General features: G+C 39.0%; 7 protein-coding genes and 1 long non-coding RNA gene across 8 annotated transcripts; 3 read left to right on the forward strand and 5 right to left on the reverse strand.

Annotated features, from left to right (window-relative positions):
- Positions 1-312: 312 nt before the first annotated feature.
- LOC133714833 (U-box domain-containing protein 62-like) lies at positions 313-3,637 on the reverse strand. Its single transcript, XM_062141092.1, has 8 exons — positions 2,938-3,637; positions 2,477-2,822; positions 2,265-2,346; positions 1,996-2,053; positions 1,327-1,415; positions 1,135-1,230; positions 987-1,057; positions 313-670 (listed from the first exon to the last, which is right to left on the reverse strand). The coding sequence occupies exons 1-8, from the start codon at positions 3,398-3,400 to the stop codon at positions 547-549; spliced, it is 1,329 nt and encodes a 442-aa protein (XP_061997076.1). The 5' UTR covers positions 3,401-3,637; the 3' UTR covers positions 313-546.
- A 3,383-nt stretch (positions 3,638-7,020) lies between these two features.
- LOC133715727 (probable LRR receptor-like serine/threonine-protein kinase IRK) lies at positions 7,021-11,305 on the reverse strand. The gene is made up of 2 exons (XM_062142351.1): positions 9,294-11,305; positions 7,021-8,812 (listed from the first exon to the last, which is right to left on the reverse strand). Exons 1-2 carry the CDS (start codon positions 10,763-10,765, stop codon positions 7,363-7,365), a joined length of 2,922 nt encoding a protein of 973 aa, XP_061998335.1. The 5' UTR covers positions 10,766-11,305; the 3' UTR covers positions 7,021-7,362.
- Positions 11,306-15,301: 3,996 nt separating this feature from the next.
- On the forward strand, positions 15,302-19,901 carry LOC133718519 (uncharacterized). Its single transcript, XM_062145373.1, has 12 exons — positions 15,302-15,460; positions 15,569-15,670; positions 15,921-16,091; positions 16,374-16,439; positions 16,692-16,757; positions 16,953-17,087; positions 17,785-17,936; positions 18,068-18,158; positions 18,294-18,362; positions 18,576-18,667; positions 19,015-19,078; positions 19,694-19,901. Exons 1-12 carry the CDS (start codon positions 15,380-15,382, stop codon positions 19,796-19,798), a joined length of 1,194 nt encoding a protein of 397 aa, XP_062001357.1. The 5' UTR covers positions 15,302-15,379; the 3' UTR covers positions 19,799-19,901.
- A 1,864-nt stretch (positions 19,902-21,765) lies between these two features.
- Positions 21,766-23,583, forward strand: LOC133717641 (two-component response regulator ARR17). The gene is made up of 5 exons (XM_062144349.1): positions 21,766-22,429; positions 22,793-22,863; positions 22,967-23,044; positions 23,150-23,220; positions 23,302-23,583. Exons 1-5 carry the CDS (start codon positions 22,297-22,299, stop codon positions 23,396-23,398), a joined length of 450 nt encoding a protein of 149 aa, XP_062000333.1. The 5' UTR covers positions 21,766-22,296; the 3' UTR covers positions 23,399-23,583.
- A 9,374-nt stretch (positions 23,584-32,957) lies between these two features.
- Positions 32,958-34,469, reverse strand: LOC133713769 (uncharacterized). Its single transcript, XR_009848240.1, has 2 exons — positions 33,577-34,469; positions 32,958-33,459 (listed from the first exon to the last, which is right to left on the reverse strand). It is a non-coding gene; the product is annotated as an uncharacterized LOC133713769 (long non-coding RNA).
- A 144-nt stretch (positions 34,470-34,613) lies between these two features.
- On the forward strand, positions 34,614-37,560 carry LOC133713768 (glycerol-3-phosphate dehydrogenase [NAD(+)] 2, chloroplastic). The gene is made up of 9 exons (XM_062139794.1): positions 34,614-35,131; positions 35,234-35,370; positions 35,476-35,581; positions 35,728-35,929; positions 36,037-36,124; positions 36,319-36,466; positions 36,801-36,950; positions 37,037-37,186; positions 37,279-37,560. Exons 1-9 carry the CDS (start codon positions 34,637-34,639, stop codon positions 37,291-37,293), a joined length of 1,491 nt encoding a protein of 496 aa, XP_061995778.1. The 5' UTR covers positions 34,614-34,636; the 3' UTR covers positions 37,294-37,560.
- A 273-nt stretch (positions 37,561-37,833) lies between these two features.
- Positions 37,834-41,262, reverse strand: LOC133713767 (putative F-box protein At3g16210). The gene has a single exon (XM_062139793.1). The coding sequence runs from the start codon at positions 39,700-39,702 to the stop codon at positions 38,116-38,118; it is 1,587 nt and encodes a 528-aa protein (XP_061995777.1). The 5' UTR covers positions 39,703-41,262; the 3' UTR covers positions 37,834-38,115.
- A 2,694-nt stretch (positions 41,263-43,956) lies between these two features.
- Positions 43,957-50,578, reverse strand: LOC133713781 (uncharacterized). The gene is made up of 5 exons (XM_062139809.1): positions 49,590-50,578; positions 48,226-49,159; positions 47,533-47,628; positions 47,110-47,246; positions 43,957-45,139 (listed from the first exon to the last, which is right to left on the reverse strand). Exons 1-5 carry the CDS (start codon positions 49,835-49,837, stop codon positions 44,953-44,955), a joined length of 1,602 nt encoding a protein of 533 aa, XP_061995793.1. The 5' UTR covers positions 49,838-50,578; the 3' UTR covers positions 43,957-44,952.
- Between the last annotated feature and the right edge of the window lie 12,965 nt (positions 50,579-63,543).

The following is a 63,543-nucleotide window of genomic DNA, read 5'->3' on the forward strand; positions in this document are numbered from 1 at the left end:
GCATGTTTAAAAATCATTGAAGTTTATGATTTTGATAGACCAGATACATCATTGCAAAAGCTGCTGAGGAGTTTGCTCAAAAATGCGTTTGTTCCAGAGATTATCATTTCACCCTCGAAGAAGAGAAGATGATCATTTCACACTCCCAAGGAACAAGAAAAGTACCTTTCAGGAAAATGCATTCTTAAGCGTCTTGAACGATCAAATGGCTGTGAAATAGTCGTGAAAGTTCAAAGGAGACAAAATGAAACACAACTCGTGCATCGCTTAGGAGGACCCATACGGGCACGAATACGCTGCTCAATCGGAAAAGAAAATGAAGCAAAAATTCTTTTTACAATCTAAATTTACATTCTAGATTCTCCGTGAAGCATCTGTGACAAGGCTTCTATAATTTACAAGGCCAGAAAAATCACCAGTTTGCTTGTAAAGAAATACAACTCTAACTAGAGGCAGTAACTTATTATACAAAAACGTTAGTTATAGCGTGGCATATCGGCAACAAAGTAGTATTGTAGTCTCATTTGTTGTATTCTGTATATAGGCCTAAAGCCAGTTAGGTGCCATCTTGCTCGGCATGGCCTTGGATGATGAATCATCTGGTACCTTGGCAAGTGAGCGATACTGCAACTTTACACTCTCTGCATTATCCAATGTCTTTACCACATACCTGTCGATGCATATATGTTTAGTGGCAACAATTCTAAGCTGGCACAAAGGATAATTACACTCTACTCTCTACCCACAAAGTTGTTCTGGGCCCAAACATAGCAAGGGTCACTAATCATTACATGAATCCTTGTTACTCAGCTACATTTTTAGCATTAAGCCCGAACAAATGCAGCAGAAGTAATTCAAAATTCACATATTGAAATCATTCCATCACATTTGCTCACGTTTAAGAAAAAGAAAGAGTCCAATATCAAGATAAAGCTCTTCTTGAAAAAGGCTGAAATTGTAATAATGGAAGTTGAGAAATGACTAACCATCCATTTAAGCATTGTGTTGTCACAACTGCCTCACGCCCAACAAAGCGCTGTGGTGTCCTCTTATTACCCTGTGACATTTTCACTCAATTATTAGTTAGAACAAACAAAGAACCATGATTAGAGCCAAGCTTAAGATTCTGCGAACCTTTATAATAACTCGATCCATCACAGCAAATGGAAACTGAACACCTCTACCTCTAGGAGGATCTGTGAGTGCTAAATCACCATAACCACCCTTGTCCTATAAGAGCAGGAAAAAAAATTGAGTTTCAAAACTATGTGATACCTAATAACTAGGAAAATTACATGTCAGGATTCGAAGAATTGAAACACAAACCTGGTCAAACCTTTCTCTTTTCCTTTTGGATGAGCGATGAAAGTGTAACTCTTCTTCACGACGGAATGCCTGCACAGCACTTCGAAGAGCTGCACGTTTAAAACAACAAAATGAGTTTATAACATATGAACCTTCTCCATTTTACATCTGGATGCTAATTCCTTTTTTTGAAAGAAACCCTAGTTCTTTCCCCTTAGATGCCAATGTTATAGTGAAATCATGACCTACTTACAGGGACAGTTAATGCTGGTCCCTCGGTATTCCATTCTGCAAATTAGGATGCTCTCTTCCCCTATCTTTGAGTTTTTAATTTTCCCATGTTTTTAGGTCTTATTCAGTTTTACAATAAGATTTATGTGAGAAAATATTTTCAAAAACATCAACTTTTTTCCCCTTGCGGAGCCTTTAGCAGAACATTTAGACATGCCATACCAGACCAAAGTGTTCTAGCTGTAAAAAGGATGCTGATATGCCAGTTTTGGCATAGAGGAATTCAGCATGGAACAAATAGAACTAAGAAGCAGTAAAATAATGTAATAACTGTCCTCATTATATGAGCATGCGCCACATTACAAGTTAATCTATGTTGAGTACTAAGAGTAGACCGAATATTAACTTAGAAACTGTAAAGAATTAGAAGTAGGTCTTTAAGGAAATATTTTGACTTACAAAGATTTGGAGCAATTGAGTCTTCTGAAATTGACTGAGAACATGTGAAGCAAGCTTTCTGAAAACATGTTAAGAAAAGCCGAACAAAGATTCAATTTGACTAACAAAACAGCAAAAAGGGATATTGATCTAATACACACAATTTGACTCTCTTTGCCGAATGCCAGCATACGAAACCAATACCAAAAGGACGGGGTAGATATAAGATCAACAGAACCCTAAGCTCTCTTCACATGCATATAGAGAGAAATGCGTTTCTAGAAGCTCACCATTCTAATAACTTGCTGTACTCCACCGCCTCCAAATGAATGCCCACAAGGCAATATCATTGCATCATCCATCAGAGCTCCCCTGAAAATCCAACATACCATGCAATTCTAATTCACCAATTCCATCTCATTGTAAAGCTCAACACCAAGACGATTAACACCAATCTACAGAATCTCATACAATACCATTACACTGAACAAATGAAACTTACGTCACAGGATCAGAGAGAATTGCCCTCAAAGGGTCTCCGGACTCACTTGAACACAAAGCATCCTTTCTTCCACTAAACCCACAACCATTTTCCACAACCAAATCCTTCTGAGCAGCACCAGAGCCCTCTGACCCCTGCAAATACTGCGAGTAATACATGTCGCCGTCCGATGATTCAGCCACCGTGATTGCATTCTGATAACTCCCAACCCTTCCTGGCAGGTGATCATGATGATTATTACTGGGACTATCCCTGATGCTGTTGTTATTCAGTGTCTGCTGCCCTACACTAACACTATGGTCTTTCTCCAACACCTCCCTACTTGATCCTAATATCAAAGCCCCACCTAAAACCCAACAAACATTCCAAAATCAACAAACCTTTCCAAATTTAGAAACTAGTAACAATTCCGCTAATATAACTCTTCAAAGTTTGAAACTTTCCGCCAAAAAAAAACTTACCAAAAGAAGAATGGAGCTGCTGGTGCTTAACATTCCCATTTCCCATTTTGTCCTCGCCATTACTCACATTATTACCACCATTGCCCTTGCTCCTATTCTCCACTCCGAACAACCCTCCGACGTCGCCGTCATCATCGTCGTCCTCCACGTCATCGTCGTCGTCATCCTCATCCTCATCGTCGTCCGATCCTTCCCCGCTCGGCGTCCTCACGGCGGTCGCATTCGGATTCCAGTTCCGGGGCTCCGGCGGGTCCCGCCGCTCCGGGTTCTCGCTGTACAATCCCCGCCGGAAGTCGGCGTTTTGCGGCGGGAAGAACCGATCGTCGATGAAGCCGCTGAGCTCTCGGGTCTTCGTCGGACCCGAGTCCCCGACCCGGCGCTGAGGCGGTGCCCCGAACCGCAAGGCCTCGTCTTGGTGGAAGACCAGCTGCGGCGAGTTGAGACCCAGTTCTTCGGAGGACATGGTGGAGCTGGAGAAACCCTAATTTGGGGAATTGGGCATGATTTTGGGGGAAAATTTAGGGTTTGGGAAATTAGGGTTTAGGGGGAGTGATTGAGTAGAGTTAAAGGGACAAGTGAGCACAGTTCTTTTGTTTTTTTTTTACAGAAAGGCGGCGAGAGTGAGAGAGATTGAGGGGTTTGATTTGGGAAAGTGGAAAAAGATTGGAAGCTTTGAGATTTGGGAGCTCAAGATGAAAATAAGGAAAGATTGAGGGGTCAAAGTATCAAACTTTTTAATTTCAGTTAGGTGCTTGTAAATTTGGAAATGTGCAAATGTTGGCTATTTGGTTGAGTATTGTTCAAGGGGTTTTGGACATGTCATCTTAGGACGTGTCAGAACGAGCTGAAAACGATGTGTTTCAAACTTTCACTATATATGGATGGGACAGACATCCATATTATCGCGTTGACTTTGACGTTGACGTTGACGTTGACCATGAATTGACTCCAGTCCACTGTCCGTCAATCTAGGATTGAACATGATGATGATAAGCAAAGCTTGTAATACAAGTTGTTATGAAGGTTGAGCTTGTTTTAGGACAGGATTTTATTATCATTTTGTTTCATGGTAAGCCTTTAGTTATTATCTATTTATTTCAAGTTATGTATACAAGCTACACATGTATCACGTAGAGAATGACTAAACTTTCAAGTTTCGATAATAATGGAAATAAAATATCGGCGCAGTGCTAATTGATTAGAGAGTTATAGGATCAAAAGGATTATGTGAAATGATATATAATGAAAATGAATTATGTAACATGATATATTCTTTCAATTCATTTATTGATTTCAAAAAAGTAGATCATGTAAAATCAATGATTTTATATACTTCATTTCCATTGTCAAACATTTCACAAAAGAAATAGATCATGAATTGAATTGTATTTTGTACTAGAAGTCTAGAAGAAATGAATACACCGCACAACGATGTGAGAAATAAAATGGTGTGCAATTCATAGCCAAAGTCCCAATTCTACTGTATTGATAAAATTGTTCTCTCTTTTTCCAGGTCTTCTGTTTAGACCTGTAACTTAGCTTTTCTTTTTGTCTTGCTGTGTTTGGGTCTTTTAAAAAGACCTCCTTGTAACTAAAAAAAAAATTGTTCTCTCTTTTGCTGCACATCCCAAGTAAAGTTAATTAAGATGATCTCAACAAAATTAAGATGTGACGATGTCATGAATTATTTGTTAACATTTATGAGCAGATGATCATCATACGGCCGGAGACTCTGGCAGCTTGTATAAAGAGGAACTCAGTTTCCATTTCAATGTCAGAGATGCAGTGCAGTAAATGCATAGTGTACTAGAGGACGAAGTTTTTAAATGGCTGGGATGTAGTGGCTTCAAGTTGGCAAAGTTCATGTCAAGTGTATCTTGTTGTGTGAGATTGAAAATGTAAACCTTTGAATCACGATGATACACGAATCATGTGAAAGAATACTGCAATGCTGATTTATTTAGGAGTTGCAGGATCAAACCTATTGATCAGATTCAAACGATGGATGAAGAACTGAGGAAGTTCATCAGAAAGTCGAAGATTAGCTCTGATGGAGCAATCTTACAAAGGACAGTTCTCTTCAGCTACATTTCATATATTTAGACTTAATGTTTCCTGCTAGCGTGCCTTTGAAGATGACTAGTTTGTGTATGCATACGTCGACTGTCTGTCTGATTTTCTTTTTCGAAGTAGCTAGCTTCCTTAACGAGAAAAGCAGTCGGTATTAAGGCCTAAGAAAGAGAATCTTGAAGTCTCTAACTGCATGGACAATGGGAAGTGTACCAGTTGAGGGCCTTACTTGTACTAGTTGAGGGCCTTAGTTAAAGCCTTTAGAGATGGAAGCAGTGGTTATAATTGGGATGATTAGGCTGAGAACAGCAGGCCATTAGCCATTTAACCATATAGCCATTTACTCATACTGATTTTATTTTATGGAGGAGAAAAAAAGCCAGAATTTGGCGTTGAAGTGGTAGTCTCATCCTGGTTTCATACCAGCTTGGTCCAATTGATATTGTTAGGTGTTACACGTACAATCATTCATTGTATCCAAAAACTTAAGCGGTTAATTGAAGAAAGAATCAACAATGTATATCAAGTTAAAATTATGCGTTGGTTAAAGAATGAGTCAACAATGTATATCAAGTTAACGCTAATAAGTTTTGGGGTCAATTATTGTTCAACACATCACTAGTGTCCATATTCCTGCTGAGGATGTCAAACTCAATCCTTGTTTCTGTTGGTTAGACAAAACAGATCATCATAAAGGCTAAAGCAGGCAACATTCCCAAATAGTTTAAGGTTTTTGGTTTAAGCTTCTCACAGTGATATATTCAGAAGTTTCTGTAACTGAGAGCTTCAAATGCCACCTCATAATATGCAAGACCAAATCATAGCAAATCCCAGTGGGCATGTGTTGGTAGGTGTATGTAGTGGGGGTATGGATCATTTTGTCCCTCAATCAAGCAAAGCATGAAATCAAATTCCAAAAGAAGATCTCTTTATGCAGAAGCGCTGCTCAATAATGCTTTCTGCTCTATTATTTCACTTTATATTTCTCCCAAGCAAACACCTTTCACAGCTTTTCAATTTAGTGCTGTCCTCCCCCGGAACAGTCCTCCCCCTCTTTGTATATTGATTGCTCCTGAAAATTTCATGTTGGTTTTGAAGCCAAAGTCTTTAATGGGGTGCCATAGAAGTACACATTTTGGAACACAGCAACAGATTATATAAATCCCAGCACAAGCACTCATAAAAATTACAAAGCAAAAGGTATTTCTTCCTAATTTCTTCAACCTGCATTAATGCTCTTATTCCCCAGAAAATCTAATTTATGAAGGAGCCATGTGTTTGTTGAAAATATATGAATTTTCTCTAGGGCCCAACACCATATTTAATCTCCTCAGTGCACCAGGTTTTTTTTTTTATAGGGACAACTCATTGGCATTGGTTCTCAATCTATGCACATGGCTATGGAAATTCATTTTCTTTGACTATACCCTATAAAGAAAATGGGTGTTCTTTTCTGTGCAGTGTAGTGGTTAAGAGTGCCATAGATTTCTTCTACTTCGACCAGAGAGATATCAAGGAAAAGGGTGCAAAAGAAACATTGGACGGGGTTAAACAATGTTGAAATTAGAACCTAAAGACATGGGTGGCTAAATATTTAAAACAGTGCTTCTATTCCAGACAAGGCATCATCATCTGTTATCTTCAAGATACTAGCTCTCACTCTCTATATAATACTCTCTCCAGTTTTGGTTTCTTCCTCCCTCTTGCATTATTCTACTCTGGTGTTTGGATTTCTTGCCTTAAAGTGGTCACTAAGATTCTCCAGTCTCTTTCAGGCTCTCAGCTCACTTTTGACCTGAAGAAAAATTGTATTCTAATGCATTGGCCATTGCCATCATTGGGACACACATGGGTCTCTGAAAGTCAATTCTGCCCTTCATTTGTCTTTTGGGAAGGTGAATCATCAGTGTTCACCGTTCAATAATTTTGTAGTTGTAACTTGTAAGAGCTCCTACTCACATTAACCAGAATCTGGTCTGAATGTCAATAATAAGTTAAAAGCTCCATCAGAAGTTGAGAAATTAATGAATCAACCATTTGAAAGGAACAAGACCAAGACAGAAATTGGATGAGTACAAGAGATTAGCAGTGACAATATCTCTGAAAGGGACCCAAAATCGAATCCGGCAAAGCAGAATCCAGTGACCTAGCTCTGCTTTTAACACATTGGAAGAGAACCTACAGAAATAAACAGGAAATAGACAAATTGAAGAAAAATAGCTACACTAAGACAACAAGCAAAAAAACCTTCCATCAATAATTATGTTTCTTCTTCTCTCTTAGGAAGAAACTGTGATTCTTCTTTGCCGGATAACTCATTGCAAATCCCTTCACTGAATCTCTGTTAAGTTAAATTCATCCTGATTCGTCTTGGCCTTCTGAAGGACATCTGATCAGCTCCAATATGTTGACAACCTCTCCCATGTCGGGTCTGTTTGACGGCACTTGTGATGTGCATATCAACCCTAATTTCATGACCGGAATAGCTTCTTCGGCAGGGAAACTTCCCTGGAGCCTAGCATCAATACATTCCTCTACCCTGCCTTCTTCTAATGCTCCTCTCACCATGTCACAGAGCACCACAACATCATCTTCCATGTACTCGACCGGCCTTTTCCCTGTAACCACCTCTAGAACCAAAACACCAAACCCGTAGACATCACATTTCTCGGTTATCTTTACTGTTTTGCAAGCAAACTCTGGTGCCATGTAGCCAAGGGCGCTCTGGATCTTGCTGCTCAGAACATATCGGTCAAGCATTGGCAACAACCTCGCTAGGCCAAAGTCTCCCACTTTGGGTTCACCTGAGCTGCTGATCAGGACATTGCTAGATTTTATATTGTAGTGGATTATGTTCATCTGGTGCAAGTGAGCCAAACTCTTTGCAGTTCCAAGAATTATGTTGAACCTATCATTCCATGAAAGGAAATTTCCGCCTGCTCCATCGTGAAGATGCTTATACAAAGTACCACCAGATACATATTCGTATATGATGAGCTGCAATGATGGAGTCCAGTAATAGCCTTCAATCTCCACAAGATTATCGTGCCTCACTTTTCCCAATTTCTTAACTTCCCTCTCAAATTCTTCCTGAGACTTGACAAGACTTGAAACAGTGAGCTTCTTGATTGCAACAGACCGTCCATCTCGAAGTACTGTCCGGTAGACTGCTCCAAACCCACCACGTCCAAGCTCACAGTCCTTGTTGAGTAGAGCATGAGCACCAGTGCTGAAGTCAGGGTCACCCGAAAACATGACAAGTTTACCAGAGTTGGCATCTGTAGTGGGGGAATTGCTGAAGTCATCCCCACCTGAAAATGTGATGGCAGCTGGAGGACGAGATGTGGAAGTCCGTACACGGAGATTAAGCACGGTGATGGCAATAACACCAATGACAATGAAAGCGGCTGCACCAATTGCAATGAGAGCAGAAATGCTGAGGATGATTCTTTTATGACCAAATTTTGTAGGCAATGCACCTGTGCTGGAGTCAGAAGAGGAATTGGGATTGAGGACAATGGGTTTTGGAAGGACTGCAGGGCATGACTTATTAACTGCAGCGCCGCAAAGAGATGGATTGGCCCAGACACTATAAGGGGAGATGGTGTTGAAAAAGCCACCCGAAGGTAGTTCGCCCTGGAGGTTGTTGTGGGAAATATTGAAGGAAAAGATGTTGGGAAGATTCGCCAGCTGCTTAGGAAGGGCTCCTGAGAGGTTATTGAAAGACAAGTCTACATATTGTAAGTTGCTAAGTTTGCCTACTGCAGCAGGTATGGGGCCAGAGAGTCTATTCTGTGATACAATCCTGTAGATTTCGACCAAAAGAATAAATCAAAAACAAGACAAACATGTCCAATGTTAAGATAAAGTAGGGTTCCGATTATTTGGTTTTTTGCAGAATAAGTGAAGGAATCACAGACGAAAAGAAAAGTGAAAAGGAATCCTCCACCCAGGAAACAGTTCCACAACGAAACAACAATAATCCACACAAATATGCATAGTAAAACAAAGATGACAGCAAATAGGGCTTTCATATCTTCATTATTTTCAATCCCTATACTTCCAAAAGTTTTACGACATGAAAGATGTTTTTACCAATAGACCAGTTTTCTGTGTTTAGTATTTCTCATTTCTAGAACAAGGTAAATGCAGCTAATTTCAACAAGGCTACCCCAAAACATTCAAATGGAACCAGAGTTTATGTGGCAAACCAGACACTAGCCCTTAAAATTACAAAAGCAGGATACGACGAAATGAATGGTAATAAAAAGCTTAAGAGGACTTACAAAGTGGTAAGAGAAGAACAGTTCTCAATTGAAGTTGGAATTTTTCCAGTGAGGAAGTTCTTTTCCAATCTCAATTCCTTCAAAGAAAATGCCCCTCCAATTTCCAGAGGAATGCTTCCGTTGAGCTGATTCCGACTCATATCAAGACTGTCCAGGGCCTTCAACTCTCCAATAGTGGCAGGAACAGGACCAACAAGAGCGTTGTCCGAAAGGTTCAAAACATGTAAGCTGCTCAAGGCCCCAATGGCAGAAGTAATCTGACCAGAAAAACCATTACCGGATAAATCCAACACCTCCAGTTTCTGAAGCGCACTTCCAGTTGGGGAAGATGAAGGACTATTTCCGCTTGGCTTCTTCTCCGAAACCAAAACCTGCTTTAAACCCGCCTTGAATATCCACTCAGGAAGATCACCCTCCAAAGAATTCTTACTAAAATCCATAGCCAAAAGGTTTGTGCAATAAACCAAAGACTTGGGCAGGCTCCCAGTGAACCCATTAGCAGAAAAATTCAACACCTTTAAAGCTTCAAGATTGCTCAATGAACTCGGAACTTGACCCGAAAACCGGTTGCTGGAAAGGTCCAAAGTCTGCAGGCTCTTCATCTCCCCAATCCACTCAGGAACCTCACCCGAAAACGAGTTCTTCTGCACGTTCAAAGAGCCACACAGACCAAGCTTCTGCATTGTCTGAGGAAGGTTCCCAGTGAACCCATTCTCACTAAGATCAACAGACCTCAACAGCAAACAGCTCCCAATTCCATCAGGAACAAGCCCAGTAAACCGATTCTTCCCCAAATTAATAGCTCGCAGATTCTTCAACCCTTCAATGTCCTCTGGAATTTCACCCTCCAACGAATTCCCAGACAAGTCCAGCGACCTAATCCCATTCAAGGACCAAATCCCAGCCGGAACCGAACCCGAAAACCGGTTCAAACTCAAGTCAATCGTCGCAAGACCCGCACACGACCCCAAGCTCTCCGGAATCTCCCCGGAGAACTTGTTATTAGCCAGAGAAACCACTCTCAGGGACCCACATTGCCGGAAAAACTCCTCCGGCACGGCCCCGGAGAAACCATTCCCACTCAAATCCAGCACCCGGAGATTGCCGATGTGAGCAATCTTGGGGCTTAAGGTTCCGGTGAGGTTGTTTTTCGAGAGGGAGAGCTTCCGGAGCGACTGTAACTGAAGAAGGCCCCGGCCTATGTGGCCGGAGAGAGAAAAGCCGTCGAGATTGAGCTCGACGACGGCGTTGGATCTCGGATTACATTTTACTCCGACCCAGCCGCATGGACTGTCGTCGTCTTCATTCCACGAACCCAATTTCGCCTTGGGATCTTGAATGTCTGCCTTGAACACTATCAGCCCCAAAACGTCGTCGTTTAACGACGGGTTCAGGGATCTCCCCAGAATCGGAGCCAGAGCCAACACGGCCAGCAACACCAGCAACCGCTTCATCACTATTTGCTCTCGCATTTTCCGGCGCTACCAAGCCATAAAAAAAAAAAAAAAAAAAAAAAAAAAAAAAAAAAAAAAACTTCAGAGTCTGCAACTTTTTTCTGTAACGGCTAGATTTGGAGAGTCTGGCGGAAATGGTTATGTTTTGGAAATGAGAAACCCTAGAAACCGAAATTGGGTGAAATGGGGAAGATTGGAGAGTTGGGGTGAGGTAGTGAGAAACCCAAGAAACTTGTGCACAGTGGGCTGGAGATGGGAAAGGAGAGTAAAGTAAGAAGCTTTACGCTGGTTTTCTGACCGGCATTGGAAGTTCCACCGGAGAATTGTAGTTGGTCGGAAAATCCGCCGGAATTTGGAGGGAGGAGAAGTCCGGGGAGCTGAGAATAGGGTTTTGAAAAGGGTTAAGAGGAAAAAAGATTGGAGCTTGGAAAAGGGGGGAAGAAGTTGTAGAGGGAATTTGATTCTCTCTCTCTCTCTCTCTGTCTCACTGTGAAGTTCTGAAGACTCTGAGCTTCTGAAAAAGAAGGGGAATTGAATTAAGAAGGTGGGTTTTTTTTTTGTTTTTTGTTAACGGCGACGGGTGTGGAGGTGGTGGTGGTGGTGGTGGATGGAGGCTATTTATTACGTGGTGGACACGTGGCGGGATCGCTACGGTGGAGGTGTCTGACGTGGAGGGAATTACGGTTGTGCCATTGTTGGGGTTAACGGATTAACGGGGCTTATTAAGCAAGTTTAGGGTTGGGGAAGAAGACCAACCTGGACTGACCCAACATTCAAAGAAGTCATAAATGGGCGAATCTGCACAGCTTTATGAATATTAATTATTTTACCGTGTAGGGCATGTATTTGTCCTTAAGACCTATTGATATATTCTTTTATATACAGGCGGTGGTGTAAGAAAAATGTAGGTTTTTTTTTCATGTCTTTACGTTAAGTTTGTCCAAAATATGCAACTCTAAACCGGTTTTCTAGAGTTGTAGTCATGCTTTGGCCCTACAATATGTTCTTAGGGTTTGTTACCTTGTTCTGATCTTTGCTTTAGCGCACTTTGTTTGTGGAGGCTCTATGTCATCACATGTTGTGCCAAATTTTCAAAATCTTGAATGAGTGTTGAGTCATACTTTTCGTTAAGAGTACAAAAGTCACTCTAATTTACAAGATCATAGATAATGTCTCTAATGAAGTATTGCATAGTTTCCTTTCCAGATTGGCAAGCCCAGAAATTAATTCCTTCCTTCTACATGTATGTGAGTGATAACTGATGAGTTACTTTGCCAACAAGATTAGTCACCCACCATTAACTAATTGGACTATGGCATTGAATGGGTTATACTTGTAATTTGCAAAAGACAAGGGAAGAGAAGGGCCTATCTGAGTGAGTTGTTGGGTAATAGTGGATAAACAGAGTGTACAGGAGAAGAATGAAAGAGAAGGCAGAAAGGCAATAAAGGCAAATTAAGTAGGGGGGTAGCAATGGTGGGTGGAGTGCAATAAAGAAAAGGTGAGAGAGAGGTTGATGTTCTGGGAGTGGTGCACATTGCAGGGCTGTGACAGGGACTCAACTTCCTTTGCTTTTTCCATCTTTCTCAACCTTTAATTCCCTTGCTTTTAACAGGCAACCTACCGTACTCTTGCCCCTCACATCCATTATAAATGCACTTCTGCAATTTACCCTAGCATTTTGAGGCTTGCACAGTTTCAGTTTGCAGGGCTGTTCATCACTTGGGCTGATTGAGAATGAGACCATCAAATATTCCCCCTTCAAGTATCATATGCTTCAGAACTCCCTTTTCTTCTATATGGCTCTTCTGAGTCTTCTTCCTTTTTTTATGATTAAGGTCCAATTAGGTTGTCACTCTTTTTAATATGCTGCAATGCCAAGCAAAACAATGAAGAGGACATTCATAACTGAGGAAAATGAACCTATTACATACTAAGCAACACACATCATTTCTCTTTCACTAATTTAAATTTGTATATGGTTGGGACTTCAAAGTGGTACCTTCTTTTTTCTTTTTTATATCATACAAATCATTTTCAGACGGGATTTTAAATTTTTAATAGCCAAGTGCGCCTATAAAACTATATACTAAAAGTGCACTTTGATTGCAACGAATGCTTCAAGAGTATCAGAATAGACAATAGTTCTCACTCGAATATCTATGAGTTCATAAAAATATATATTAAGTATTTAAGTAGTACAAAGAAGCTCAGACATTATATCTGATAGATGACCCCAAGGACGGTAAGGGAAGAGCAACCGGATAAGCAAAGTTAGAATATGGGGTTGTCCTGCTGTTTTTGCCATTGCCTGCCCGGTGGATTATGTGCTTCGTAAGCAATTTAGGTTTGGGATTTGGATTTGGATTTGGATTAATGACAAAACAGAAGATGGGGAGGCTAAATCTGATAATGATAGAAGGAATTTTTATAAATCTATGTGTTATTGGGCCATTGATATTGAACCAGTCAAATTTAAGCTGCTACTTGTTCTTACTTCACAAACCCTTATCAGAATTCAGAAAGCAGAGTTTTTCATGAAGGATATAATAAGCCCGTGATTTTATCACAAAAAAAAAAAAAAAAAAAAAAGCCCGTGAAGTTTTTAGAAGCAGCATTTTGTGTTGTCCTTTTGCATTAGGCATATACATAGCTGAGTTTTTGTGGTGCCATTTTGGAACTTACTATACTACCATGAAGTCCAGTCCATTCTGCACTACAAATTCTTCACTGTCAAGCATCAGCCATCAGCCATGTTCTTCAGCCGTGTAAATTGGTCTTCTAAGTAATCCCAAAACCCTTCATGCATAAATACATGTATATAATGGCCCTATTATTTCAGTGATAGTGACTAGATGGCAAGCACCTACAGCCAAAGCTCAGAAACAAGATTAGGTCATGTTTAGCCGTTAAGGGTAGCTTTTTAAGAGGTTGGGAATTTCAAAAAGGAAAAAGAGCAAGAAAAACTGAGAATCCCAACTGTGGAAGCCAGCTGGGGTAATTCACTTTGTGACTTTTTTACTCAGCTGCTCTTATCCCAAGTAAAATGAGCATGGACTAGTGGGTATAGCCAAGGGACAGTAAAACGACATGGGGTTGATGCAGGGATGCAGCTTTTGCAATTTACATTAGTGTTTTAACCTGCTTCAGCTTTTAAATGGAAGTAATGGTGTGCTTTTGTGTTGGTGAATCCAGACAGTGCAATTGGCAGGGATTTCTGGGAGATATAGAAGTAGTCTGGGGAGGAGAGGAGGAGAGATATAAGGAGAAGAGGACAATTAGAGAGTAGGACCAGTTATTTGAATATTTCAGTGGAGGGACTCCATAGTCCACATTGGATTCTTGCTACACTTAAAATTTTCTGTACTTTACTTTAAAGATGAACAAAATATTGTAAGTGAAATAAAGGAAAAAAAGACCCACATGGTCCAGTTCAGTTGGCAAGTTGACTGTGCTCCTTAAGCAAGTTGAGGGACTTGAGGCAGAGGTCTCAAGTTCGAGCCTTGTGTATGGAAAAGACTATGTGGGGAGGGCAAGCCCACCTATTTGGTGTACTCGATGCCCGGAGGGGGGGTGTCGCTGCGTCTTTGGCGCGGCACTGTGCTGGACTTCGGGTAAAAAAGGCCATTGCGTGCCTCCTTGTGGTCCTTCCCAGTACCTCCTTTTTAAAAAAAAAAAAAAAAAAAAAAAAAAAAAAAAAAGAAATAAAGGAAAAAAAGTATAATCAAAAGCAGTCTTTTTATATGTGATTAAAAAAAAAAACAGTCTTTTTATAAAATAAAATAAAATAAAAATAATAATAAAAAGATAAAAAGATAAAAAGAAAGAAATAAGAAGTTTTTTATTTTATACTAAACTTATATTCTACTACAATGAATTTAGAAAATTTGATATTTAGAAATGAGATATAGAAGTTAGTTTGCGTTAGTTTTTTCATGCATTCTCATTCAACCCTTAACATGGCTAAATTTTTTTGAGCATTTTGATCAAATTAGCATCTCCTTCTAACATCTTCAAGTAGTGTGCAACACATGGAGCAAATGAACACTTGAATAATTGTCAACAAATTAATGCCAAGGACAAATGCCCTTGACTCATACCCCATGTATTTGTCTTGTTTGTTTAAGTATGGCCACCAATAATGAGGGAAAAAAAAAAAAGCTTGCATCAAATGTCAACTCGAAGACCATTTGATAACATGTTAAAATTCAAACGTCAAACAAAAAACCTAATATATAGGTGTGTAAAATGTTATGAGTCATAGAAATTATGAAACTAAGAGACAAACAATAGAACCGAAGAGGAATGTGGCGAGAAGTAAAGCTACATATATCCCACTTATGAGAGCAATAAGATTCTATCTTCTTAAGATGAACAATTCCAAATGATATGAACCTTATAGCATGAAGAATGATAGCTCAAACAAGTTTGTTTGTTCAAAACAAGAAATTGCATAAATACCACATCATAGATACCAATTTGGGCTGTTTGGACATTGTAATGGGCCACAATGTAAGGGTTGTGTTCACTCTTCTACCCATTCGAGCCCAAACAATCTCAAAATATGTAAAAACCAAAAACCCTACATCGATTTGCCTCAACTGTGAGCTCTGACTCTGAAGGAAAGCAAAAATGGCTGCTAATGGAAGCATGGGCCTAAGCAGAAAGCAATTGATAGCTTCAGCTCTATGCAAATACTTTTCCATCGATCCTGTAAGTAAAGCTCATGTCTTTTTCAAATTTGCAGCTCAAAGTTTCAAGCTTTATCACCATGTTTCTTTCCCAATTCAATTTGCTTAATCTTGAAGTTGGCTTCTGCAGAAAACATTCCCAGAAAACATTGCGGAAGATGAAATTGCAAGCTCCTACTTGACCATCTTGAAGACGGCCAAAAAGGAAGCCCCTGAAAAAGTGAATGATGAGGTAAAGTTTTACTATTCTAACATTCAGTTACATTGGATTTGTGATCAGTTTTATATCAGTAATGAGTAAAGGTTAAATCTTTTTTGGGATTGTAGGTTCTTGATTGGATTGTAGAAGTTTAGGTGCTTAGATCTTTTTTTGGGTAGTAAAAGTTTTACTTATTCTAACATTCAGTTACATTGGATTTGTAGTAACTTTTATGTCAGTAATAAGTAGAAGATTGAATCTTTTTTTTTTTTTCGGAATATAGGTGCTTAAGTGGATAAAATATGCCGAGGGGTTTCCTAGTGATCCCCAGGCATGCGTTGGAGCTCTGAAAGAGTTGAATGAAACCTTGGTTGACAGGACTGTGCTTTTGGGCAATGGGTTCACACCCTCTGAAGCCGATGTTAGTGTGTTTGCTGCTGTGCATTCATCTGTGGTATGGAGTATTCTTCACTAGTTTTTAGTTGTTAAAGTACCCATTTATATATAATGCATGTGTGTGTGTAACTGTGTAATAGTTTAATAGATCAATTTTGTCTTGCTCTCTCTGTAAATTGGGGTTTTGGATTGTGTTAAGTTGGGAAAGGGTTCTTTTTTATAGTGCAATATTTCGGGACTGTTTAGTTCATCTGGAAATGCTTTCTAGGAGAGCATTTTGTCAACATGTAATACCAGCAGACTCAAAAGTTTGGCTACCTTTTGATTGGTTCATATGCAGATTGGTCTTTCGAATTCAGATAGGAAAAAGTTTCAGCATGTATTGAGATGGGCGACACACATCCAGGTACACCATATGCTGTAGATTACTTGATCTTAAATTGAGACCATGCATCCAAAGGTTTGATCTCAATCATGTGTAAGGTGTCCAAGGCATTCCTCAACTTAAACTTATTAGTATTTGTTAGCCATGCTTATTGGAAGTGTCTCATGTGATGCAAATATACGAGCTACTTGTTATTGTTATCTCGTCGAAAGTTGAAACATGAGCTTTAATGAGTATTGTTGTCAGACTAGCTCACAATTTCTTTTTTCCCAGCACAACGTGGATTTTGGAAGCTTACTCGAGAAGATAGTGGTAGAGGAAGTTGAATTTGATTTCCATGTGAGTAAAATTTACCATGTTATTCTGCAATTTCAGTTCCATTTCTTACATATCTAAACCTCTGAACACTGATATATTACAAATCAAGAGAAATCAAAAGTGAATGTATGACACATAGTCATAATGTTCTCAAAGTTGACCTCTATCACTCTTGACTTACAATTGTGCTGTATCCTTTGATTGTCATGTATGCAGAAGTTAGACGTTTTGCTGAAACCAAAAAGTGCAGCTAAGGAGGAAGTAGATTCAAATGCAAAGATGACTGTTCAAAGCACAAAAAGTGCTGACAAGCCGGAAGCAGGCCCGAGCACAAAGAAAAGTGATGCAGGAGTATGTTCTTTTAAGATCTCTAGTCTTTCTATTGTGTATAATCTGACTGCCAAATGACTTATTTCTTTAATAAACTATGTATCATGCTTAGATATTTAGGGTTATATGTATAGGCATTGCATCAAGACCTTAGATGATGGAAATCTCTCATAAGAAGTATTTTCCTTATATTGAAATCTACATAATATAATGCTTCCTTTTTGTTAAGAGTATTTGGATGATTTGGATTTTCTCCAAGTCTGAGTTCCTGTAGATTTTATTCTAGGGAAACGCACACAATTCTGAAATGATTTATAGTACCGAACAAGGTAGTAGACTTGTGAATATGAAGAGTAAACCACCATTAGCTGGAGTCAAGTCTGACTACAAATAGTGATGTTGTTCAGCTTCAGTTCTTCTAGTACTACCACAAACAACCAAATTTGGCCATGGCCCCTCCAAAAGTTTAAAGAATTTCATAGGCATTATATTCAGACATATACATGCTATATGTTTTATATTGAAAGTTTTTGAATATAAATCTTTTGCATTCTTGCTGTTCTAAGTCGATTACAATGAGGAATAGCCAAATTATCCTTTATGAGTGAGTTAGCCAACTTGTCATCCTTGGTAGGTGAATGGCTTGTGTGGTAGAATTGCTACAAAAAAAGATTCCTGGCCATTGACATTGTACTTCTTTTATTTGAAACAACGTTAGACAAAGACTACAGGAGATAAGAAAGCTACTCAAGAGAAGAAAAAATCAGCAGAGGTAGAGGCAGTTGAAAAAGATAGAGAAGTTAGTGTCAGCTTGTTGAATATACAGGTTGGCCTCATTCGAAAAGCTTGGAAGCATCCATCTGCTGACAGGTCTCTTTATTTTCCTCTAAAAGCTATTAGTTCATATATATAACCCGTTTACCTCGACTGTGGATGCTGAGCATTATTAAAATTGGACAATGCAAATCAGTCATAACCTTTTGTTTTGAAATATGCTTCAGTTTACTGGTTGAGGAGATAGATGTGGGAGATGCTAAATTGAGGCAAGTGGTAAGCGGCCTGGCAAAGTTTTGCAGTCCAGTAGAATTGACGGTAGGATTTCTTTATGAAGTAGATAGTTTTCTACTTGGTCTTCTGCCTGGGCTTTGATTTATTTTCATATTTGACGAACAGATGAATGTTCACACTATCTGATGTATCTTCTTGGTGTTTGCATTCACTATGCAGAACCGTCGTGTTGTGCTGATTACAAACGTGAAACCTGGGAAATTACGTGACGTAATGTCAGAAGGACTGGTATGTGTTTCATGTCAATTCAGGATATTTATTGGTGAGGTGGTAGTGGGTGATAAGATTATATTGCTGTTGTTTCTTCACTGCTTAACCGGTACTCATTGTGATAATGTCTGTATTTTTTGTTCCAAATCTTGATTCATAGATAGGATGTATTTTCAATTTTTTTTTTATTTATTATCTTTTACTAAACAATATTCCTCTGCATGTGCTCAGGTGCTGTGTGCTTCTAGTGAAGATCACACCCTTGTAGAGCCTTTGCTCCCCCCAGAAGGGGCCAAAATCGGGGAACGTATCGTATTTTCTGGGTAAGGTTTATAAAATTTCTTAGAGCTTGCACAAACATTTTCATTGCCAACTTATCTTGACCGACACATTTGAAAGTTATGAAGGCAAATGTGGTAACTAATATAGGACTAGCTACCGATGAATGAGAAGCATTCGTTAGCCTATTAATAGTTTAATACTTACAAAATAAAATATATTAGTCTTTCTTTTTTACCTGATTTAGTCTATCAATGAGGGTTTCATTAACCGGGAAATTTTGTGTTGCAATCTTGCTGGTAGAGTATATTCCACTTATGTCTATAGCCCAGTTATCTGGTTGGAATATATTTTGACTATCTGTCTCTCACATGCACTTATTTCTATCCAGGATTGATGGAAAGCCAGAAGATGTCCTCAACCCAAAAAAGAAGCAGTTGGATAAGATTACACCGGTATGAATTTGGTGTTCTGGGCTATATGATGTTCAGTAGAGGATAACCATAGCTATGCTACCTAATTTATTCACACCATTTCAACTTGTATGGAAATTCATAGTCCCAGAGATTAGAACTTTTCAGCTAACCATGAAGTCACTAATTCATCCCAACTATTAACTTGAGTGATGATATGCACACCTTTTTTTTTTTTTCCCTCCAAAATACTATTCACACTTCCTTCTGTTTCTTAATGATGAAGAGAAAAGGGAGTATGATTAGTTCTTTGAAGAGAAAAGGAAGTGAATATCATCTCCCAAATCATTGGTTAGATGCTTAAGGTTTCTGATCATCTATCCCAATTCGCATAGGGCTCATGTTAATTGCTTAAGGGTGGCCAATATTATCAATGCACTGCTAACCACTAGGATCTAGTAACCCCGTATTTCCTAATTGATAGGTCTGCTTCTATAGATTGTGAATCAGCACTTGCATATAGGTGATTATGTGTGTTTCAACTGTGCAGCATCTCTTCACTTGTCATACCCCGTATTTCCTAATTGATAGGTCTGCTTCTATAGATTGTGAATCAGCACTTGCATATAGGTGATTATGTGTGTTTCAACTGTGCAGCATCTCTTCACTGATGACAAGGGTGTTGCTACATTCAAGGGTATTCCTTTCATGACATCTGCAGGGCCTTGCACCTCATTCATTTCCAAGGGAACTGTCAAATGATGATCTTTGTCCCAAGACAAACAATGTACACTGTTAAGCATTTTGAACTCGTTAATTGATGAACAGATATATTACTAAAATGCAGGAAGTTTATGTTTTTATCTGTTCAATGTTCATGTGGCATTTTGTCCTACTCACTGTCTTAATTAAGTGGTGTTAATGTTACTCATTTATAACATGAACCAAAAAGAGGGTGAAGCTCACTGAGCTGTCATTCACATTTTTCCATAAAGCTTAGCCAGGAATGCTTAGGTTGTTCTGTTCACCAAACAGTAACCTGTTATAACGTGCTTTGGAGTAATGTTCTTACAACAAGTTGGTTTGGAAGCTGCTTTGCTTCAGAGTTGTATTGGCCTCTGCCCAAGTGGGACTGTCCTAAATATACCAATCTAGTCAATTCTTGAATCTTGTACTTCGTTGCAATTTGTTGCTTTGTCCCTGACAGAACCTTATCCACGTGTTTGCTTGTTTTACAGTTTTGAAGTGGTAATCTTTATGAAACAGAGTAATCAACTAGACCAATGCTAGGCTACTATCTGTCCCTTTGTGATCACCTTTGAGAGGCTATCTTTAAAAAGTGTTTCGAAAATGTTTGGTGGGGGGGGGGGGGGGGGGGGGGGGGGGAACGAGAATGAAGAAAGAAGATTGTGTTCTCTGGATTTTTAAACAAAATTAGTGATCCTAGTAAATGTATATTTATGATAATTTATGTATCTACATATCAAGTAGATTGGTTCGATACGATAATAGAGTGGCTCTGTCAATAGGATGTTAGATGGTTTATCCAATTGAGAATGAACTCTTTTGTCTAGCTGGGAAGTCTCTACTGGTGTGCTCACGAACAGTCATCTGTCATTGACTAAAAACCCAAATTGAGTAGACTAGAGAAAATACAACTAACACAAGTCAAGATTCCGATTGTGGCTTGGGGAAAGAGGAAAGGGGTCTAGTTTTATATCATCGTTTTTTTCAATGCATTGCTCATTACGTATGTAGAGATTCTACTATCTTTTCAAAGAGTCAGATCCCGAATCTTTTAGACGTTTGCGGTGCCATATTTGATCTGTTTTATGCAGAAAAGTAACACCACCACATCACCAATCTTATCCATCTCTTCATTTCATTGTATTTTCCTCTTTTTCTCCAACCTAGTGCAACTTTTTTCAAATGCTATATTGATGGTCTAGTTTGGAGGAGGAAATATGAGTTTGATGGTTCCTTTCATCCTTAACTACATTTTGTTTTTTTAGTTTTGTAATTTCTGAAAGGCATGAAAAGCACAAAAGGGAGTCCTTGGTCTAAAATGTGATATAGCTTTACGGAGTGATCCACCTTAAGCATCCGCCGTAAAATTTGACTCCCTAAACATATTTTTGGAAAATCTCATAGAAGATTAGAAACAACTAGGAAGCTTTAGAATATCTTGAACAATGTTGACTCTCCGGGAAACAAGACATGTTCCCAATATGCAATCATAATGAGCTCGGAAACTCCCTCAATTAAACTTCAGTACAACCTTTTTCCCAACACAGACCCTCTCTAAGAGCTTGAGCTTAAAGAAGATGAGCTTTTACCAAAACCGAAAAACCAGAAGCTGCATTGTTAGTTTGAGGCTTTGAGCCACCCACGTACCCCCACTATCAACGTTTTATTGTTAGCATGAATCCAACTGACTTGAAGAGCCCAATTTGGATGTAAGTGTAAGCATGTGAGCCTTATGTCACAAGCAGTCTTAACCAAAACAAAACAAAAGGTATGTCACAATACCCTCAGTCCTGCAACAGACATACATTACCTCACTACACATCTTTTGGACCCTTTTCGGTCCAATGAGCTAATGGATATTGCTGGTTTCTTCATGAGTGAGGATCTCTTAGAATATATAATGAACCAAACTCAGGATAACAATGCAACTGTATACATGCAGATACTGCTCTCTCTCTCTCTCTCTCTCTCTCTGCAGAGAAAGACACAGAACAGATTTGAAAGAGAGAAAAATAAATGAATCAAATCAAGGGTGTAAGGCCCAAAAAAGATCACATAGTATCTGTGACCTTGGATATTTATTGTCCTCTTTGATTCTCTCTTTCTAAAATTCCTCGCCCCACCAAACAATAACAACAACAACAACCTCTCATCTTCTCCATTGCAATGCATTTAGTACTCTCTCGTCTATCCATGACTATAAATATAAGACCCACATTTTCTACTACCATGTACTAACTGAGTTATTTTGTTTTTGTTTTATGCATGTATGTTAATGTTGGTATTGTTAGAGAGAACTGAGTAGGCAGTCGTTTGGTTTCTTGGTCTTGTGTAATTAATAGTCCATCTCTTTTATTGCAACTGCGTTTATTAGTGTCTCTTATGTTCCATAGCTTTCACTGCTTCCTTTGTTATTATTAGAGTGAACGGTAGTGAGTGTACTACTGCTACTACTTACTGCCTTTGTGTAGTGGTGGGTGAAGGTTTTATTGTTTTTTGGGGAGAGGCAAAGCATGGAGTCTGGATTTTCTTCTTCTTCAATGGGTTTCATGGAAAATGTGGAGCAACCTCATGTTTTGGCTGTGGATGACAGTGATATTGATCGGAAACTTATCGAAAAGCTGCTCAAGAATTTCTCTTGCAAAGGTAACATACATTGCTCTCCTTCTGCAGAAGCAGAACACTCTGTTTTCATTCTGTTTGGTTTCTGTTAATCTCATGCTATAAACAGTGAATGCCTCTGTTTTCACTCTGTTTTCTTTGTGTATAGTCTCTAGTCTTACTTTATGAGAAGCTATATAATGCTCTTGATGATTTGTATTGGACCATAGTTGGTGATTCTGAACAGATTTGTGACCTTTTAAAGGGAATATGGTATGGGGGTTAAAATTAGGGTAGGCTAGGGGTTGATCCTCTAGTATAAGCAAGCAAAAGGAATAATGTAAATGTAAAATTGAGTTTGGTGAAAATACAGTTTGGTAAGTTACTTTGATTCTGTACTGTGTGCAGTGACTACTGCAGAAAATGGGGCAAGAGCATTGGAGTTTCTAGGCTTGGGAGATCATCCAAACCATTGCAATGTGAGTTAAAGTAGACTAATATTTATGTAAACTGTGTTTGATTTTTCATAATCATTCTCACTAGTTATGTTTTTACTAAGAGGGGTATTGTACTCATTTGCAGATCTCAAAGGTAAATCTGGTAATTACAGATTATTGCATGCCAGGAATGACAGGATATGAACTGCTTAAGAAAATCAAGGTATTATTATTATGCAGAATGCCAATAAAGAGTAATAAAATTCTCTCATTATTGCATGTCATGTTCATGCTTGCTTACCCCGTTGAGTTTTCGACCAATACATAGGAATCATCAGTTATGAAGGAGGTTCCAGTGGTGATTATGTCATCTGAAAATATACCGAATCGGATTAGCAAGTAAATATTATTAATAGTTCTTGTTGAATTATGCTCACTTTCTTTTGGTCTTTGTTTAATGTCATTATCATTGTGAAATAGGTGCTTGGAGGAAGGAGCTCAGATGTTCATGCTAAAACCGATCAAACAGTCGGACATTAAGCAATTGAGATGTCATCTGATGAATTGCAGGAGCTGAAACACATACTTTGGTCTGGAGGAGAAGTGGAGAGAAGCTAAAGAAATCACCTGCTAATTTTTGTTTTTAGGTTTTGTTTCCTCAGAACTTGCTATCTTCACATTTTGAATGAGGCAGATATTTTGAACAAACATACATTTGTTTGACATCCAATTTGCCTTAAAAAAGTGTTAGAATTTGTTTCATTGCTTCTCTGATGAATTCCAGATATGTTGATTTAACATGTAGTTATCCATATCATGCAATTTCTTTCAATGCAGTTGTCATAATCAGAACCGTTGACAATGATAGCCTAGAACACAAAAACAAAATTAGATAGATGTGCATAGGCATAATTGTATATCATTCAATAGTCAACTTCAATATTGTTTGCAAAATGCTAAAGAAACATGAGGTACCTTCAAAAATATCTTTAACTTCGAATTGATTTTGTTCATAAGTTTATGGGGCGTTTTCTAAACTTGAATGAGATTGAGAAGGAATCGGAGAAAGAAGGAATGAGAAAGATAAGGAGAATGAGAATCACTACCACAGTATAAAAAGAAAGAAATTATTCCGGATTTTGACGTGGATCCAATACAAATTTGAATCCCGTTAGTGAACACAAGATTAGAGGAGAATGGATTCTCAATCCTTCTCATTACTGCTTGTTAGTAAACTCCTTGTGCAATCATGGACAAGCCACACGTATTAGGTAAATCATAAAATTAAATAAGAACCAAACAAAGTGAAGATCCTCTTTTTAGCTAATGATCCCATAAACAAAAGTACCAAACTAAGCTTCAAAAACTAGCACCATCCAAAAATAAGCTAATACTATAAAGCATCTAACTGAGATTGATATCATCAAAATGTAAGCAAATTTGATGAACCCGACATTGTATAGAACCCAAGTATATATTCATATATGATTTAGTTTTGAATTCAAATGTCAAGTATAAGTTAAGGACTTAAGAAAATCATTTTGGTCCAACTTATCACATCTGTTAGAATTTGAAATTCATAAATACAGTTATGAGTTTATCTGGTTTTTGAAAAAGCAGTTAGGAGGAATTGTCAGTTTCTTGATGGAAGAAACTGACAATACAATGCTTTATATATCAGATATTTTGGTCCCTTCTGATGCACGATTCATTCTTATCAATTAGTCCCATCACTAAGAGAATCCTAAAGGTGAAATCAGAAGAAGACTAAGATGGAAAACCCAACTGTGTCAAGTAAGTCTGTTCTGTTTGTTTTCTGGTGTTTATGTACTCTGTAGATACGGGATTGACATAGCGACTTCAATCCCAAGCCTGAATGCAGAATCTGATGATGCACGGTGATTTCATTTATGTTGCTTTACATATTATACAGTTCAGACAATATGCATACATAGGATATACATGATGTTTCAATCCTAAATGCTAATTATGATCACTGCTGCACTCTTACATATATTTACATAGAAATCATTGTTTACTTGTGTTCATGCTAAGATAGATTTACAGCAATAGAACTGAGAGTACGTAAGTTCCAACACAAAATCCTGAAAAACGTTTAGGCTGATCGTGGTGGTGGTGCCTACATTCATCTACTCCTAAACATTGTATGACAGGGAAACAACTCACAAACATACATCTTCCCATCCCTCTAAATATTGATGCCTTTTTCCGATTCCGTCTAGTAAGGAATAATCAAACTAGGAAGCCTAAAAATCTTATTCCAACCAAGACAAGTAAACCTTATTATGCAAGCTAGGAAACTTACCTTATTCTTGCTTCTAAACAAAATATACATTTAGTGACTAGTGACACCAGCAACTGCGGTCCCTACTACATAGCTTTCATAGTTTCCTTGCTATTATTAGAGTGAGTACTGGCTAGTATTCTCTGCTAGGAGCCTTGGAGTAGTGGTGGCTGAGGTTTTATCATTTTGGGTAGGAGGAAAACCACTGAGTCTTGCTTTGCTGCTTCTTCTTCAAAGGGTTCCATGGAGAATGTGGAGAAACCCCCTGGTTTGGCCGTTGATGACGGTGATAGTGATTGAAAACTAATCGAAAAGCTTCTAAAAAATTTCTGTAATTTCTGATCGATCTGGTAAATAGACTAGTATGCATTAAGAGGGTCTTGGGTGTTGTACTTATAATTGCAGGCCTCAAAGGTATATTCAACGATGGCATCATAGGTTTCCATGTTAAGTGAACTGTCTGCACAACATGTTAGTTCATGCCCAAACATCAGTTTGATCAAGCAGAAAAGGGCGCAACGGTTCAAGGGAGTTACTATTTCGGACATTAGTATTTTCGCTTGCTTGCCATGAAGGGTAAGTTGGCCACATGAACAAAAATAGATGGATCTTGGTCTCCAAGAAGAGCCTGCAGCTATCTTCGAATCCACAGTTCTTCCCTTTGCAACATTCTCTCTTTTACAGCATCCTTTATCAGTACACTTACTTGAACACAGATTAATTCTTGGAACACAAGGAACATCTTGCAAGTGTATCATATATACTGGCACACCATTGAAGGTTCCTCTAGGCAATCACATCAGCTGTCACATTTGACGAGAGAGGTTGATGTGGGAGAACAAAGAGTCAAATTGAAAATCTGCTGAGAAGTTTCTCTTGCAAAGGTAATTAATTAACAAACATTACTCTCTGCCCGCAAAAGCAGAACAATCTGCTTTCGATCACCCTGTTTGCTTTTTGTTAACCTCATGCTATATGAACTAGGTGCTTCTGTTTTGACTCTGTATAGGTTCAACATAAGCTCATGACTTCATTCCCCTCTGAGATTTTGACATAGGAATCATCAATCATGAAGGAGGTTCATGGGGTGATTAGGTCATCCGAAAGCATACTAAATATATCATATTAAGAAGCAAGTATTATGTAGGTACAATTCTTGTACATGTCATATTGGCATTCCCATACAAAGCTTGAAGACTCTTTACTGATCTCAGGAAAACAGGTAAATGCATTTGCATAAGCACCTGTTGCAATCCCCGAGTCTGCAGTCAGTTTTTCTGTGAAGTCCGATTTTGGAAAGTAGGTTTTTATTTTTATGAATTTACGTTTTTAAATGGCCTTCTGATGGTTATATTTCACAGTATTGATGCCCTAGGGTTTGTGAGGCCGTGCCTATTCCTAATTGGTTTCCCTTAAGTTTTGTGGAGTTCATATAAGGGAAGTTTATTTCCTAATTAATATGTATTAGGGTAAAATCTTTTTGTAGGGAGTTGGTTGCCGTCAGTTGAATATCTATTGAGTATTATACACAGTCAAAGGCAGAGATTCTAGAACGCAAGAATTTTTGATAGAGTCTTGCTTGTTAGTTTTGTTGGAGTTTGAGTTTTCACAAAGTGTCAATACGCTTGGTCCATGTATAAGTGTTATTGATCATGCTTTCATATATATGCATAAAACTCTCTTGAGATCAGTAGAGAGACGGTGAAGAAAGAAGAACAAGTTTTGAAGATCGTTCAAGTGAAGGAGTTCTAGAAGGAAGACAAACTTTGTATTAGATTTTGTGTGAATCTTATAGCCGAGCTAGTGCTATTCAAAGTTTGTAAAAGAACATATCCTTTTCAATATGATGATCTTTATTTTGGGTTCTCAAGAGTAAGAGCCCCGCAGTGTTTTTAATCTCATACTTGAGGTTTTCACTGCGTAACCAAAATCTGGTGTTTAGTTTGTTATTTTGGTTTCTGCTGCCCAGTAAGGATTGATCAGTGCACTGCAATCCCCGTTTTCCAGAAAATCATATTCTGTCCTTGTATTTTCATATTATCAATATAGTTCTTCATGATTATATATGCTTACTTTCTTTTTGGTCTTCTTGCTTCGTTTTTGTTATATTTCTTGGCTAATTTTGTCAGGTGTTTGCTAAACAGGTGCTTGGAGGAGGAACCTCAGATTTTTGGCTGGGATGTGTTCCTTTTTGAGTTTTTCTATTGGAACCTCCAAATTTACTCACTTGACCTCTATGCTTTTTACACCTCCTATCAAAATTTTAAATATTAAATTTACTCACTAAACCTCACTAAAGTTCCTCAAATAACCTCACTCATAAAAATTATTATCTTTAAAATAAAAAACTTAGTCATTTCAATGATTTAATTACTCTATAAATCTTAACTACATATACATACCTTAGTCAAACAACATGCATAAATCTCTTTTCCAATAAAATAAAATAAATCAAACACAAGGTATTGATTTTCAAAAATTAATTTCTAATCAATAAGAAAATAACATGAACTATTCTGTGGTTTTTTTTTTTTTTTCTATTTTAGCTGTTAAAGACAATCAAGAAATCATTTTTTCTTAATGTTTATTTATTTTCTCTACTTTCTGTACCTCTCATGATTAATTATTAAAATATATATATATTTTTTTTAACTGCTACTATTTTTTTTTTTTTTTGCAAATATAATGGATAGACTTAGATTCATGTCATAAATTATAATAGAATTTATTTTGTTTTCCCTCACCAATATGTGTTCAACATATATATCAATATATCATACATTTTTATGTTACATTATCTTAATCATATTTTTAATTTTTATTAAATATATATGAATGCTTTAATGAGTATGTAGTGAATTGGAAAATGAAAATAGATAAGGAAAATAATAAAGAATACAATCTAATATTATTGAATTGAAAAGTCTACATAAAATAAATATAATATTTTTTTGGTATAATTATTGTCCTTAATAGTCATTTTATAGTAGATTATATATGTCATTTAATAATTCATAATAGAGTGAGGTCAAGTGAGCAGATTTGGAGGTCCCAATAGAAACACTCTTCCTTTTTATGTTTTAATTTTTGTGTGGATGATCTCTTCTGGTATATAAATCATTGGCTAGGAGGATTTTACCGACGAACTTTTGTGTCAGTAAAGATATCTCATAAAAAAGGACGCACATCTTTACTGACGAATATTTGGAGGCTATAACCTCTTACCAGACGCCATTTTTGTCAATAGAAAGGTGAAATAAAATGACACAACTAAGCAAATGAAATTTCGTTGGCAATGACTTTATAGGGGACGATTTTTCATGGGCAATAGCCTCTTAGCCGATGACTTTTCGTCGGTAAAGGCACACCTCATGAGGTGAGAACCTCGAGATGCCTTCTAAAAAATAGGGCTGGGCTCGGGTCGGCCCGGCTCGGTTTTGGGCCGAACCCGACTTCGACCCGGAGTCCTCGGTTGGGCCTAAATTTGGACCGACAACTGTTTCTAAATGGGCTGGGCCGGAATATTCGGTGACCCGAATTTTCAGTTCGGCCCGGGTCGGGTTCGGTTCTAAATGGGCTTTTTTTTATTTATTCAGTATTCACGGCCCAATTACAAATCCATGCAAAACAAGCATAAACACAACCTGCCCATGAAATGCTCAATACAATTACAACAAGCATAAAGAGGAAAAAATGCAGTTCAATACACAGTTTCATAAAGTCCTAGAAGGAAAAAAGGCAGAAAAATCCGACAAACTCATAAACCATAGAGCAAAGTTCATAACAACCAGTTAACCACAAGTCCAGAAACAGATACCTAGTCCATTAGTTATTACATACCCAAATTTAACTAACAAAGGAGTTTCAAACTTAAAAACAGTTCATGAAAACATAAAAACTAAAAGGCAGATATGCAAATCTGCAGCCAACACCAAAACAGCAGCATAACATGCATCTCTCTCTACTTTAAAGCATCATTCATTCTTCTGCAGAAACATCCACCTGAGTTATGACACTCCCTACCAATCAAAACAGCAACAAATTGTCAAATTCCTATTAGTTTGACACTTGAAATTCAACAACACAAAAAATAACAAACGGATTTTATAACAAATTTACCTGATTCAAGCTTTTCAAGTTCACCATAAAGCTCCAGCTCCGACCTAGTAGGCTCCTTGTATTCATTAAAAGCTCCACCCCTTAACCAATCGTTGAGGCAAACCAGGCCCTCAACCATGTTTGGAGTTAATGATGCTCTAAATGGATCCACAACCCTTTTCCCTAAGCTGAATGCAGACTCTGAAGCCACTGTCGAGGCTGGAACAGCAAAGACATCCTTTGCAATCTTGGACAGAATTGGATACCTAACAGCACTCTCATTCCACCAATCTAAAAGCTGAAAATTTTTGTTAGCAGGGTCTTCCGCAGCTTCAAGCAAATACTTGTCGACTTCATTCCTGATCTCCACCACATGTTTCTCCTTCCTAAGCTTCATAAACTTATTTAGTGATGCAGCATGTGAGTCATCATCTCCTTGTGCAGAAGCACTATCAGAAACAGGAGGCTGTGCTAGATCATTTGAGGCTTGTGCAGCCACAGGATCAGATTGGTGATACTCGTTGTATAGCTGCATGAGGGACCTCTTCACTTCATCTACCATAAATTCAACCATGCTGCTGTCCGGATGCAGTTTTGGAAAAAAGTATTCAAGATACAATATTTTGTATCTTGGATCCAATACAACAGCAAGCAACAAAACTGTGTTAATGTCCTCTAACCTCAACCAGTACTTGTCGAATTTCTTCTTCATTGAGGACCCTATGCTAACCATCAAAGGATCATCACTAGCTGCACATTCTTCTAATTCATCGACTATGGTACAAATCCATTGAATAGGTTGGTTTGAAGTTACTACCTTAGTCCCACTAAAATTCAAGGTTGCATCATAAAAGATTTTAAGGAACTTCACTAATCTCGCAGCTTTCTCCCAATCCTCATTCTTAGGCGGCCCAACCCTTTTACTTCCTCTAACTCTCTCCAGAAAATAGTTCTCATACTGCTGATCCTCATCTTCAAGCCTAGAGAAGGCCTGCCGATACTTAACAGCAATGTCCAGCATGAAATAGGTGGAGTTCCACCTTGTGCAGACATCCAAAGGCACTATACCCCCCTTATGTTCAACCTTCTCTCTTGAAGCACACTTCCTAAACTTGTCAAGTCTAGCAGGTGAACTTCTAATGAACTTAACAGCATTCCTAATTGCATCGATGGAGGAATCAAGCTCCTCCATCCCATCCCTCACAATCAAATTCAACACATGGCAGCAGCATCTAACATGCAGAAAACTCCCACCCAACACTAAACATTTCCAATTTCCAATCTTCTCCTTCATGTAATCAAGTGCAACTTGATTACTCGAAGCATTATCAACTACAATGCTAAAAACCCTCTCGATACCCCAATTAATCAAGGAAGACTCTATCAATTTACCTATGGTCTTTCCTCTATGGTTTGGAATAACACAGAAATTGATAATTCTTTTGTGCAGCACCCACATTTCATCTATGAAATGGGCAGTGAGGACAAGATAATTGATATTCTGGACCGAAGTCCAAGTATCAGTGGTAAGTGATACCCTCAGATTATTCCTAGCTACAAACTCCCTTATCTTCTCCTTCTCAAACTGATAGAGATCCCATATATCTCTACAGATTGTCCTACGGCTAGGTACTGTGAATTTTGGTTGAGCAATTTTCATGAAATCCTTAAATCCCTCCCCATCTACATGACTAAATGGCAATTCGTCCCTAACAATCATCCTAGCACATGCTCGTCTACACTTCATGGGATCATAAGCTAAAGCAACTAAATTACCACCTGAGGAAGCAGACTCGAAAGAAAGGAACTTCTGCCTTTTTGCTGGCATGTAAGCCGGGCACTTCTTGCATTGGTACTGCATGTGAGTCCTCATCGATGTTGTCCCGTTGGCTTTGGAATCGCAGGCATAGGTCTGGGGGCAGTATTTGCACTTAGCTCTCGGTTTCGCCATCGTCGAACCATCTGGATTCTTCTGCTTCACAAAATGATCCCAGACTTCTGACTGGTTCTTCCTCTTCCCAAGTTCTTGAGCTTCACCGGTTGCTGCAGAAGTTGGTGTTGCTGCAGATGTTGGTGTTGCTGCAGATGTTGGTGTTGCTGCAGAAGTTGGTGTTGCAGCGACAGAAGGAGACATGAGGAGTTGTCCGGCTTCAGCCGAAGCTGGTGTAGTTCCGATGCTAGACTGAGTCGGAGTCTGTGACGTCCCATCACCAATCTACAAAATAAAAACAAACAGATAGACAAAGTCCCAATAAACAAGTTAACAATAAACTCCAAGTTAACAATAAACTCAAACTCCAAGTTAACAATAAACTCCAATAAACAAGTTAACAGTTAACAATAAACTCCAAGTTAAAAACAGACTCCCATGAACAAGTTAACAATAAACTCCAAGTTAACAATAAAATCAAACTCCAAGTTAACAATAAACTCCAATAAACAAGTTAACACTTAACAATAAACTCCAAGTTAAAAACAGACTCCCATGAACAAGTTAACAACAGACTCCAAGCTAACAACAAGTTAACGAGAAACCCTAATTTGATTTCCAGAAACCCCAAATTAAAACCCTAATTTGATTTGCCGAAACCCTAATTTGATTTGCATCAAAATTGAACAGAATGAGAGAGTCCAGAGACTCGAGAGAGTGAAAATATCTGAAAGTTTAAAAAAAATCAAGAACAATGAAGATTTTAACCCGAACCCTAAAATCCAAAGTCTCACAAGTTCAATCCGAATCCTCACAAGTTTTACAGAAAACCTATCACAATAGAGAGTCCATGAATATCGAAGTGAAAACAGAAAAGTGAATTACCGAGTCCATGTCAGAGAGGCGACAAAACTGCAGATCGATGTGAAGATCGGCGTGGTCGGGCTCGGCGTAAAGATCGGCGGGCAGCAAACAACTTTCTGCAGCTAGATCGGGCTCGACGTGAAGATCAACGGGCTGCCAGCAGTGTTCTGCAGCAAGATCGGGCTCGGCGTGAACATCGGCGGGCAGCCAGCAGCGTCTGCAGCAAGATCGAGCTCGGCGTGAACATCGGCGGGCGGTCGTTGCGGCGGTGTGCAGTCGGGCTCGGAGTGAAGCGTTGTGGCGGTCGTTGCGGCTGTGTGCAGTCGGGCTCGGTGTGGAGTCAAGAGAGAGAGAGAGAATGAGATGGGAGGCCGAGTGTGAGAGACTGAGAGTGGAGACTGAATGAGATCGCACTCGGTTTAGGTTTAGGTTACTTAGGTTTAGGAGTGATCGGGTGCGGGTGTTCTACATGCAACCAAATGTCCACCAATCATAAATTGACACATAAGAAAACTAATAAAAATATATATAAATATAATAAATATACCGGTTCGGTTTTTTGCGGTCGGTTCTGATAATTAACCCGGTTCCGACCCGGTTCAATCCGGTCCGGTTCGAAATCTGAATATTTTTGCACTGCTTTTTCCGGTTCGGTAACCGCCACCATTTTTCCGGCCCGGTTCGGCCGGTTTTGCTCCCCCGGTTCGGTTTCTGCCCTCCCCTACTAAAAAATCACATCCTCGCGTCAATTCGATCGAAATTCCGAGCTAAGTGCAGCATTTGATTTGTTTGAATACTTGTAGGTTTTGACAAAAGTCAAATTCCAAATCTTCTACATTTCTAATTATGCTCTTCCCAGGGATCCCAACCTTGTTCTTCAGTTGGTTATCATTGCACACAGGTTCTAAGGGAACTCGAAGATGAAATATCACACCTATCAGGTAAAATGCAGATGTATATTTTACAAAGAACTGTACAACATCATGATATCTGATCCACTAACTACTGCACTAAAACTACTGCCAAACTTCTGTAATGATCCCTTTTATGATCCAAACAAATAACACCAAATCAAAAGCTTCAAATTTTTACACCATCCCTAAACGATCTAATACTAAAAGAATTTAATTGAGATTGCTATCATGTAAACTCTGCAAAATGTTTATGGTGATGGTGGTGGTGGTGTCTACATTCATCTAATCCAAAACATTGTATGACAGGGAAACAAGTCACAAACATACATCTTCCTATCCTTCTAAATATTGAAGAAACTGCAGGACAATGACACAATGATGATGCTCTTTTCCGATTACTCCTACTTCTTTCTCCATTGTTAATAGGGGATTGATCACCATCATCTCCACAACAACATCTTGGATGCTTCCCCATATATGATTTTGAGATTTTCCTCCTCCTCCAAGGCCCCAACCAATCAAATCACCTATGAAAACAAAAAAGACCCAGAATTCATGAACATATACCCAAAACATGATGACCCAAATGCCTGAAAATGAAAAATGAGCTAGAAAGATCCAAACTTTAAGAGAAAAAATTGTACCTTGAAGCTGTTGGTGATGAAGAAGGTTGGATTGGCCTGCGGAGAGAATGATCACAACATGGATTTGGATTGAGGTTTGGATTTAGGAATAACAAGTTTTGTCAACCTTAGAATTTCTCAAGGTTTTGATCCTTTTGTTTTGATGGATATTGCTAAGGTTTTGATTCCTTTTGTCCATCAAAACAAGTTTAAGAGAATAAATTTGGGTTGGTTGCGTGTGGTGTACGTGTTTGGTTCTTGTTATTTATCTTGCATAATTTGATATCTCTTCCAATGAAATAGGAATCCTACAGCTAGCAATGAGTCGAATCGTTCTGTGGAACTAGGAGATCATACTCATCATGTCCCCAACTTTGCTTCAAGCAGGACTCTGAAATTAGTTAATCTAGCCTTTACATGATGTACCCCATGCTATTCACGTCTTGGACAACACTCTTGGTTTAACCACTTCTGGTTAATTGGAGGATCAGAAGTACACAACTATTGCTTGGCACTTTTAAAAATCTATTTTGACTCCAACAACTCATATACCTAGAAACATTACTTTCGAGTTTTTTTTTTTTTTTTAGGGCTATTAAATCATACGACCTCACTCGGTCAAGCTTGAGAGGTCCAAAAACCCCTCATATTATAGATTGATACTCGAATGAAACGACTAAAATCCAAAATAGAAACTCCGAAAAGACTAAAATCTTAGAGGAACTACAGAAAACAAAATACAAAATTGAAAAAAACTCTCTAACCCTACGTTGCCCTAAAATGGAACTACTAGTCCTAAGACCTTCTTAGTGTACGTCGCAACACTCAATCCAGCTATAGCAACATTGTAGGAACAAGTACAGGGTAAAAAGCAAAACATGCCACCTCCTAAAAAACCCAAACCCGAGCCCAACCCTAGTGTAAAAGAAAAAGGAACCTGAACCTAGTTCTCCAGACTGCAACATTTTCTATTCATATTTCTTAAAAAAACCCCTAATTTTCATCCTAAATCTCATAATCTAGCTAACTTTTATATTGATAGATGTATTTAAAAACCTACTAGCTAAGAGAATCGATACAAATGAGCCGAACTCGAGCTATACTCCCATCCCAAACTCAAAAAATATTACCATCTTTTATTATTATTAACCATATTCTCCTTCTGCCACAGCGGATAGAACAGTTCCAAAGCTGGGAGGGACCAACCATAAAAACAGAGGAGATAAACCATTCTTTCACTCTCTCCCTCTCCGTAACAATGGCGGCGCTGCTAGAGCCACCGCCACCATTTCTAAACCCACTCCTTCCTCCGAGCTCAAACCCCACCCGCCCCCTTCCCCACAATCTCAAATTCAAAAGATTCAACCTTTCTAACAACCCCACCCTCCTCCTCACCCTCCATTCCCAACCCACCACTTGCTGCGCCGCCACTCCCCAACCAGAATTCCCCGACCCGACTTCCGAGCCGACCCGCGACCGCCGCCGAGCCGTCCGGCTGGCCTGGGAGAAGCTGGTCCGGTGGTCCCGGTCGTTGCGCTCCAAGAACAAGACAGATGTTCTTGAACGCACTAACAAGGTCAATCCTTGTTTGTACTTCATTGTCAAAAGATGTTGGCTTTATATAAAAACTAAGTATTTTTAGTATTTGGGTTTCGGTTTTTTTTTTTTTTTTTTTCAGGTGGTTGTGCTCGGAGGTGGGTCTTTTGCGACGGCGATGGCGGCCCACGTTGCAAATAGAAAGGATCAGATGGAAGTTAACATGCTGGTGCGTGATGCTCAAGTTTGTCGGTCTATTAATGAGAACCATTATAATGGGTAAGAGTTGTATGCAGGGCCAAGGATTAAGTTTTTTAAGCACTTTAAAAAATGGAAGCATTCATTTCTTTTTGAAATGTAATTCGGGTTTTGTTTTGATGACAGTAAGTACTTCCCAGAACATAAGCTACCGGAGAATGTGATTGCAACCACTGATGCCAAAGCTGCTTTGCTTAATGCTGACTATTGCCTCCATGCAGTCCCTGTGCAGGTGATCAGTCCCATTCCTTTGTTTTAGTCATGTGTTTTTCTGATTGTGATCTGTTTTTGTATAAATCTTGTGATGTTTTCGATGACTGGTTGGTTGGTAAACTCTTGAAAAATCGCACCTTTAGAAGTTTGTCTGTGATGTTGCAGTTCAGCGCATCGTTTCTTGAGGGAATTGCGGAATATGTATATCCAGAGTTGCCGTTCATATCTGTTAGCAAGGGTTTGGAGCTCAATACATTGAGGACAATGTCTCAGATCATCCCCCAAGCATTGAAGAATCCTCGCCAGCCTTTCATTGCGCTATCAGGGCCTTCTTTTGCTCTGGAGCTGATGAACAAATTACCAACAGGTGAGTTAAATAAGCAATAACTGTATCAAATCAATAACTTTGAGTTCAGCTTTTACATGCTATAAAGGTACTAATCATGCTTTGCCTTTACCTTTTTCTTTTTTTAGCGATGGTGGTAGCGTCAAAAGACAAAAAATTGGCTAATGCAGTTCAGCAGTTACTAGCTTCTAGCTATCTAAGAATCAGCACTTCAAGGTTGTGGAACTTCATCAACTCACTACACTAACTCCAACTAAGTTTCCTATGCATACAATTTGATGCTGCAATTCCTAGTCAGTTTGCATATAACTGTATTCAAATCTCACATAACCAGGGTCCTATGTGCAATGTGAGAAACAATATAATCATTCAAGTAACAGACCCAGCTCATAACCTCTGATAAATTCCAGTGATGTCACAGGGGTAGAAGTTACAGGTGCTCTCAAGAATGTGCTTGCAATAGCCGCAGGTATTGTGGATGGGATGAATCTTGGTAATAATTCTAAGGCCGCTCTTGTTTCACAGGGATGCTCAGAGATAAGATGGCTGGCAACTAAGGTACCTTACCCTATCAAACACACTATAAGATAGATAGTGATAACAAAGAAAAACAATGTTTTCTCTATGTTGGATATCAGATATGGTATTATCACTATTATGTATAGTTATTATTGATATATACATGTGTGTGTGTGTGTGTGTAAAATTTGGTGAGTATATTTCCTACTGGTTTGAGTTGGAGTTTATGCACCTGGATCTTGTCTTGGTTCCTATACTTTTCCAGTTACCTTTCTGTTATGTTTGATTCACGCTGCTCGTTGAAATCAATTGTTTGATTGGGCTTAGCTGCTGTTGTCTCATTATTTTTTCTTTTCCAATTTATCTCCTGAAGATGGGTGCGAAGCCGACAACAATCACTGGTCTATCTGGAATTGGAGATATTATGCTTACATGTTTTGTAAACCTTTCTAGAAACAGAACAGTTGGGGTTCGTCTTGGATCAGGGGAGAAACTTGATGACATACTTGGTTCCATGAATCAGGTGCTTAAGAATATTATGATGTACCTGTGAAGAAGTTGAAATTGTGCTTAGGTGGTTGTGGTAACTGAATGTTTTGTATTCACTAGGTGGCAGAAGGTGTATCGACAGCAGGAGCAGTGATTGCGCTAGCGCAGAAATATAACGTCAAGATGCCAGTTTTGACTGCAGTAGCTCGGATTATTGACAATGAACTGACCCCCAAGAAAGCTGTTTTCGAGCTGATGAGCCTCCCTCAGGTCTTTTATCTCCTCCCAGACTAAATATCATATCATTGAAAAAGTTGACTCTTGGTTTTGTTATTCATTAGGGTTTTACATTTCTATCGTAGGTTGAAGAAGTCTGAACCTGAGGCTACTTGAATTAGTGATAGCTCCTGCACAAACAAAACAGTTCAGCATACAGTGACATTCATTCTTTTTCTGATCATATACCCTCCTAAAAATTGGGTCAGGAGAAAAATTTTGTGAATCATTGATTATATACTTTTCCAGAACTTGTCAGAATGAGGAAATCTAAAAGTAGGGTTTGAATCTTCTCAAGTCCTGAATTTACAGGAATTCTTTGATGAATGAGCAAATAGAATCTTTGACCCTATATTTTCTTCAAGTTATTATTTTCTTGTCCAAGTAAATAGTGTACATTTTCTTTAATCTGGAATAGTACTTGTTGCATCTACATCACTATTATCATATTATTTGCTTCATGACTCAGATCTAGAAGTTGGTCTTTGAATCGCGATCTAGTTGACATGATTCTTCTCAACGTTGATGATGTTTCGTGTTGTTTAGATAGGACGCATGGAAGTAAAAATCTACAATTAACCACACGAAGATGAAAGCAAGGACGCATGGAAGTAAAAATCTACCAATTAACCACACGAAGATGAAAGCAACAAAACATCTTATTGCATATATGAAAAGTTGACTAGACAATTCAACCCAGATGAAGATGAATGAAGTAAACCGTCCATAGCTAGTGTGAAAGTTGACTTGACCATTACATCGTTGACTCAATTATTGAGCCGTTAGGTGTTTGTGTTTCTTTACTTTCTTATATAAGCAAAAGACTTGCAGATTCATCATCCACAAAACAAACAACAGGTAGAGGCAAATAAAAACTGAGCTGGGCCTTACTGATATAAAAGTAAGAACAAGGACAAGTCTTCTCAACCTTGTGCATTCCTGAGGCCAACGGTACAAGCCAATAAGTTGGCGAGCTCCCTCTTCAAACTAGCCATCATCCGCAGAACGCTGCTGCTACCTTCGGCCTCCCCATCATCCTCCTCTGCTTGGTCATCACCTGGAAGAAGATTGACACCGGAGCCAGAAGTCCTAGCCGCCTCAGTCTGGTGGACACCAACACCCGGCGAAACAAGGCTCTCGCAATACAGAGTCTCCTGCAGCCAATGCTTGGCGCCAAGGATGGCCACATGTTCAAACACATTGTTCCTGTGATCAAAGGTAAGAAACCTCTCCCCCCTGACACTCATCAGCACAGCTCCTTTCTCAGTGTAACACAATGGCATATACCGAAACGAATCCATAAACGGATCTCTCCCTGGAATCTTCGGAAACTTGGAAGTAGTAATGATCCTTGTCCAAGTCATGTCATCTTTTGTAGCCCAAACATGCACATCACTCAACCTTCTAGTGTGCACCACGCACAGCCAATCCTTCAAAGGTCCAATCCAGGCTATGCTCCTGGAACACTCATCAGGAGGCGGCGCAATCACCCTGAACTTCTCCTCAGCCAAATCGAACCTTAGAATCACACATCTAGCGGTATGATGATCCTCAACCAACCAATACAGCCCACCATTCACCTCAGTAGCCTGAAAAATATGCTCGACGAAATAAGGAGGTGTGTCCTCATCTGGGATTTGCCTCCAAGTATTGGACTTGAGTTCCAAGACCTCAACTTTAGGCTTGTAACCAGGGACCTTCATCCTGCAATAGTTTGATGGCACTCTGACAACCTTGTAATCTTGTTTAGTCTTATCATAACCAATCCCAATCGCCTCCCTAGTGCTTCGAAACCCCGCAGGGCTGGGTAGCTTCCTGTACTGTTGGATCGAAGGGTTGTAAATTACAAGCATACCCTCTTCGCCGTCGTTGATAACCAGACATAGCAACCCATCACAGTGACCCTTAACGTAATAGGGCAGATTCTTAACCAGAGGAAAGTCGAGCTCCTCTGCTTGCATAACGTTCTTGGCTTCCGAGTCGGTGGTAGACAAAAGGGTGTCACAATACCTGGCCAGAATGAGCCGAGTGTTGGTTTTGAGATTGGATTGGAATAAGGATCGGTTTCGCTCCAGATGAGATTTGATGAAGGTGGGATCCGTGAGCAGAGAGTCCCATGGCTTGCACACGCATCTGAACCGAACCAGAGACTTGGCCGGCAGCCGTTTCAGGATGTCGGTGATGATATCCTCCGGAATCTCCAGATTCGGGTTCTGGGGTGTTATTGTTTCATCTTCTTCTTCTCTTCCATCAAACATGTTTTGGTTTTGGTTTTGGTTTTGGTTTTGGTTTATCACTCGATTCGGGTTCTGGGTCGATACATCTCTATCTTCTTCTTCTTCTTCTTCTTCTTCTTCTTCTTCTTCTTCTTGCAGAGGCATCGGCTTCTGGGTTGTTGTTTCATCTTCTTCTGCTGTAACGTCAGACATGTTTTGGGTTGTCACTAGATTCGGCTTCTGGTTTTGGTTCAGGGTTGATACATCCCTATCTTCTTCTGGTTGGATAGGCATTTTTTCGGTGGTTTCAATCAGTTTCTGTATATATCTATGGGGCTATCTATTTCTACTTGCCAAAAAAAAAAAAACACTATCTATTTCTTGCACTCACTTTCGGTGCTAGATAGTTGTTGTGGCTTTGTGGAGGGCAGTGGTCACTACACCTGTCGTGGAGCTTCAACCGACACCATGTGATCGATGAGACCAGATGTGTGAGGCAGGTTAATGCGCCGTTTCAGACTCTTTATGTGCGTTGCGTTTTATTAATAGGAAACGTTGCCCTCTCTTATGGTGCCAAGCTGCTAAAGGCTCCATGTCATCCATGGCTGCTTTCGAAGAGCCAAGTGCCCTAGGAGACTACGGAGGGCTTTGGGTTTTCAACGTGTGTACGTAATTTGGTGGAGCGATATTAGTGGTACAGCTTTGTACTCTGAAACTGAAATACTCTGAAACTTATACACGGGTTTTCAAGCTTTTGATGTGGAAAGTCCATCTGAATAGGCAAGGTATCCCTAACTTTTGATGTGGAAAATCCATCTCCAAGTGATCAAAAACCGCGTAGAGCATCTCTTTTAAATAAGAGCAACTGGTACAAAGATTAGAAGATTAATGTGATCTCGTTAGAAACTTTTGGTATTGTGTAGAGGAAAAATTCCGCTATGTATATGACAACCGTTCAGCTTTTGTTTTAGTAGTGGAATCTTCGTTTTAGGCCATTTTTCTCTTGCTTTGGTTGCACTCTCTTTCTTGGTTATGTAACTTATGTTTTAGTGATCCACACTCTTCATTTTACTTTTTACCTGCAAACAAGGAAAGCAACTGAGCTTGACTATCTGCCAAGCAAACAACAAACCCACCAACAAAGGGGAAAAAAAGTAGGTACCTGATTATTGCCACCAACTAAGCCAATCAGATCTGGCATCATGAATTCATGATCATGTCATTTCTATCCCAATTTCTAAGGCTAACACATCACTAACACTTGGCATTCCTTCTTCACAAAACTCTATTCATTAAGAAGCCCAAGGTTGCAGCCCAAGCCCATACTAGTTTAAATACAATTGTTGTGGTTGACGTGGTTGTCTTGCTGTCAAAGACCCTCGTGAAGACTGGAAAATCAGTTGCTAGCAGCTTTCCCATCTTAGCATAATTGATCAATTGCAAATTGCTTCTTTTTCTCTTTGGGGGCTGCCTTGTTGTCGAAGACCAAGACCAAGTTTGAAGACTAGTTCAATTAGAACTTGCTACCTCCTCATCAGTTTGCTGCTTTGCTGCCTTGTTGACGTGCTTCCCCATCCCATCTCATCTTGCTGTCTTGTCCAAGATCAAGCTTCAAACTTGAAGTTCAAAAGAAGACCCCTCTTCCCATGGCTCAAGTAAGGTCATGCATGGCATCTCTTTCTCAAAGTCAATGGTTTTTCATGGGTTCCATTCCTATGTCAGTTTTGATTATGGAGCTTGAGTGTTTTGGCTTCTTGAATTGGTATTCCCAATTGAAATTAGGAGCATGGGTTTACATGGGCAATCTAAAATTATGGGTATGGGTTTACCTACTCAAATTGAGATTAAGGGTTCTTTCCTCTTCCTCCTCTATATATATGAGTTCTCTGTTCCTATTCGGTGATTGAAAACACTTGTGTGTTTCAGTCCCTTTGTTTATCAAGAGTCTATCTCTTTGGTTTTCTGCTTTTCAAAGTGTCTTGTTCCATGTTAAAAACAATTTGAAAAATACAAAACCATTCATGCATATTCATCTCTTGCATCCCATGAGTTCAGTTGGGAATTGTAAGCTTCAAAGGTGAAATCTCCAAGTCGAACTTGCTGCGTTCATACTAGTAGGCCTCATCAAAAAGCCCGCGGATCAAGTGGGCCGATGGAGGCCCGCCGGCCCTGAGGGCTAAAAGCCCGGCCCGGCCCGGCCCGTTAAAAAGCCCGCAAAGCCCGCCTCGGGTGGGTAGTGGGCCGGCCCGCAAAAGCCCGGCCCGGCCCGTAGGCCCGGCCCGCCAAAGGCCCACTAGGCCCGGCCCGTAAAAGCCCGTAAAATATTATATATATATATCTGTGTGTGTGTGTGTGTGTGTGTTTATATATATATATATATATATATATATATATATATATATATATGTAGATATGTGTGTGTGTGTTTATAAATATATATATACACACATATAGATATATATTTGTGTGTGTTTATATATATATGTGTGTGTGTGTGTGTGTGTGTGTGTGTGTGTGTGTGTGTTATATATAGATATATCTATATATGTGTGTGTGTTTATAAATATATATATATATATATATATATATATATATATATATAATATGTGTGTGTTTATATATATATATAGAGATATAGAGATATATATATATATATATATATATATATATATATAGATATATATATATATATATGTGTGTGTGTGTGTGTGTGTGGAAGTTCTTATACTTCTATATAAAATATGTGCATATATATATATATATATATATATATATATATTCTAAATATCGGTTGACCAATTTGATCGGATTCGAAACTATGGTGAAATTGGCTAAATTTTTTACCACACTCATAATTTATTGTAATAAACTCATCCAACGGTCGGTTTTTCCATTTTATTTGAATTGATAGGGGTTGCTCTTAGGAGTGTATGATATATAAATATAGGTTTATAAGAGTAACTACGTTTGACTTAGTTGATCGAATTCGAAACGATAACCAAATTTGCTAGATTTTTTACAATCACCATAAAATATTACAATCTCTCAATCGAGCGGTTGGTTTCTCCAAATTCATCTTTCACTTCATGGTTGTTTTAGAATGGACCTCAACAATTTAAATGCAATGTATAAGTCATACAACTTTAGGAGACAAATTAGTATAGGCCAACGTATTTGTAATTAAAAATTGAAATTTTTATCTTATGTCCACACACATCCATCGATGAATTATTTACAAGCGTGATGTAAAAAAATAAACAAGTTTTGCGTTCATCACGCCATCGGTCAACCAAGAAAACATGCAAGTGACTACAGTTGACCAATCCGATCGAGTTCGAAAACTATGGTGAAATTGACTAAATTTTTAACCACACTCATAATTTATTGTAATAATCAAATCCAACGGTCGGTTTTCCCATTTTCTTTGAATTGATAGGGGTTGCTCTTTGGAGCGTGTGATATATAAATATAGGTTTAGAAGAGTAACTAGGTTTGACCTAGTTGATCAAATTCGAAACGAAAACCAAATTGGCTGTATTTTTTACAACCACCATAAAATATTACAATCTCTCAATCGAGCGGTTGGTTTCTCCAAATTCATCTTCCACTTCATGGTTGTTTTAGAATGGACCTCAATAATTTAAATGCAATGTATAAGTCATACAACTTTAGGAAGAAAATTGGTATAGGCCAATGTGTTTGTAATTAAAATTAATTTTTTTTATCTTATGTCCATGCACATCCATCGATGGAATATATACAAACGTGATGTGAAAAAATAAGCACGTTTCGCGGTTGTCACGCCATCGGTCAACCAAGAAAACATATAAATGACTACGGTTGACCAATCCGATCGAATTCGAAAATATGGTGAAATTGGCTAAATTTTTTATCACACTCATAATTTATTGTAATAAACTCATCCAAAACGGTCGGTTTTTTCATTTTCTTTGAATTGATAGGGGTTGCTCTTTGGAGTGTATGATATATAAATATAGGTTTATAAGAGTAACTACGTTTGACCTAGTTGATCGAATTCGAAACGATAACCAAATTGGCTAGATTTTTTACAACCACCATAAAGTATTACAATCTCTCAATCGAGCGGTTGGTTTCTCCAAATTCATCTTCCACTTCACGGTTGTTTTAGAATGGACCTCAACAATTTAAATGCAATGTATAAGTCATACAACTTTAGGAGACAAATTAGTATAGGCCAACGTATTTGTAATTAAAAATTGAAATTTTTATCTTATGTCCACACACATCCATCGATGAAATATTTACAAACGTGATGTAAAAAAATAAGCAAGTTTTGAGTTCATCACGCCATCGGTCAACCAAGAAAACATGCAAGTGACTACAGTTGACCAATCCGATCGGGTTTGAAACTATGGTGAAATTGACTAAATTTTTAACCACACTCTTATTTTATTGTAATAATCACATCCAACGGTCAGTTTTCTCATTTTCTTTGAATTGCTATATGTTGCTCTTTGGAGTGTATGATGTATAAATATAGATTTATAAAAAATTAGCGCCTTTAAAAATTTATTTATCAATAAATTAGTATCTATATATAAATAAAGATTTTTTTTTGGTACAATATAGAATTATAGATATGTTATCTTTGATTGTATTTGATCATTATCCAATGAATTTCCAAAGTTTGATTAAAAAAAAATAATATTTGTGTCTTTAAATATTTATTTATACATAAAGCCCGCAAGGCCCGGACCAAAAAAGCCCGCAAGGCCAAGCCCGGCCCGGCCCGAAAAAGCCCGCAAAGCCCTCTTTATATGGACGGGCTTGAATCCGTCTATTTTTAATAAAGCCCGGCCCGGCCCGGCCCGTTGACGACCCCTAGTTCATAGCTTGTTTCATAGTTGAGATTTCTGAGTTGTTCACTTGTGTAAACAATTAGCAAGGAGTGATTACAACAGTCTAGTGAGTTAGTCTAGAAGGATTGCCGCGTCAGTGCAATCCCAGTGTTGTAAACTTGTAATCTGTTTCATTAGTGATTTGGTTTTGGTCTTTCAAAAGTAAAAGCCACGCAGATGTTTTCCCTTGATAGGGTTTTACTGCGTCAACAAAGCATCTGTTCTTTATTGCTTTAGTTGGTTTGTTGAATTTACATTACATTCTGTTCATATCATTACTCAGGATTGTTCACCCAGTTGCAATCCCTGAGAAAGTTTTTTGAACGAAAAAAATTGATTGTGAGCCTATTCACCCCCCCCCCCTCTAGGCTCCTTCTAGGATCTACAACTTGTGCTTAACCTTAGCTATATGCAAGAACACAGATGAAGTGCTTCATGTGAGGATCTGAACTTTTTGCTAGCCTACAATCCTAGGTTTAATTCATTAAGCTTTCTCTATTGCAGAAGACATAAGCTCTCTCTTTTTTTCATCCGTTTTGTTTCTCTAGGCCTTTCTACAAGAGATACAAGAGGTGTGACAAAATAGTGAGGACAAATTCCTAAGGTGATCGTTGATATATCCAGAGAGACTCGAATGGTATGAAGTTAGAAAAGAATAGGGTCTCTACTCTCTCTTGTCCTCCTCATCTTCCCCAAGAAACACATGGTGATCTGCTGAACTTGATAGCTTCCTTTCCTTTCTTTCTAGCTTGCTGGCCAAGTCAATGCCAGCCACCTTAACTCCGCTTCCACTAGTGAGCGAGATACCCTCCTCATCAAAGTCATCCACAGTCTCCTCGGAGTATGCATATCTGCAAAACCTCATATTAATCAAAAGGAAAATTTTCAAGAATAGTACATGAAGTATCACCCGTTCTAACATTTCGTGAATCAAGTTTTGTTAAAATCAAAACGGTACATCAAGTTCAAATTTCTACCCAATTTAGGTACATGCCATTACGGGTTCCGTTAATTAGTGTGCTTTCCGTCATATTCACAGGGGCAAATCAGTCACACCCTACTTTCCCTCCATTTGAGAGCGCCACATCATCACATTTCCTTCTAATTCACTAACCTCCTAAACAGTAAAAAGTGAAGAGTTTTCCCTCTAAAAAAATCAATGTTCAACAACAACTATTGACCTAAACTTCAATAGCAGGACTATGAATAGTGGGAAAACTGCCATATTGTAACCAAATGGGACAAAAGCAAGACCCAAACTTGTAATCAAACCAAAAACCAAAGTAACCAACTGGGAAAAAGCAAGACCTAAACTGGTAATCAAAGATGATTGAAAAAAAAAAACAAAACAAAGCTGGACACCCAGCTCTCTCTCTCTCTCTCTCACCGAAATCTGATCTGCCTCTCTCCCTCAATCTCTCCTTCGATCCAAAACCCAGCCTTTCTCGTACTAACCGCAGTCGACCACCGTACTTTGGCCACCACAGTCGACCACCACACTTTCCAAGTCTCTGGTTGCGGGATGGAGGAAGAGAAAGGGTTGGGTCTATGGTAGCATCGAGCAAATTCCGATCAATCAACTCTCCAACAACAACAGTCAAACTCAATTAACACTACAATTCGCTCCCCTGATAATCTACAATCCATAATCAAACCCCAATTTCCATACAATTAGCAACTAGAAGCTGAATCAAACCCTAATCATGCTCATACAATCCAATTCAATCAACACCAAAACTCACTGAACTCTAAAACCATAGAAATTTTAACCAAACTCACCCAATAGTGCCTGGATAAAGTCTCCCAGCTGCCGCCTCCACCTCATCCCCCGTCTAATCAACCCCATCATCGCTGCCCATGTTCAGCATCGTCGTCGCACGGACCTGATCCTTCTCTGACTCCAAACCCGCCCTCACCCCTTCGTTCGCCGGTACCTAAAGCTTCTTGACCCTATTGACGAATCCATCTCCGGCGGCCCTCTTCTTCCTCGCCACCACTCGCTGGCTGGAGCACGGCTGATGACTCGCCGATATCCTCCCCACTTCCATTGTCAACTCTCAGATTTCATACAAAGGGAAAGAAAAAAAAAAAAAAAAAGTCTTTTCAGATCAGAACAAGGCCCCCAAAATTCAGATTGTGAGATGATCCAACTCTGACTTTGGGGTTGAAATTGTAAGAGAAGAGGAGAGATAATGTCTCTTGGGAGCCAGCAAAGGGGAGAGAGGGGTTGGGTCTGTGGGAGAGAAAGGGAAAGAGCCAGAGTCAGAGTGTCGAGATCGAGATCGAGATCGAGAGAGAGAGAGAGGAAACTGTAAAAATACCATTTTACCCTTCAACAGAAGAATAATTACAAAAAGTTAACGATATTGTTGACGGCATACACTAAAATTGGGCCGAGATTTAAAAGTCATGTACCGTTTTGATTTTAACAAAACTTGATTCACGAAATGTTAGAACAGGCGATACTTCATGTACTGTTCTTGAAATTTTCCCTAATCAAAACTTAAATCCTCTTCATCAGGTCTTGAAAAAATTCCTGAAGAAAACTGAAACTGGCACATTCTGTATGAGGAAACAATTGCCACTTACTCTTTTCTGATATGTTTTCGTGTAGATATGAGCATCAAATATTCATTTCCTTCAACAACTCTCTCCAAGGGAATGCATTTTAATGCATCAAGTACTACTAGCGTCTCAGAATAAATATAATGTGCTTAATGTTAACAGTTCTACAGGTTGCCATACAAGCGAAAGGCCAACTGAAGCAAATCCAGAAACTTGGTGCAAGCAATAAAAGGAGGCAGGGATTTAGAGTACATACCCGGTTGGGTTGTGAGATGGAGCCCAGAGAACACATATAACTACCAACAGAAAGTATGCAAGCAAAACCCAGAAAGCTGGGATGATCCAGGCTCTTCGCCACAATTCACTCAACGGGTCACTCGCATTAAAATACAACTGAACAGAGAAAAATCAGAAGCTTAGTATCTCAGACATCCATAAGTTGTACAACTCTGAGTCTCAGTAACAGGAACATAGAGAACGTTTGTGATCTAATGATTTAAAAGGTACTCTGCGGACAGCAATATCCTAAGGGTAAAGTGCTTATAGACTTTGCTTAACAAAAAGATAGTGAAGAGATTTGGGCATCCTTGCTGAACAGGAACTACTTGTGGAATAATGATACTGTTGAAAAGCCAGTTGGGTGGAAGAAGAAAGGAACAAAAAGTAAAAGAAAGCGAACCTCATAACCAATCCAAGCAACAGACAGCAACACTGATACTGCAAGGGAATTGGTAAACTTCCGGTAGAGCTCAAGTTTGGCCATGCTTCTTCGAATCTGTGAACACAGTGGACGAAGGGACATATTCACTTGGTTCATCAAACTAAACACAAAGTGTCGCATTCAATAAATGAAGCTAATAATGAATCATTCCAACCATGATATAGGCAAAACAGATACCATCCACAGTTAACATTCTCAAGTTGTCATAGAAGTAGATCTTATTCTATTCCTAACCACTAAAATACCTTCTTACCATCACAGTTTTCCGAAGGCATTCAGGCAGCAAAATACAGAATGGATGAAAATTTGTTTCTGAATAATTGTGGCAAAGTTTCTGTGATGCAGACATGAAAGATGGAGATGGAGATCTCAATGCCTATTATTCATTAAATATGTGAATGTAGGTCGAGCCAAACAGTAAGTGTAAGGTCATGTAGCTGGTAAGGTTTTCTTAAGTTTAATATTGGCAAATGCACTGGCCACAAGAGTCACAATACGGTGTTTGATATGCACCTGCATAACTCTTCCATTTTAATGAGCGCTACAGATTATTTCCTTCCTTGAACAACTGTTAAATAACTGGAGAAACAGTCTTTGCCAATGTTTGCTGTCATAGCAAGGAAAGATGTAACAAGAAAAAAGTGAGGTTACCTGAAGCTTCTCCAAAGTCTTAGATAGTGATGAAAAGATCCAAAGAATAAAACAGGCATCCAATAGAGCAACCGGTAGCACCAGAAAAAGCCTTGTTTTTCCAGAAAAGTCATTGATATTTCCCAAATGTTCAACAAGCTCAAGTGCTTCTGATGCTACAAAGTATATCACACCAAGGAGTAGTACTTTTGTGGTAATGCCACCAAGAGTTGGCCGCACAACACCATACCCCATTGAAACCACCAGAAGAAGAAGCCGGGAAACAGTTTTTTTGACAGCACCGAAGGTTACTGCCCACATGGTAATTCCCATTGGCCTGGCTCCGGTTGAATTGAAATTTGCATATTCAAAATACCATAGAGCCATCTCACACATTCCAAGACCAATAACAGCACTGATGTGGTAGTGCAACTGTATTATATCTTTCCAATACTGCACAAAGCGGAGAAACCAGAAAAGACCAAGGACAAGGTAAGCTAAAGACATGAGGCCGAAAAATGTCATCAGCGGCGACATCTTTCCAGGTAAATAACCATCCGGGTTCCTCCAAACAGTTCTTCCACTGATTGATGTGCCAACAAGTTCTGGATCACAAAACATGAAATAAAGATAGTACATTCCAGTGCTGTTGATCTGAATAGTCTGAAGTTCCATGTTAGTCTCTTCATTTTTCCCCTCAAAGAAGGTCTGCATCCTTTTTGGCCCATCAGGGTTGTCGGGTTTCTGCTGGATGATAACCTCTCCCACCTTGCACGAACCATCCTTGGAAAGCTCCGGGGTACAGCATATTGCCTCAGAGTTCAAATAAGAACCCCCAATCTTCTCCCTGTCTCTAACCTCAAGTACTATAGCCTCAACCAAGCCAGTCCTCTGCTGCATCTCATTCTTCTTTTCAGCAGACTCCTTGGTCCTTCGAAAGGTGATAGATTCAAACCTGAATTTACATATGACAAAGAGTGATCAACCCTTCTGAACTGTTTCGTTTATACACACAAATCTATATAGACCTCATTTTGATCAAACATGGTTACACTAATGAAACTCCAATAGAATAGCCATAAGTAACATACATTATATTCTTGTCAAATCCATAGAGAACAACTTAATACACCATCAAAATTCATTCTTTTTAGCCTACATTGCATACCATCGTATGTGAAACCAATCACTGAATGTGGTATTGCACATTTGATCTCTAGATATACAAACACAACCATATTCTTTGGAACTTAAAAGTACATTTCTTCACAATCTAAACTACTATCAAGAAAAAGAACCCGACTTTCTTTTTCCCTAAACAAACATATCATATCAATTATGAATTTGGCTCATGAAAAAAATTAAAATGGGTAGCTTTGATCTACCTGATAAAGGACTTGCCATCAATGGTCATGTCTTCAGAAGCGAGTTTGTCATTACCAGAGTGAATTTTGGAAGCATAGAGACCCTCACTTCCGCCATGGAAGAAGAATGAATTGGAACGACGTATAAAGGTGTCATCTTGGTATTCATGGATCGAAGCATCCACCGAGGTGTTTAAGTACACTAGCATCAAAATGATTATAAACCCATTTGAATGAAGATCAAACTTGATGCTCTCTCTGTGACCCATGTTTTTGTCTTTGTGTCTCTGTCACTTTCTCTGACAAAGTCTAAGCAAAAGGAATGATGAGGGAATAATATGATTGAGGATTTGGCAAATTTAAGATTTGGTTCTCACGGTGAAACAGACAGTGTTTCCAAACTAGCTAATAGTATAAAAGGAATTTTCATAATATCACACACTAACTCTTTTTTTTTTAGAGAAATAGGTCAGTCATTTCATTATAATTCAGCAAGCAGTACAAGAACGAAACACCCCTATGGGGTCGTCAGAAAGAATTGTCTCTTAGAATCTCATGAAAACCTATTCTAGAAGAATGAAATCCCACAAAATCCCGAGTACACCCACCTTTTGGTAAATTCACGCACATTTATTCTAACAAAAACCAAGAAACCTCGAAGCAAGACTTAAAAGCAACCAACTAAGGCACTGGTTTTTGCAACTCAAACAGAAATTAAACTAAACTATTGGTAGAATGTGATTATATATCACCATCCATTCCGTCTTCATTCATCAGAGCCTTCCCAATTGAGAAGTTCCAATCAACCTCAACCCAGCACAAGACCCTTGCAGCCCAAAATCCGGCCCACAAAGAACCAAACTTCCAAACTCGAGCCCAACAACCCCAACCATGAACAAAAAGCCATCTCAGGGCCGACAGCTCTAGACCCCAGAATCTTGACCAACAACTCATAACCCAATTTAAGGCCCAAAGAGCCCAATGCTTGACATCTGCTATGGGCACCCCAACACCATTTTTCCGGCCACCAGCACAGTGAACCCTCGTCGCCGCTGCAAGGCCTCCGCCATCGAGAACACGCACGTCGCTGTCCCGACCGTTATCAGAGGCACCTCGGACCAGATCTTCACGATCAGCCTCTCCCCTGTCCACGATCCGAGAAGACCTCAACCTCCGACCTCCGCCATCCCTGGTCGGCCGCTGAAGGGAACCAATGAAATCTTCCGGCCAATCCCCAACAAACACCGATGGGTCTACCATCACACACTAACTCTTAATCGTTATACAAAAATGGACCAAATGTAGATTCTCTGATCTTTTCTTATTCCCTAATTTACCTAATTTATCCTAGTTTTTTACATCAGTATCTCTTTTGGCCTTTTACCTATATTGTAACACTAGGAAAACTCCATCGTTAGTATTAATTGAATCAACTTTATGTCATTCTGGGAAGAAAAAAAAAATTAATTATCAATCTTATCTTTCTTTTCGCTTTTAAAAATAAATGAATTTAAATGAAATGCGACATTGCATGAGATATAGAGTTTATATTAAAAGTATAATGATGAAGCTACTAAAGCAACACCAATTGTAAGAGTCATAGTGCCATGACTAGGAATATCACATAAACATGAAATTAGAGCTAGCTAGTAAAGAAATGTCTTTAAAACTTAAAAGACAAAAAATCGATCATTGAAGCATGAAAAACTCTATAAAAAAATCTAATCCGGCCGCTTGCTTGAAGAAATCAAAATTTCTTGGCTAGTAAAGGTTCACATGCTCTACATTATAGTGGTTTAATAGTAATCATTTGCCACTGGTGTTCACGTTCCCCCATGGTTATTTGATCAATACTTTTGCTTATAATCCAGAAAACATATTACAAGGCTTTCACTTGCAGCTAATAAATATGGCTAATGTTTTTTTAAAGCCGGAGAAGACCCTCCGTACGTAGGAGGGCATGGGAGGAGAGTAGTCTCTTTTGTATAGGACTATATAGGACAGGAAACCAATTGATATGAAATCACAAGAGTCGTCTGAATGCCATACTAATCAATAGCTAGTGGCTTGCCCTTCATGCTTGATGCCTTGGCTGTTGAAACTTGAAAAGGGTCGACATTTTGTTATGGACACATGATATTCCATCTCCTTTTACACCGGCCAATTCAAAAGGTGGCAATAGTACATACTATACAGTATTGTTCCTTGAAAAACAAAAAAATTAATATGTTCACATTCATAAAATCAAATTTGAAGTTCTTATACAAGTCACCATAATCGCTGTTTTACCCTTTCGATCTTCTTAGCACCAACAAAACATTGCCCAAATTTTTGTAAGAAACTAGGTTGCATCCCATACTTCTCTGTTTCTGCTTTCTCTTCTACTTCCAATTGGCCATAATGTTTTAAGGAAATGAAGCTCCAAGCATAGCCGACGATCTTCACATGCTTCTGAGGACATCCACCAGTTGGGTATTTGTCGGAAACTCCTCTTAGATCCAAAAAGAATATGTTCTCACCAAGTTTATCAATGAAAAATATGCCATGTTCCCATTCACAATAAGCTAGTGATCGAACTATATTCATCAGCAACTAATCGAGGCCACAGTCCGTACTTCGATGTTGCTACATCATTTCGGATGCTTATGGAGTAATCCGGTGCGCATGCTCACTCTTTGGTATCATATTTTTTCAACACCCAAATCTTAATAGACATATCCAATAATGAAGCGTACGCAGTTGGCAAAAAGACCCTCTCCAAGTAAGTAAGTGGATGTAAGGAAGAAGATCCGAAGGTATTGATCGAGGTGGGATGGGGAGTCAAATAGAACTCCTCTTTCGTGAAGTAGAAAGAAATAATCTGCCAGAATCCTTCACTATCACTCAACCAATGCATATCTCCATGTGCACATATCTTTTGTTCACCTAAATAACAAGGAGGCAAAGAGGGTATCTCTTTCCATGAGTTTGTGCCCAATACAAGAACTTGAGCCCCTAGGTAGTCTTCTTCAAAATTTGAGGACATGCAAACAATCTTGTGGGTGTTGGTTATAGTATCAAACCCCATACCGTACGAGAGATGAAAACGATTCTCTTGAGAAGGAAAGTTATGAAAGAAGGGAATATTGATTGAATGATAATTGGATTCACTGATAAGTATACAGAATATTTATACAAGAGAGGCCTAACGTGCTACAATGTAGTATCTAGGAGTTCAAATAAGGTAGGTAATCATGTTACATTTCCGGGTAATCCTATGACATCTCCTAATTGAATTACAATTATGATACATAATATTTTGGGTCCTTGACCAAAAGCACCAAAATAACAAAAAACTATCTCACTTACCCCGGCAACAGTTTTTTCTTCCCACCAACACAATTTAACAATAAATGACTATTTTGCCCTAAGCACAATTAATAAATTACAGCTTCACCACTCAATATCAATCTCTCTGACTCTCTCTCTCTCTCCTCTCTCCCCCATCTCTCCCAACTGACCTCCGGCTTTCTCTCCTCTAGCTCCGGCGATCGACCCAGCCCTCTCTCTCCTCCGGCTCCGGCCTCGACTCGACCCTCTCTCTCTCTCCCCTCCAGCTCCAACGTTCGACCCATGCCATCTCCCTCTCTCCTCCAGCTGCGTCGTCGCCGGAGGAATATACCGGCTTCGTTTCCGGTTTCATGTGGTGTCGCCTTCCGTCCTCACCGCCCTCATGGGCATCGCCGCCGACCTCAGCGCCGCCCTATGTCGTCTTACTCCAAAGGAAAAATCTTCGTCCTCATCCACTGTCTCTCCCTCTGCAAATCCCTCAACGAAAACACAGTCACCATCTCCGGCTGGCTCGCCCTCCTCGAGGACCTCCCCGATCTCCACAAAAAAATCGTCGATCTCTCCAGAGACATGAAGCAAGCTCAATTCAAAGTAAGTGAAGTAATCCAAGCTCTGTTAATCAATTACTCACTGTTGTTCAAAATTGACCTCTCAGCATTGAAATTTAGGTCACAGAGAACGAAGAGAGAACTGATTTGGACCAGGCCGATCCCGTCACGGCGAAGCAGACGGCCATCATCCACTGAGGACGTCAGCGACATCATCCACGATCTTTGCGTCGCCGGAACACTACTTCCGATCCCGGGTCTGCAGTCGAAAAGATGGGAGAAGATGACATGGGTGCCCAGATCATTTATGGGTGCCCAACCAGTTTTTTTTTTTTTTTTTTTTAAGTAACGGGACAGTGAACGAAAAAAAAGTTTCGAATCATCTATTGGAGGGCAATATACGTTTTGAATTGATGTAATTTTTTTTTTTTTTTTTATAATCAAAGTTTTATTTGTCTAAATTTAGGGAGATTAATTCTCATTCTGGCGATTAAAAGTCCTATTGGAGGGCAATAGACGTCTATTGGGGGGCAATACATGGCTGATAGTCGTCTATTGGGGGCAATAGAGGTCTATTGTCCCTCTATTGGGGGGTAATACATGGCTGATAATCATCTATTGGGGGGCAATAGACGTCTATTGCCCCCTATCTATTAGGGGGCAATAGATGTCTATTGGGGGCAAAAAAACTTTCCGGTGAGATTTTCAGCAATTTCCGGTGGGCGGCAGCCGGTGACCGGAATCCGGCGACCGGTGACCGGATTCCGGCGAAAGTTGGCCGGATTCCGGCGGCCGGTGACCGGATTCCGGCGAAAGTTGGCCGGATTCCGGCAGCCGGTGACCGGATTCCGGTGGCCGGTGACGGGCTCCGGCGAAGTCTCCTATAGTTTCTCTCTCTTCCATTTTCTCTCTCTCTCTCTCTCTAAGTAACAAAGGGGTGAGGGGTAAAATGGTATTAAAAAAAAATTAAAAACAAAAAAAAAATCTTAATGGGGTATTAGGGAAGACTCCCTTAGAGTGTATTGGGTAAGAGGGAATTAAAAAAACTTAATGGGGTAAGGGAGAAAAAAATCCCTAGAAATGGGGTAAATGGACAAAACCCCTAATATTTTCTACAAGTTATTTGCTGGGAGCGCGCTTTAGAACTTCTCCGCGGAGAGGATTGGACAAGAAGCATGGATGTTCTCCAGACTCTTCACTAAAGAAAAATAAGTTGTAGTAACAAAAGTCGAAATGGTATTTCACTGAGAATGGTTTCGAGGAGGCAAACACCTGCAAGGCGTGCTTGTTTTCTTCTGCTGTCAAGGCCTCGCCATCGTACTCCATTGCCTCCATTTTAACACGACCAAAAAGTTCCGATCTGGTAAGAGACATTAGTTGAAGATAGACACACCGAAAAGGGAACAAAGTGTTTTCAGTGGCAGTCTCATAAGGATGTCGATGATGATATCTCTGGGTAGATCAATCAACTCTGTCTTCTTCTTCGTCTTTCGGAAGCAGTACTTTCTCATTCTCTCGGTCCAGGCCATCTTGCTACTGAAAGATTGAGTAACAGAGCGCATTTCACTTCCTTTATATAGTGGTGTTCTCTTTTGGTTGCCTACATTTACTCGTTCAGTTGAGAAGCGAAGGTACATATGTAAGGGAAGAGGAATCTGTTTAATCTTTATCCTTCCTAGTCCAAAGCGGAAAGCATACCACAAAGAAAAAGGAAAAAGTCTTGTGCTAGCTCGGGAATCCTTTTCTTTAACGGTGTGTTTGGATGAGAAAATTATGAAATCCGTAGGAATTTATAAATGATGGAATCTTTAACTCCATCAATCTAAAATTCTATTAATTGCAATTTCTATTGTTTGGTTGTATCTATTTAGGATTTGAAATGTGTAATAAATTAATAATGTTTAAAATAAATAAATAAATAAAATAGAAAAAAACCTTGTTTTGGAAATGAAAATTGAATATTGCAAAGGAATTCGTAAATGACACCTATTTTGGTGGAAATTGAAGTGGGGAATTTAAACAATGAATTCCTTAGTTTTTTTTTTTCACTAAGAATTTTAAAATTTCCAATCTGATAATGCCAAACAAGGGAATTAGCTTGTAGGAATTATGAAATCCTCACTTTCAATTAAATTCCATTATTTTTTCCCTCATCCAAACACACTCTAATGGAATGGAATTTATCTAAAGATAAGTGGAATTGAACTGGAACTATGGAATAGCTATATAGTGAGAAAACAAACGTGATGGGGTCTTCTCTTTTGTTGGCCAAGAGCCCTACTCATAATATTTCAACTAGTCATGGCCTCTAGCTAGGTAGTATGTGCTAGCTTTTGGGGTTTGGATAACATAGTAAAGGAAAAGGCATTTATATATGTTACAAGAAAATTGTAACACTAGAAACTCAATTTTCTTTATTCTTAGTTTTTTTTTTTTTTTTGCAAAGATCCATTCAAAGTTCAAATCATAACCAAAATTACACCTAAACAAAATCCAAAAGGCCCAGAAGGCCAAGAAAACATTACAGTAGCCCAAAAACTCATAGCCACAAGATAAACGAAACAAAGAGCATAACCAAAAGTACAACCAGGGAAGCCCAATCAGAACACCCAAACCATCATTGTTGGTGAAATCGTCGTTGAGAAGTCGCAGCCACAAGCAAATTGCAGTAGGATGAACCACAACAAATCGACCAAACCAAAGTGCTTGATCGATTTGCTGTGGCTCAGTAAATGTTTAGGTAGCTATCAATTTATCATGCTGTAGTTATCAATTTATCGTGTTGTTTTGCTTTCTAAGAAGACACATTATAATTTCAAAGTGAGACTTATGAGACAACGTACTCTCCACCAAGTAGTAGAACAGAGGTACTAAAAGCAGCACAAAAGCAGCATTGAAATAGCGTTGCTGTGGACCGGAAGTACAACATAAAACATGAAACCGGAAGTACAACGTAGACATGAAATCCTATGAAAAACAATAAATCATATAATACGAAAAATATCCTCGGGGCCAAACAACCTAGGTAACACCACCCTGCGACGTACCATGCCGCCACAATGCAAAATCACCACAGAACAAGGATTAGATATAGCTATAGACTTATAAATACAAAATCAAATACCAAACCGGGGAACGCAGCAGACCGACAAATTCTCATAATGTCAAATTCATCATGGTCTGATCTTCTTCCATTTGATATCTTCCATCTGGTTGCCGAGACTCTTTCATTTAGGACCTTGTTCGACTTGCTGGTGTACGCAAGACTTGGCGGCCAATTGTTCTTGATGAGATGAGATACCTAAATGACTCAGCTAATACATCTATGCCCCTAGCTTGCTGCTTGCCCATGCTCATATGAGAGATGATTTGGGCGGTGCTGATAAGCTATATTGAGTGGTGCATTGCATATAAGTATATAACACGTATTGAGTAAAGATAAAGCTCTATAGCGTACAATCTCTTCAATGTCATGGCATATCATGTCAAAATTGCCACAATAATATACCGCAATATCTAAAAGTTTACTAAGTAGTATATTGCATATAACTGAGTAAAAGTAAATACAAAATTTTATAGAGTACTGTTTCATGTTGACATCGAAGAAACAATACACTATTTTATCTTTACCTTTACTGAGTACGTGTTATAACTTATATGTAATGCACCTCCCAATTCACATTAGACAACGATACATAAGCTAAGACAGCAAGACTAAAATGGACCAAATCTTGTCTGGGATTCTTTTCCCTGACCGAAAAAATTGAACTAACCAAATAAAATTGATCTAAACAGAAGTGGAAATAATTGGAGTTCAGTTATGGACAAGCTATATCTAATGAATAACGTGATGGGAGAACACCTATCAATCTATCATTGGCTCATAGTCCTACTCATAACCATGCTTCTAGCTAGCTCCTATTCATATCATTGGACCTAGTGAATATGATACGGTGATGTTGCCTATATAGATGGAATTTTATATTGTCTTTATGGGTGGGTCGGTGGGTTTGTCGTTGAAATTAAGATTGGCTACCCTTCAACGTCGCATTTGTATCAAAAAAAAAAAAAAAAAAAACGTCGCATTTCAAAAATGGACCATGATGGACAATCTTAAAAAAATATATAGCGATAGTTTTTTCTGCTTGGTTGAGTCGACAGATCACAGATGGCAAGCTCTTGTTAGCAATTAGGTCTGCCGGCGACCACGAGCACTTCACACTACCATTGATCGTAGACTTCGTAGTCATTGCCATGTTTACTGATTTGATGGTTATGATCGGTACCGAATGAGACGTTGGACTAGAATTGAGAGCTTGGCAAACCGAGCATTGTTTCTGAATGAGAAGAAGAAAGAGGATGACGGTGGGGGGCAACAGTAGTCATCGATGGCGGTTCCGGCGGAAGGGGAGCTTAAGAAATTTGCATGCATGATATTTGTTCTTCGCGGGTATAGCTGTGAGCATAGTGCTGGTATCTTTTACTCACAAAAGTAAAGGCCATTGGAGTTATCATCAAACTTAACATTTGGAAAACCTAAAGGGATCCTAGAGTTGGATTCAACGCCCAAAGTGATTGAGGAGAATACGTTGTATGATTTACGTCAATTTGAAAAGAAATTTTTAATTAGTTGCTATTGCATATATAGTTTTTATTTGGGCCAATGATAAAAGAGGTCAATTTGAACTGCCTTATTATAATTTAGGATACACAAATGTCCCTATGATAATTAAGGTCACCCATTAACAACCTACCACTGAAAATACAAATAATTACAAAAACTGTCACCGCATCTCTCTCTGTCCCTCTGTCCCTTTATCTCTCTCTCTCTCTCTCTCACACTGCGGCTCCGATCTGGATACCCACGGCAGCTGCTCCTTCTCCGCCGCACACGATCGCACCCTGATCAAGGGCTTCTCCGGCTGCCCCTCCCCGTCCTCTGGGGGCTAGATCTCTACAAGAATAATCTATGTTGGGTTGACGACGACGACGACTCGGACTTGTCCTGGCACGGGGTGAACTTCTAGGACTTGATCGTCACTTTTCAAGTTTAGTCTTGGTCAAGGTCAGTACCATTTTCAAAAATTCTTGCCTGATGATGGGTCTGCAATTGTGTTCTACGGGTTTTAGTTATGCGTTTATGTTCATCTTTAATAGCATCCCCAAATGAAAACCGTGATGCTTCATGTGACCAACCAGATGAAGTTATAACTCTTACAACGGAAGGTATGAGATGTGATTCCATGAGGGAAAGTTGTGTGGTTGCGAATGCTAGCCAATGTTCAGATGATGTTTCAATTAACTGCCAATCATCGGATTTGATTGTTTTGGATAAATCGGATGGAAAAAGATGGAATGAACTGTTAGAGTCATCGATTGGTGGGTTATCAGCTGAATCAAATGGTGATTTCTTTAATACTATAAAACTGCATTTTTTTTATATGTTCTCTATTGGTTTGGTTTCTAGTTTGATTCATGCATACATTCTTTAATCACATGTCACTAACCAAGTAAGTAATTGACAATGTCACTAACCAAGTAACTGTCAGAAGCCAAGTCACAAGTTTATTCAAGTCACTGTTAATCACATGTCACTAATTAAGTAACTGACCATGTCACTAACCAAGTAAGTAACTGTCAGTAGCCAAGTCACAAGTTAATAGTCAAGTCACTGTTAATCACATGTCACTAACTAAGTAACTGACCATGTCACTAACCAAGTAAGTAACTGACAATGTCACTAACCAAGTAACTGTCAGAAGCCAAGTCACATGTTAATAACCAAGTCACCGTTAATCACATGTCACTAACTAAGTAACTGACCATGTCACTAACCAAGTAAGTAACTGTCAGTAGCCAAGTCACAAGTTAATAGCCAAGTCACTGTTAATCACATGTCACTAACTAATTAAGTAACTGACCATGTCACTAACCAAGTAAGTAATTGACAATGTCACTAACAAGTAACTATCAGAAGCCAAGTCACATGTTAATAGCGAAGTCACTGTTAATCACATGTCACTAACCAAGTAACTGTCAGTAGCCAAGTCACAAGTTGATAGCCAAGTCACTGTTAATCACATGTCACTAACCAAGTAAGTAACTCACCATGTCACTAACCAAGTAACTGTCAGTAGCCAAGTCACAAGTTAATAGCCAAGTCACTGTTAATCACATGTCACTAACTAAGTAACTGACCATGTCACTAACCAAGTAAGTAACTGACAATGTCACTAACCAAGTAACTGTCAGAAGCTAAGTCACATGTTAATAGCCAAGTCACTGTTAATCACATGTCACTAATTAAGTAACTGACCATGTCACTAACTAACTGTCAGTAGCCAAGTCACAAGTTAATAGCCAAGTCACTGTTAATCACATGTCACTAACTAAGTAACTGACCATGTCACTAACCAAGTAACTGTCAGAAGCCAAGTCACATGTTGATAGCCAAGTCACTGTTAATCACATGTCACTAACTAAGTAACTGACCATGTCACTAACCAAGTAACTGTCAGTAGCCAAGTCACAAGTTGATAGCCAAGTCACTATTAATCACATGTCACTAACTAAGTAACTGACCATGTCACTAACCAAGTAACTGTCAGAAGCCACTGTTACTGGTACAATCACCAACAAAATTCTAGTGATTTTTCTTTATTCCATCTATATAAATGCACTAGAGATACAAAAGTATTGCTTGATTCCATCCTTGTCTTGAATAGATATAACTATTTTGTTTGAAAAATAATTTGATGGTAATACATTGCATTTGCAAAGAAAATACATGACACAGTTTCTAAAACTCATTAACTAAAATGTTGGAGACAAAATTCAGGCTATATGATTACAGTAAACCTATTATATAATGTCTTAACTTCAACAATGGAAATCAAAAGTGAGCGACGTAGTGATTTCCGCTTCTCTAAAGGTTGAACCATGGAAGGCCAAAAAGCCTATTAGGTGGAAAAGTATTAAGCAACTAACATCTTCAAAGAATGCGAGAGACCACTTCAATTCCTGTGAGCTGGTGAATGTGATCTGCTACGGCATTTGGTCCGAAGATGTATGCGACTATTATATAAACTTTCTTCCTTTGGGAGAAACGAAGACTCGGAAAAAGTAGGGCTGCTGTCCAAAAGACTAGGTGCTTACTGATAACCCGAGTGAAACTGCAAATGTGACTAGATGAGTTGCAGACCTTTTGGCAGGAAATGCCCAATGTCATCATATGCAAAAAGGTAAAATCCCAAGTTCATATCATCATAAATTCCCTGCAAACAGAGACAATTGACCAGGATTTAATTGAGTCACACTTGATATCTCTTTTGAATCCACCATCGGGTAATAAGAAATCAAGAGAAGCAAGCGAGAATACATCAAAATCAATCAATTTCTATCTCAAAGTTGGCTGATTATGTTCCTAAAAATGATTGATCCAACAGTGCCCATTAGTTTGAGAATTCTACTAAACCAATTGAAAGAATGATAAGCATCAACTATAATACCTCCAAGCACTAAAAAATTGCTTCATGTAGATAGACTTCCCTCATAACAAAAAAACATAATTTTCAATTGAGCCACACTTCAAAAAGCTTTTAGGCCTAAAATGTATGTTCTAGTACCTAGTTTTGACAATGGCTAATATGTTAAAGATGTGAATTACAATCCATAATTTTGACAAGCCTATAAAGCAAAGAGATACTGCAACGTACTAACCAAACCCCCTTGCATATAATTATCAAGAAAAAAAGTTGAACAATATATCAGCATCTCACACCAGATTTGAACCACCACAAACACATCATGTCAGGTTTGAAAATGAGTTAAATAAATTACATACCTGGCAGCATCAAATACGGGCTTTCCATTCCATCTATGGTTTACACAGTTTTAAAGCCACAATCTCAGACAATAACCAAAAGGTAGAGCATGCCAATACAAAGAAACTTGTTGATAAATTATAACAAAAATCCCATCCACAAGGGAAGCAAGACCATACAATTTTCATGCGTTACAGCTAAGATTCAATCATCTTAACACATATAACAAGGAAATCAATCATCCTAAGATTCAATTAAACAACAATTAAATGAATGATTAATCTAATGACTCAATTAAGCAGCTAAAGAATTCAAACTTCTGATCCGAAACACAACAATTCAGGATCGCGAAACCAGATCAAACAAGCTTAATCAAATTGAAGAGAGAAGCGAGCTTACGTTGATGTCATCACTGGAGGAGATCTCCTTGGTGGCCTTCTGGCTGAACCAGTAGGACCCCGCCTTGTTCAGAATCTGATCCCTGTAATTTCAATCCTTCCATTCTTGCCGACGACGACGTGTTTCGGCTTGATCGCGACGGAAGACGAAGAAGAAGTGACGTGATTAAGGCGAGGAGCAACGAAGCCAGAGATCCAGAAAAAGAGAACAAAGCTGTGGATTGAAGCTCCAAAATCGAGATTACATATCGTCGTAGACAGACAAAGCGCAATTGGAAGCTGGCGGCGGAGAGAGAAACTCGGAGAGAGAATCTCCGATCAAATCGAATCAAGCTTTCTGATCAAAAGAGAGAGAAAATTTGAGCTCTGAAATTTTGATTGAACAGTTATAAACGTTTGTTACCTAAATAGGGGCAGAATCGGAATCAAAAAAATTAAAAACTGACCTGTTTTAACATCACCTCATTATTCATAAGGACTAAATTAATATTATTGACAAGTCATTATGGACCTTTTTATCAAGTGGGAAACTAAGTGATATAACCCTAGGGCTATGGAGGTGAAGGTTATAACCCTAGGGCTATGGAGGTGATTCTTAATACCATGCCAACAAAGGTAACCACAACAATGAATCAAGAGTTGATGGCGGGTTACTCAGATGAAGAGGTGAGAACAGCACTATTCCAAATACATCCTTCTAAGTCTCCAGGCCCGGATGGTATGTCTCCTTTTTTCTTCCAGAAATATTGGCACAAAGTCGGTCCTGATGTTTGTATGGCAGTGAAGCATTTTCTCTCTTCTGGAATGTTACTCCGAGAGGTTAATTTTACTCATGTTACATTGATACCTAAGGTTAAGGATCCTAAACATATGGCTGATTTACGGCCTATTGCATTATGTAATGTGTTATACAGAATTTGTTCAAAGGTCCTTGCCAACAGGTTGAAGAAAATTTTGGGAGATGTAATCTCACCTCTACAAAGTGCTTTTGTTCCTGGCAGATTAATTTCAGACAATACTCTTGTTGCTACTGAACTGGCTCATTTTTTGCATACTAATAGAAGAAGTGGTAATGGTCACTTTTCATTGAAACTGGATATTAGCAAGGCATATGACAGATTGGAATGGGCGTTTCTTCAAGCTATGTTATTAAAGCTTGGTTTTGATCCTGCGTGGGTGGAGTTGATTATGGCTAGTATCAAGACTGTTAGCTATTCGTTTCTTGTTAATGGGGAGGTAAGAGGATATGTTAGACCTTCCAGAGGCATCAGACAAGGAGACCCTTTGTCCCCCTATTTATTTATTTTGTGTGCGGAGGGGTTATCTTCTCTGATTGAGCATTTTGTTCAGCAGCAATGGATTCAAGGAATAGAAATAGCTCCAACTGCTCCAAAGGTTCATCATTTACTTTTTGCTGATGATAGCTTCTTCTTTGGGGCTGCAACTGATGAAGAGTGTCAGCAGTTCCGAAATATTTTACACACTTACGAGGTGGCTTCTGGGCAACGTGTTAATCTACAAAAAAGTCATGTGGCTTTTAGCAAATATGTGAGCATGGAGCGGCAACTCCATTTAGCTAATCTACTTGGTGTGGAGAGAGTGGATAAACATGAACGGTATCTGGGACTACCTACTTTCGTGGGAAGAAATAAAACAGCTGCTTTTTGCTACCTAAAAGAAAAACTCACAAAGAAGGTGGTGAGTTGGCGTGAGAAACTTTTGAGTGGTGCAGGAAAAGAAATCTTGATCAAAGCTGTTGCTCAAACGGTTCCCAATTATGTTATGAACTGTTACATGCTGCCTATGGGGATGTGTGACGATCTGCAACAATTGTGTGCAGGTTTCTGGTGGGGAGATTCAGAAGAAAAACAAAAAA

This window comes from Rosa rugosa, chromosome 6 (genome assembly GCF_958449725.1).
Source record: "Rosa rugosa chromosome 6, drRosRugo1.1, whole genome shotgun sequence".
NCBI classification, from domain to species: Eukaryota; Viridiplantae; Streptophyta; class Magnoliopsida; order Rosales; family Rosaceae; genus Rosa; species Rosa rugosa.

Excerpts from the sequence above, each read along its gene's own strand:
- LOC133718519 (XM_062145373.1), top strand. The coding sequence starts at position 15,380 with ATGGCTGCTAATGGAAGCATGGGCCTAAGCAGAAAGCAATTGATAGCT. Across the intron at positions 17,088-17,784 it reads CAAAGAAAAGTGATGCAGGA|ACAAAGACTACAGGAGATAA; the intron begins GTATGTTCTTTT and ends AAACAACGTTAG. Across the intron at positions 18,159-18,293 it reads GCAGTCCAGTAGAATTGACG|AACCGTCGTGTTGTGCTGAT; the intron begins GTAGGATTTCTT and ends TTCACTATGCAG.
- LOC133714833 (XM_062141092.1), bottom strand. The coding sequence starts at position 3,400 with ATGTCCTCCGAAGAACTGGGTCTCAACTCGCCGCAGCTGGTCTTCCAC. Across the intron at positions 2,823-2,937 it reads GCAGCTCCATTCTTCTTTTG|GTGGGGCTTTGATATTAGGA; the intron begins GTAAGTTTTTTT and ends GTTGGGTTTTAG. Across the intron at positions 671-986 it reads ACACAATGCTTAAATGGATG|GTATGTGGTAAAGACATTGG; the intron begins GTTAGTCATTTC and ends ATGCATCGACAG.
- LOC133717641 (XM_062144349.1), top strand. The coding sequence starts at position 22,297 with ATGGAGTCTGGATTTTCTTCTTCTTCAATGGGTTTCATGGAAAATGTG. Across the intron at positions 22,864-22,966 it reads ATCATCCAAACCATTGCAAT|ATCTCAAAGGTAAATCTGGT; the intron begins GTGAGTTAAAGT and ends ACTCATTTGCAG. Across the intron at positions 23,045-23,149 it reads AACTGCTTAAGAAAATCAAG|GAATCATCAGTTATGAAGGA; the intron begins GTATTATTATTA and ends ACCAATACATAG.
- LOC133713767 (XM_062139793.1), bottom strand. The coding sequence starts at position 39,702 with ATGCCTATCCAACCAGAAGAAGATAGGGATGTATCAACCCTGAACCAA.
- LOC133713768 (XM_062139794.1), top strand. The coding sequence starts at position 34,637 with ATGAGCCGAACTCGAGCTATACTCCCATCCCAAACTCAAAAAATATTA. Across the intron at positions 36,125-36,318 it reads CTAAGAATCAGCACTTCAAG|TGATGTCACAGGGGTAGAAG; the intron begins GTTGTGGAACTT and ends GATAAATTCCAG. Across the intron at positions 36,467-36,800 it reads TAAGATGGCTGGCAACTAAG|ATGGGTGCGAAGCCGACAAC; the intron begins GTACCTTACCCT and ends TATCTCCTGAAG.
- LOC133713781 (XM_062139809.1), bottom strand. The coding sequence starts at position 49,837 with ATGGGTCACAGAGAGAGCATCAAGTTTGATCTTCATTCAAATGGGTTT. Across the intron at positions 49,160-49,589 it reads GATGGCAAGTCCTTTATCAG|GTTTGAATCTATCACCTTTC; the intron begins GTAGATCAAAGC and ends ATGTAAATTCAG. Across the intron at positions 47,629-48,225 it reads AGACTTTGGAGAAGCTTCAG|ATTCGAAGAAGCATGGCCAA; the intron begins GTAACCTCACTT and ends CTGTGTTCACAG.
- LOC133715727 (XM_062142351.1), bottom strand. The coding sequence starts at position 10,765 with ATGCGAGAGCAAATAGTGATGAAGCGGTTGCTGGTGTTGCTGGCCGTG. Across the intron at positions 8,813-9,293 it reads TGTTCTTCTCTTACCACTTT|GATTGTATCACAGAATAGAC; the intron begins GTAAGTCCTCTT and ends CGAAATCTACAG.